Source organism: Ictalurus furcatus, chromosome 5, assembly GCF_023375685.1.
Source record: "Ictalurus furcatus strain D&B chromosome 5, Billie_1.0, whole genome shotgun sequence".
NCBI lineage: Eukaryota > Metazoa > Chordata > Actinopteri > Siluriformes > Ictaluridae > Ictalurus > Ictalurus furcatus.
In genome coordinates this window covers 32,723,777-32,783,776 of record NC_071259.1, presented here as the reverse complement: position 1 = coordinate 32,783,776, position 60,000 = coordinate 32,723,777, and the positions used below count along the sequence as shown (strand labels likewise).

At 44.1% G+C, this 60,000-nt stretch overlaps 5 protein-coding genes across 8 annotated transcripts in view; 4 read left to right on the top strand and 1 right to left on the bottom strand.

Moving 5' to 3' along the window:
* The window catches only part of si:dkey-6n6.1 (uncharacterized protein LOC100170811 homolog), a 10,771-nt gene extending 7,023 nt beyond the window's left edge, over nt 1-3,748 (top strand). Inside the window, exons 6-11 of the mRNA XM_053625926.1 lie at nt 1-82; nt 1,091-1,223; nt 1,397-1,554; nt 2,601-2,740; nt 3,071-3,397; nt 3,501-3,748. The exon at nt 1-82 is cut by the window's left edge and continues 34 nt beyond it. Of these exons, the coding sequence (XP_053481901.1) occupies nt 1-82; nt 1,091-1,223; nt 1,397-1,554; nt 2,601-2,740; nt 3,071-3,397; nt 3,501-3,681 (1,021 nt within the window). The 3' untranslated portion in view covers nt 3,682-3,748. The remainder of the gene's footprint in view (nt 83-1,090; nt 1,224-1,396; nt 1,555-2,600; nt 2,741-3,070; nt 3,398-3,500) is intronic.
* A 9,065-nt stretch (nt 3,749-12,813) lies between these two features.
* On the top strand, nt 12,814-27,611 carry bgna (biglycan a). Of its 2 annotated transcripts, none has more exons than XM_053625988.1 (9): nt 12,814-12,961; nt 14,327-14,575; nt 17,649-17,761; nt 19,276-19,489; nt 20,651-20,761; nt 21,060-21,153; nt 22,705-22,843; nt 24,667-26,164; nt 27,526-27,611. In XM_053625988.1, the coding sequence occupies exons 2-8, from the start codon at nt 14,332-14,334 to the stop codon at nt 24,862-24,864; spliced, it is 1,113 nt and encodes a 370-aa protein (XP_053481963.1). In that variant the 5' UTR covers nt 12,814-12,961; nt 14,327-14,331; the 3' UTR covers nt 24,865-26,164; nt 27,526-27,611. The 2 variants fall into 2 exon arrangements, with proteins under 2 accessions (XP_053481963.1, XP_053481962.1); XM_053625987.1 differs by having other exon boundaries at nt 14,299-14,575.
* Nucleotides 27,612-29,719: 2,108 nt separating this feature from the next.
* Nucleotides 29,720-34,575, top strand: dedd (death effector domain containing). Of its 3 annotated transcripts, none has more exons than XM_053625989.1 (5): nt 29,720-30,117; nt 31,059-31,602; nt 31,740-31,847; nt 31,932-32,063; nt 32,154-34,575. In XM_053625989.1, the coding sequence occupies exons 2-5, from the start codon at nt 31,161-31,163 to the stop codon at nt 32,576-32,578; spliced, it is 1,107 nt and encodes a 368-aa protein (XP_053481964.1). In that variant the 5' UTR covers nt 29,720-30,117; nt 31,059-31,160; the 3' UTR covers nt 32,579-34,575. The 3 variants fall into 3 exon arrangements, with proteins under 3 accessions (XP_053481964.1, XP_053481966.1, XP_053481965.1); XM_053625991.1 differs by lacking the exon at nt 29,720-30,117 and adding an exon at nt 30,138-30,444; XM_053625990.1 differs by lacking the exon at nt 29,720-30,117 and adding an exon at nt 30,138-30,748.
* Nucleotides 34,576-35,380: 805 nt separating this feature from the next.
* ugt5e1 (UDP glucuronosyltransferase 5 family, polypeptide E1) lies at nt 35,381-36,921 on the bottom strand. The gene is given in 8 exon segments (XM_053625979.1): nt 35,381-35,793; nt 35,795-35,954; nt 35,957-36,070; nt 36,073-36,323; nt 36,325-36,561; nt 36,563-36,597; nt 36,599-36,674; nt 36,676-36,921. Coding segments are annotated over 8 exon segments (1,248 nt in total). The 5' UTR covers nt 36,885-36,921; the 3' UTR covers nt 35,381-35,627.
* Nucleotides 36,922-42,628: 5,707 nt separating this feature from the next.
* atp2b3a (ATPase plasma membrane Ca2+ transporting 3a) lies at nt 42,629-59,747 on the top strand (the record flags this gene model as incomplete). The annotated part of the gene is given in 15 exon segments (XM_053625924.1): nt 42,629-42,904; nt 48,234-48,431; nt 48,868-49,125; nt 49,883-50,008; nt 52,788-52,916; nt 53,699-53,764; nt 54,456-54,494; nt 55,301-55,465; nt 55,546-55,760; nt 56,217-56,485; nt 57,720-57,912; nt 57,915-57,958; nt 58,538-58,772; nt 59,022-59,201; nt 59,637-59,747. Coding segments are annotated over 15 exon segments (2,436 nt in total), but the record flags the coding sequence as incomplete, so codon positions are not given.
* Between the last annotated feature and the right edge of the window lie 253 nt (nt 59,748-60,000).

Here is a 60,000-nt window from a genome sequence, read left to right as displayed (position 1 = left end):
GCATGGCCTGCCCAATCTGCAGTGGCTCGATCTGAGCAAGAACAAACTGGATGACACTTCACTGGGGCTGGACGTGTTCCGGGTGAGAACACACACACACACACACACACACACACTGTTAACAACCACACACTTTGGTGTAGGTTCACACACCACCCCACAGTAGATTATTTTCCTACAACAGCACGTCCCCAAGTCTTTTATTCCTCTTACACCACAGCAATCTGCCAAGATCACAACCTTTCATTTATTAAAGAACAACACATTTTAATTCGATACATTAATACGTACATTTAATGTATTACTTCCTGTTCTCACTTACGTTACAGCAGCTATAAACGGCCGTTCCCTCACCAGCCCTCTCTTTATTCTCTCTCTCGAAGTTAATAAGACAACAACAACAACAACAACAACAGTGAAGATGTCAGAAAACTTAAAGTTACCTTTAAACTTCACATCAACGAGCTGACACTGGAGACTCCTTCCCATAAATGTCTAGGTTTTTTTAAATCCGTTTATGTGGAGTGTCCGCTGTACGGTGCACGTCCCTGTGAATGAGCTGTTGCTATAGAAACGATAACGTATTAGAGCGAGCACATTAATCTGCAGCTGTTCTACTGGCAGAGCTGCTGTTATAGAAAATTCATCAACACCTTCTGACCAATCAGAATCCAGGATTCTGTAGCGTTGTTGGGTAACATAGATGTAACATAAAGACACTCTTATTGATGACTGAAAGAATGAGCCGGAACGTAACACGGGTCTGATGGTTGCAGCTCGAGTCCAAGTGTCCATGTAGCCCAGCTCTGCACCTTTACCTAACCTCTTACATGCGTCAGAATAAAACGTGTAATAAACACGTGCACAAATAGCGAGTCGATGTGACGCTTTTGGTCGGAACAGAACTCTCACCTCATTGTTGAAGTAAATGGGAGAATATTCAGCGTGGACAAACACACAGCGAGCAAACACCATGATGTCAAGTTCGCTTTTCTCACACACGTGTTACGAATTCTGGCTCCGTCGAGGCTGAGAAAAATGTCGATCACTAACGTGTGTGTGTGTGTGTGTGTGTGTGTGTGTGTTTCAGAATCTGACCAAACTGCGTCGTCTGAATCTGGACGGGAACAATCTGACCAAAATCCCCCCGCTGCCGCCATCACTGCTGGAGCTGAAGATCAACGACAACAAACTGAGCGGACTCACACCTCACAGCTTTAAGGGTACACACACACACACACACACACACACACACACACAAAACGGTGTGAGGATGATGAAAGGACAGGGCTGGCATCGGTTTGGTTCTTTGCCCTGAGGAAGATGGACTCTGTGTATTAACACCTTGCTCAGTGGGATAGGAATGTGGTTTGGATCGTTGCGTCTCGTCTGGCAGGTCTGTCCCAGCTGCTGACTCTGGAGCTGGAGGACAATCATTTCCATGATGGGAACGTGTCCCCGCTGGCGTTCAGGCCCCTCAAGAAACTCATTTACCTCCGACTGGATGATAACGACTTCAGAGCCATTCCCTCCGGCCTGCCTGCATCACTGAAGGTTATTACATCATCATCATCATCATCATCATCATCAATGATTCGTTCCAGTGGTCCAAAATATGTATACTAAGCCCCACCTACCTGTGAAAAACACACCAAAAAAAATAAACCTACTGAAAAAAGGGAATTTGTAGACTTTGGTAACATTTTGTAATTGTGTTTAATACTTTGGAATAAAATAACCTTCTAAAACGGTTTATTTCTAGAACATCAGCCATTTTAATGATCCATCCCAACGCTAGAACACACAGAAATCGTTCATGTTTACGAGTCGGGAAGTTCGTAATTACGAGTCGGGAAGTCCGTATTTACGACATCAGGTGCGTCGTAGAAGTCAGTTCGGTCGCAGCAAGATGCCGGTGTACCTTCTCTTAATTTACTACAAAATAATAAAGCAAGGTTGTTCCTGTAAATGAAGGACAAAGAATGTACATCAGGTGTGTTCTGCTATTTTTCTCTTCTTCTTTTAAAAAAAAATGTTTTTAATCAATGCATGAAGCCGCTGTAAACTTTACCGTTACATATTACGTAACTGTACAATGCTATCGTGTTTTGCGCTGGCGATTAGCTTGTGTTATTCTAAACGTTCGATTTCAGCAAATTCACCATCACCTCCAGACGTTACAGCCGTTGACTCCGCCATGTTTTCTTACTGACACGCTGAAAGGAAATTTCCCCACTCGTAATCACGACTTTGTGGTGGCGTTCGTGTGCGTTCAGCTCGTAAATACCATCTTTCTGACGTGACTTGAACGCACCATTATACAAAGCGCTAACTGATACGCTAGCTACTGTACTGTATGTACTGTGTATATATCTATATATGTATATACAGTATACGCTAACCACTGAAGAGTGTAATAACTAGCATTAGCAAAATATGAGGACTTTTAAAATGATTTTGTAGAAGCTCTTAAAGAGAATTTATGCGTTCTCATGACGTGGTCTCTTCTATCAAACAGCAGCATTTGGGAATTAGTCTTGTTTGCTACCACAGTATGTTTTGGGTCATGATTCTGTGTGTGTGTGTGTGTGTGTGTGTAGGAGCTGCATCTGTCAGATAACCGGATCGAAGTGGTTCATGCCGGACTCCTGAATAAGACAGTAAACCTGCGAATCTTAAATCTGAGCCATAATAAAATCCGAGAGGACCGAATCGCCCCGAGAGCGTGGATTCACCTACGGTCAGTCACTTCCTTTACTTTACTGATCCAAGCTTTAACTTTAAATAATTTTATATCATTTATAGCCAGAATCGGTACGCATTAAAAGGTGATTGTAATCATCATTCTGTTATGTTAGTGGCTTTATCCGGCGTTTTACGTTACCGGACACCTGGTCCAACCGATATCTAGAACAAAAACCAGCGAAGACACACGTCGACCTCTAGAGGGCGCTGTCTCATCCGTAGTACCAGTATGATTGATTAGTCAGTGTTCCGTGGGATCCTGGTTGTAGTTCACACTTGGTTAGTCGCTGTTTGAGAGGGACATGTCTCCGTTCTTTTCCTTCAGTAAGTTGGAGACGTTGGATCTGTCCCATAATAAACTGGTTCACGTCCCGTCCTTCCTGCCGGTCGGTCTTGTCCAGCTCGCGCTACACCACAATCAGATCGAGAGAATCCCGGGATACGTTTTCGCTCACATGCAGCCCGGCCTCGTCTCAATCCACCTCTCATACAACCGCCTGAGGGAGGACGGCATCAACAAAGTGTCCTTCCACGGTCTTCAACACTCCCTTAACGAGCTGCTGCTGGACCACAACCAACTTCGAGAGATTCCTCGTGGGATAGTCCAACTCCGCGCCCTCCACGTCCTCCGCCTCAACCACAATTACATCAGGTCAGTGCGCACTCCTCACACGCACTCACCCATGACTACAACAGGATATTGTGTATAATGTGTGTATTTATATGTACTTGTGTGTGTGTGTGTGTGTTTGTAGCTCGGTACCCATGAACGCTCTGTGTGACATCACCGCCCGTGACGACTCCCCCCTGCTCTCCGTTCACCTGCAGAATAACCTGATTGATCGGCGTTTAATCCCGCCCACTGCACTCACCTGTATTAAAGAGTACAGCAGCGTCATCCTGCATCCTCAGAGACACGAACAGATCTACGAGTGAGCACACACTCACCCTCAGCTCTTATCCGAAATACATTCACATATCGAACCGAGCGACAGGTGACAACAGGACCTAGGAGGCGGGGTCATTTCATCGCCGTGACAACAGAAGTTATTTACATGACGATATTAATGCAGTAACGATCTCTATTTTTAAAGTGTGTTTCATTACCAGTCCAAAATCTCCGAGCGCATCATCGTAGCTGTATTCCGATTTCCATTTAAACATGTAAACGTGTTAATCTGATTATAACCAAAAAAATCTTCTTTTTTTAAAAAAAATAAAATAAAACAGACTTTCACAGACCAGTTGAACAAATCTTTTTTTAAAGGAATTACTTTTAGAAACATGTGTAATTAAGAATTACTCAAAAATTGTTAAGTCACAGCTAGCGAGACGTGAGTGACGTGCGTGACGTGCGTGAGATCAACCGCGAACTGAAGCTACAGAGACTCGGCGTCTGTTCGCTGACTTTTAAGTTCAAGAAAAGCATTTTTAAAAAATTATTTAGTGGTGTTATTTACATATTTAATGCTATTAGACGTTAAATAAAACTGCTTTAAAAGTCACGGGCTAACTCTCTCAGAGAAAAATATTTCTTGTAATCGTGTATTCGCGTATATTTCACACTGTAGTTTGGATCAGTGAATAATACGACCTACAGTCCATATGTGAAGTTAATCCAGTTTTGCTTTTCAATGCCTCGCTTTTCTAATGACCTTAAAGCCCTAACCTTCCCTGAACCTTTCCCTTCCCTGAACCTTTCCCTACCCTGAACCTTTCCCTTCCCTGAACCTTTCCCTTCCCCGAACCTTTCCCTTCCCCGAACCTTTCCCTTCCCTGAACTTTTCTTATCCCTGAACCTTTCCCTTCCCCGAACCTTTCCCTTCCCCGAACCTTTCCCTTCCCCGAACCTTTCCCTACCCTGAACCTTTCCCTTCCCCGAACCTTTCCCTTCCCCGAACCTTTCCCTTCCCCGAACCTTTCCCTTCCCCGAACTTTTCTTATCCCTGAACCTTTCCCTTCCCTGAACCTTTCCCTTCCCCGAACCTTTCCCTTCCCCGAACCTTTCCCTTCCCCGAACCTTTCCCTTCCCCGAACCTTTCCCTACCCCGAACCTTTCCCTTCCCTGAACCTTTCCCTTCCCTGAACCTTTCCCTTCCCTGAACCTTTCCCTACCCTGAACCTTTCCCTACCCTGAACCTTTCCCTTCCCTGAACCTTTCTTATCCCTGAACCTTTCTTATCCCCGAACCTTTCCCTACTCTGAACCTTTCCCTTCCCTGAACCTTTCTTATCCCTGAACCTTTCCCTTCCCCGAACCTTTCCCTTCCCCGAACCTTTCCCTTCCCCGAACCTTTCCCTACCCCGAACCTTTCCCTTCCCTGAACCTTTCCCTTCCCTGAACCTTTCCCTACCCTGAACCTTTCCCTACCCTGAACCTTTCCCTACCCTGAACCTTACTTATCCCTGAACCTTTCTTATCCCCGAACCTTTCCCTTCCCTGAACCTTTCCCTACCCTGAACCTTTCCCTACCCTGAACCTTACTTATCCCTGAACCTTTCTTATCCCCGAACCTTTCCCTTCCCCGAACCTTTCCCTTCCCTGAACCTTTCTTATCCCTGAACCTTTCCCTTCCCCGAACCTTTCCTTTCCCCGAACCTTTCTTATCCCTGAACCTTTCCCTTCCCCGAACCTTTCCCTTCCCTGAACCTTTCCCTTCCCTGAACCTTTCTTATCCCTGAACCTTTCCCTTCCCTGAACCTTTCCCTTCCCTGAACCTTTCCCTACCCTGAACCTTTCCCTTCCCTGAACCTTTCTTATCCCTGAACCTTTCCCTTCCCCGAACCTTTCCCTTCCCCGAACCTTTCCCTTCCCTGAACCTTTCCCTACCCTGAACCTTTCTTATCCCTGAACCTTTCCCTACCCTGAACCTTTCTTATCCCTGAACCTTTCCCTACCATGAACCTTACCCTACCCTGAACCTTTCCCTTCCCTGAACCTTTCCCTTCCCCGAACCTTTCCCTTCCCTGAACCTTTCCCTTCCCCGAACCTTTCTTATCCCTGAACCTTTCCCTTTCCTGAACCTTTCCCTTCCCTGAACCTTTCTTATCCCTGAACCTTTCTCTTCCCTGCTGCATTTATCTCCTGTTTCACAGCAAATGCTTTCATTCGTTTATTCTAACCTGTGGTTTATAACCATGTTTAAAGATTCTTACATGATAACACACTGTATATTACAGATATTATTCAGATGTTTGCTGTGATAGACTGTGTGTGTATGTGTGTGTGTGTGTGTGTGTGTGTGTGTGTGTGTGTTTATGCGTATAACGTGTGTGTTCAGTATTATCTTCTTTCGTTGTGTGCTAAGGTTTAAGAGTTAAGTTAGTTTATCTGCATTCTGCTTTAACGTGGCTTGGCTACGTGTGTGTGTGTGTGTGTGTGTGTGTTTGTTTGTGTGTGCGTTTATGTTTGTGTACTATGGTCTGTTGTTACGATGTACTAAATAAAGTTTCAGACATTGCAGAATGCTCCTGCTGTGTTTGGCAGTTAGTTGCTTTAACGGAATACAGGCACACACACACACACACACACACACACACACACACACACACACACACGTCCCAAGTTCATATCCCAAATTGAAAATAAAAAAAGTTCTACATTTATGCTACTCCAGAATTTTTTTATCTTTACATGCTATTTGTTCATTTTAATATTTTAATCAAAACATTGTTTAACGGGAAATCAGGAATTAAGCTTGATAATGATCCAAAAGAGAATAAAAATAAGAATACAATAAACAAAATACAAAGGTATACTATACGATAGACTGTACGTATAGAGAGGAGGGGGAAATTGCTGCACCGCGTGAAGCTGGTTTTTTCCACCGCGTGATTCCAGAGATCTTTTAGGATTATTACTTCACACTTCATGAGACGATCTCAATAAAACTTCTACACAGACCGTGTGATAACACGAACACGTGCGCTCTTCATTTCAGATTATACGACGAAAACACTAGACCTACGATTAAAGTAAATTACTATGTTCTGCCGTGCTGGGTGCGCGGTGAATGGCGCACAGAATGCTCGATCATTTTCCTTAAATAGAAACAAAAATCCAGTCTGTATATCACACAATAAGCAAAATGTAACAGAGTTATAACACAAAACAGGTGAACCCAATCAAGGAAACAAACCAATCGGTCAGTTCTTATGTTCAATGCACCGGAATCAAAGAGGACTGTGGCCGAATGCGCGTTGTGATGATGTCACAGGATGCGTCTCGGCCCAAATTTGCGGTGATTTAAAAAAAAATTGTAAGCTCTTCCGAATATTACAGAGTTCGCTTGATGTCGTTTTTTAATTTCCGCGATCGCGAAATCGTGAAATCCTGGAGGGACTGAACGATGAGGAACATAGGAAGTAATCTCCAAGGAAATGAATGGCACCATATGAATGGTATGGTGTGGGTTCATCTAAGCTAGCACATTTAAAGAATTTAGGAGCTATTTTTGGAGTCGGCCTTTCTGTTAAATGTAATATTCTGTATGCTGTTATATGACAGCATTGATGGGAAATTGATCGTGGTAGGAAATTTTTTTGCAGCGAGCCTACAGCTGCATGATATACAGTACAACTTTTTACAGTGTGCAGAACCAGCGGGGGAACGTGGCGAGGAGGCCTGTCCTGGCACCCAGGTGAGGGAATGAACTACGTCTGGCTGTCTTCTGAACTACCTATGAACTACCTCTTCAGCATCCACTTCAATATGCATTTGAAGAAACCTCTCAACTCGCGAACTAGCTTCTCTTGAACAGGGTTGATAGTATACTCGATAGTATTCTTAGACCCTTTTTGACGGAGACCGTACAGTAAAGCAGTTCTTTAATTCACCCTGGATCTGCTAAATTCTGTAAATATTAATGAAAAATTCCCTGAGATGCAAGGAAGGAACCTTGAGAAGAACCACAGTTCAAAAAGCAGGCAGAGCACTGTAAATCTACTGTAAACCTACTGTAAATCTACTGTAAACCTACTGTAAATATAATGTAAACCTACTGTAAACCTACTTTAAACCTACTGTAAATCTACTGTAAACCTACTGTAAATATAATGTAAATACACTGTAAACCTACTGTAAATCTACTGTAAACCTACTTTAAACCTACTGTAAATCTACTGTAAACCTACTGTAAATATACTGTAAACCTACTTTAAACCTACTGTAAATCTACTGTAAATCTACTGTAAACATACTTTAAACCTACTGTAAATCTACTGTAAACCTACTTTAAACCTACTGTAAATCTACTGTAAACCTACATTAAACCTACTGTAAATCTACTGTAAACCTACTGTAAATCTACTGTAAACATACTTTAAACCTACTGTAAATCTACTGTAAACCTACTGTAAATCTACTGTAAACATACTTTAAACCTACTGTAAATATACTGTAAACCTACTGTAAACATACTTTAAACCTACTGTAAATATACTGTAAACCTACTGTAACTCTACTGTAAACCTACTGTAAATCTACTGCAAACCTACTTTAAACCTACTGTAAATCTACTGCAAATCTACTGTAAATCTACTGTAAATCTACTTTAAACCTACTGTAAATCTACTGTAAATCTACTGCAAACCTACTTTAAACCTACTGTAAATCTACTGCAAATCTACTGTAAATCTACTGTAAACCTACTGTAAACCTACTTTAAACCTACTGTAAATCTACTGTAAACCTACATTAAACCTACTGTAAATCTACTGTAAACCTACTGTAAATCTACTGTAAACATACTTTAAACCTACTGTAAATATACTGTAAACCTACTGTAACTCTACTGTAAACCTACTGTAAACCTACTGTAAATCTACTGTAAACATACTTTAAATCTACTGTAAATCTACTGCAAATCTACTGTAAATCTACTGCAAACCTACTTTAAACCTACTGTAAATCTACTGCAAATCTACTGTAAATCTACTGTAAACCTACTTTAAACCTACTGTAAATCTACTGTAAATCTACTGCAAACCTACTTTAAACCTACTGTAAATCTACTGCAAATCTACTGTAAATCTACTGTAAACCTACTGTAAACCTACTTTAAACCTACTGTAAATCTACTGTAAACCTACATTAAACCTACTGTAAATCTACTGTAAACCTACTGTAAATCTACTGTAAACATACTTTAAACCTACTGTAAATATACTGTAAACCTACTGTAACTCTACTGTAAACCTACTGTAAACCTACTGTAAATCTACTGTAAACATACTTTAAATCTACTGTAAATCTACTGCAAATCTACTGTAAATCTACTGCAAACCTACTTTAAACCTACTGTAAATCTACTGTAAATCTACTGCAAATCTACTGTAAATCTACTGTAAACCTACTGTAAATCATTGTGCATTTTTACGTTTATGGAATACAAATGAATCAGGAGGGATAAAGACCAATTTGCGAACTATGACTGGAATCAGTAATGTTTATTTTAGGTGTAGTATAGGTATAACTCCATTAACAGTACTTAGTTCTGTAGTCAGTGTGGTTGAACTTTCCTATCGTGGTCACATTGAGCACTCCAAAAAGTACACTGGCTTTACATAGGAACTTTGTTCAGATTTGCTCTACACTGATTTTGTACATTGATTAAACACATGTCTCAATGGCACAGCCACTCACGCTGGGTGTGTATATATATATGTGTGTGTGTGTGTGTGTGTGTGTGTGTGTGTCCAAAGTGTGTGAGTGGTTTTTTTTATCATCTCAATTTGTGCTCCCTCTAAACCACCATCTATCCACTACATCGTGCACTATTTTGGTTTTGTTCTGCAATCATGTGGACACAGTATCGAGTCAGAATGAGGTATGCAGAATATCCATAACTCGGTGTGGTAATTAGAAATGTATATACTGAATGTATAAGGGTGTGTGGTTTGGGACATATCTCAGGTTTATGTCGGGAGGACTTGTCCATCACTTTACCCCTCCTGTAGTGTGCGGTACTTAGTAACGTTGCATCCCGGGTCCAGTTGTGACGATGCAAGACTGGACTCCATACTGTAGAGTCGTGTAGATCAGAAGGAACCGTTTGGGTCGTTATATTTAGTACGGTTCCACTTTAACCCGGTTTACGTGGAGGATTAAGGGTTAAGTGGAGACAGGCGGATCTGGATCTGGATGTGGATGTGGATGCGGGCCGCAGTGCAGCGTGTGATTACAGAGGCAGAGTTTCAGAGTTTTATTCTCCTCATGACAGTGCGCCGCTGAGTTATTCCTGTCCTGCTCTTTAAGTGGTAATGCGCTGCCACAGCACTGACGCTTATTTTATACTCTTCCCGGCAGCCTCTACTCACTCGCTTTGTCTTTCATCAACTCCCGGCCGATGGGTGGACAAATTTCTGGAATGATGCTATAGCGGGACTGCAAACTTTACGTGGGTTGCATACACATACACAAACACACAGACTTTACTGTTACTTTACTGAAGTAGATAGATAGATAGATAGATAGATAGATGGATGGATGGATGGATAGATAGATAGATAGATAGATAGATAGATAGAAAGAGTTAGTGCATTTCAGCAGTTACCTGCCTACACTGAAAGCTTGTCAAGGTAGACGAGATCCCTCCCAGGGGTGTTTTGATGCACTGAGTGTCAGGGTGCGGAACGCGACAGAACAGTCGTCTGTTAACGTCTTTGTCTAACTAACGAGACGTTCGGACTCGAAAGACCAGCGCTAACGTTTTTCAGTGTGTACGTTCTGGCAAAACCGACAGAGAGAAAGCCACCTGCCACGCCAGCCAGTGATCACTCTCCAGTGCGGGGTTCTACAGTAAGAATGTGTAACTTTTGAACTACATCCAGGACAAGGATCACTTACTCTCGGTTTGGTACTGAAAAAGGGTTTAGAATGTGGATACTGGCAAGTACCCCATGTGCTAGGAGCCAGGCCAAAAACAACCTTCTCCAAACTCAGTAGTGGGAATACTGGGTTACTTAAATGATTACTGTACTAACCAGAACCTAGCATGAAGACAAAAACCTGGAGATATAGCAGGTTTATTTAAAAGATGGTGGGAGAGGAAGTGAAAAGGGGAGCATGCAGGGTGGTTCTGCAGGTTGTGAGGGATTCCTTCTGGTTTGGTTAATCTACAAGGTGGTTTTGCGGACAGTGGGTTCTGAGTGGTTAGACTGCAGCACAATGTCTATCAGCACTAACTTCTAACAGTATTGCCAGAGGTACCAGGCATGCAAAATATTCTTTTCAGCCTAGCATCTAATGGGAAATGTCTAGGGTGGAGATATATACCATAGCAATCTTAAGTGCTCATGATGTTAATCTGGGGCATAGGGAAAGTGTCAAACGTAGGGTCCTCAATGAGCCACCAGAAGATTCATACTGTTCCTAATGTGGTAGGCAAAGGATCAGGGCCCAGAGTCTGCATACACACGTGATCAAATTGTGTGGGAGTTATTATTCAATAATTCATCACCAGTGAATGCTTTATCCTGTTCAGGGCGGTGGTAGATCCGGGGTTATCCTGGGTACACCACCTGCAAGAAGGGATACATGCTGGATGGGATGTCTGTCCATCAAGACATCACACACAAACATATTTGCATGGCATTATAAAGGGGAACTTTAAAGTTGTCAGTCCGCCACGTTTTTGGACAGTGATGAATCTGGGTTGCCTGAAAAAAAAAAAACCCACATGGACAGAATAGGCAAAGCTCTGCAGAGAAAGTAACCGGACTCCAGACTCGGACCCTGGAGCTGTGAGATGGAAACATGGCTACTTGTTGCCCCACATTGTAGGGTCCTAATTTTTTTTTAACACACAGCTGTACCAACCTGCTGCCCCAATGTACCCTTCGCCAACTTTATCAGTATATCAGGTCTCACATATGTGAAACAATAACGTTAAAGGGTTGCAGTCCTATAAAGGCTGAAGGACTGTGCAATCTAGTAAGACCCATGGGGCAGCTGGAGGTCCAAACTGCATGACCTTGGTATTTCAGTGAAAGGCTTGACCAGATTCCCAGTTTGTTGGTGGTAAACCAAGGTGCGGAAATGGCTTACACTCATCCATTTTTATGAGTGGTGTGCTATCAGAATGTCTTTTGGGATCCTGGCTGAACAGCAGCAGCAACGCATAAGCAGCAGGGAACTAGCTGTTCTCAGAGCGTTGCCTTCAGGTGGTATAGTCCATGATGACAAGAGTGTATATACGTTTATATGGCTGCAGCCCAATGGTGTCTATTTTGATGTGCTCCAAGGCACCTTGTCAAAAGTGAAGATAGATAGCTAGATAGAGAGATAGATAGATTTAAACTAGAACTATCACATCACTTTTACTTATCATTTTTAATTGATTGTTTTTACTCATTGTATTTGTAGTTTTGTACCATTTAAATTTAATTTCATTCAATTTCATTTGTATATCACTTTTAATAGGGCGCACAGTGGCTTAGTGATTAGCCTCACACCTGCAGGGTCGGGGGTTCGAGTCCCACCGTGGCCCTGTGTGTGTGGAGTTTGCATGTTCTCCCCATGCTGCGGGGGTTTCCTCCGGGTACTCCTGTTTCCTCCCCCAGTCCTAAGACATGCATTTTAGGCTGATGGGCGTGTCCAAAAAGTGTCCGTAGGGTGTGTGATTGTACCCTGTGATGGACTGGCACCCCATCCAGGGTGTCCCCCGCCTTGTGCCCCATGCCCCCTGGGATAGGCTCCAGGTTCCCCGCGACCCTGTAAGAATAAGTGGAACAGAAAATGGATGGATGGAAATTTATCCCCAATGAGCAAGCGACGGTGGCGAGGAAAAAAAATGATTTGCATTCTAATAAAAAAAAATCTTTTTCTTTTAAAGTACCCCAAGTTTACCCCAAGACTTAATATTTATCCCATCCATCTTCCATAGTGACACAGGTGTGTAAGGGCTCTGATCTATCCAAATAGCTCATGAAATAAAATCATGCCTGTTCCTCTACCTTCATCCACCCGTCCATCCATCCATCTCCGTGCCCTCCCTTACTCTCTCTCTCTCTCTCTCTCTCTCTCTCTCTCTCTCTCTCTCGTTCTCTTTTGCACACAGTGGGAGGGAAGTGAGTGTAAGTGGGACTGGTCCGTTTGGGCTCTGTGTAGAAATGCCCTCATCTCCTGGTGTTGGGTTGCAGGGGTTCAACACAATGAGGAAACACTGAAGCTCATACACACAGAAGAAGGATCTGTCACACCTGCACACTCTTTAGAGGTAAGAAGACTCATTATTTACAGATCAGCACTCCACTGTCTAGGTCAATTGCGTCAATATCTGCGTGTATTCCTCATAGCAGTAAAAATGTTTTCATTGAACTAGTGTTTATTTAGTCTGCAATTTTGGCCAAAACTCCAGTGATGGTTTAATTCATGTGGGATTTGTATTCTAACAGAATTCCAGTTCTGAGTCACTCGGCTTATTTTCTACACGTAGAATTCTCAGCACTTGGGCTCGATGTCTTCGTAGACTAAACAATTATTAGTCTGAATAAAGTCTCTAATCTGTGGTGCGTTAAAGCCACCTTTGTGTCTCTGTCTGTGACTGTGTTTAAAGTGTTGTGTTTATTATGGGGCGGAACACCTGAAACAGTGTCAGGGCTGGGTGCTGGGTGTGTTCGGGTGCGCCTCTGTGTCCGGAACGAACCGCATGCTTTCAGCTTTGCCTTTTCCAAAACAGATTCTTATTTCAGGACACTGTAATCGTGTAATCACAGAGCGGCTGATTCTGTGAGCGTCGGTGTGGAGAGAATCACCAGAGCTCATGCTTTACGGACTGACAACGATAACGTTACTTTAATTAAAAAAAAAAAAGAAAAAAAGAAAGACAGAACCGTTCTGTTTTTCCGGGGTGAATACATCCTTGAAAGAAAGAGAGAATGAGGTAGAGAGAAATGAAAATAAGGAAAAAATGGAAATGAACGAGGTGGAACAAGAACAAGAGAAAATTGAAAACCTAAACCGAGGGCACACGGGAGGATGAGGGAAAGAGAATGAGAGAGAAAAAAAAAATGAAAGTAAGGGAATGAGAGAAGAAGACTGAAAGGAACGAGGTAGCGCGAGACGAATGGAAAACCTTACTTCCTGTTTAAGAGAATAAAATAAGGAAAATGGATGGAATGAACGAGAAAGAGAGAACAAAGGGGAATGAGGGAGGAAAAACTTGAAAGGATGAATGGAATAAAAAATGGGTAAGAGAAGAGGGGGGAAAGAGGAAGGAACGAGGGAACAACGGGAAATGAGGTATAATGAGAAATAACAAGGAAGAGAAAGAGAAAACGAGGAAAGGTGGGAGTATGAGAGAAAGAAATCATGCAGAAAGAGAAAGAGAACCGTAGAAAGTAGAAAAGGAGTGTCTATGGATGAGGGGGAAACCAGGAGAATGATGGAACTAGGGGAAGAAGGGAGAATGAGAGAAAAAGAGAACAAAGTAGGAAGGAAATCTGAAAATGAGACAGAATGAAGGACATGAGAGGAGGGACAGAATGAGAGAACGAGCGAAGAAGGGAGACTGTACAGAATCACTGCCATCGGTTTCTTTCTCATCTTTTGCAGCCTTGCGCTTCCCATCTTTCTCCTCCAGCAGCCATGACGACGGTCGTCGTGACGATGCTGCTGCTGTCAGCATCCCTCCTCCTGTCCTCCGCTCTTCCTTTCCAGCAGCGAGGATTCTGGGATTTTGGCGAAGATATCGATGTCAGAGATCTGATGACGATGATGATGAAGGACCAGGAGGAAGGCTCGGGGTTTGAGGATGTCGCTCTGCCGGAGATGCCAACGTGTCCGTTCGGGTGCGTGTGTCACCTGAAGGTGGTGCAGTGCTCTGATCTGGGTTAGTATTACTGCACTCATCGACGTCCCCTAACAACTCTGAAGTGTGCATCCTACAGTATGTAACTTGGTAATTTGTCACTCCGGTAAAATTCATGACTTCCTTCTCACTCACTCTCAAAGGCATTTCAGAGCAGTGCCTTCTGGGTAAGTAGGCGTGCTCATAAAGTTTACAGTGATGTCAGTGTGATCCCTCTTGATCCTACTTGATCTTAAGAAATTTAGTCAATCTGAAGCAGGAAAAAGAGTACAAGGGGACGAGGGGACGGTGTTGGAACATCTTTACCTGAGCTTTTCAGTCCCTCCAGGATTTAGCGATATTGCGATTCCAGAAATGAATTTCCACAGATCTGGGCCAAGACGCGTCATGTGACGTCTTCACAACGTGCATTCAGCCAAAGTCCTTGATTCACGTGCGTCGAACAAACATCACTGCGAAAGTGCCTGCAAAACAGTTCAGTGCGACTGCAATTTCGCCAATTCGAGTAGTTTTCCACATAAAAAAGTACGTAAATTGCATCGCACATTTTTTAAAAAAAAGCTGCAGCAAAATCAAGAGTTTTGTGGCCGCAACGATCACAAAAAAAAAAAACCTCTGTGAAATCCTGTACGGACTGGCTAATAACTGAACTGCCCTCACACACGGTCAACCGGACTGAACTGAAGGGAAGTGAATGAGGGAAAGTATCCAAATAGCATTTAAATAGACTTCACATAAAAATGGCCAAGGACATCAAATCAGAGGAAGTGGATGAGATGATATACGAAATTGGAACGCGGCCCGTAACTTCACCCGAGCTGATAAAGTAATGGAACGGCTGTTTAGATATCCAAAGGGATTTGTCAGAAGAAATAAAGAGGATGTGGATGAGAGGAAGAGTTAATCCAGTCTCGGAACATGGCTCAAAACCAGTCGTGGAACACGGCCTCCATTCCGATTCGGAGCCCGTCCCAATCCCGCGAGGCAAGAATACACCCCGGGCCATGCGAACATGCGTTCACACACCGTTCACCCCAATGGCTGATTTAGCACAGCTAATCCACCTATCGGCACACTTTTGGGAGGTAGGAGGAACATGGAGAAACCCATGCAGGAGCGCATACAAAAGTCCACACATGCTCATGATCAAACCAGGCATCCTGGAGGTGAGAGGAAGCAACGGTACCCGTTGTTTAGAAGTGTGCAAAGGTGAGTGGACAATTAGTGACAGAAGAATTGGATCATTTAAGTGAGAAAATAAAGGTTTCAGGTTGTCTTTAAGATGGCTGACCGGACCTGACCGAGGAGTGTGCCTAAATGGAAGTGTTTAAATCGTCAATATATTCTTTATTTTCCCGTAATGTCCCACTTTTCCTCCATCGTTTCCTCGTGTACAGTTTCTGACAGCTGTGAATCGAAACAGCACGAAGATAAGCGTCCAAAAATGAGGACAGGAAATTAAAATGCTTGTGGGAATGTGAACTCTGGCTAACCACATGAAACACCATGTAGGGAGAGAGGACTTACTTTACTCTCTGGATGACAGACATTAACATAACCCCTGTGTGTGTGTGTGTGTGTGTGTGTGTGTGTGTGTGTGTGTGTGTGTGAGAGAGAGAGAGACACCTGTGCACATGGTATTTTATTGCAGACGTTTCTGTTTATGGTGTTATTACATGGCAGCGAATGTGCCATAAACACCGACGCCCGTCTCGCCATCACCCATGAAGTCCAAAAGTAGCCCTTTGAAAATAATTCACTGGTTACCATGGTAACATCAGGACCACATGACAGGTCCTGATTCACAGATGTGTACAGTATGTGTGGAAAGAATGCCAGTCTCTCTTTCACTCTCGTTCCATCCGTCTGTCTGTCTGTCTGTCTGTCTGTCTACCTCTGCTTCCATTCCTGTCTCTCTCCCTCCATGTTTCTGTCTCTCATTATATATTCGTTTCTTTCTGTCGCTTTCTCTGTCTCTCCGTCTCTTTTTCTGCCTTCTCCATCTGCCATCGTGCTGTGCTACGTGGAGCTGCGATAGTCCGGCTCCATCGTAATTATATGGAGACACACACACATGTGCGCGCAAACACACACACACATACACGTACACATACAAACACACACAGGCCAAGCACTCCACAATTTACCCAACGTTTCCCAAATTACTGCTTTCTGAAAACTTTACAAGTGAAAATAAAGCAGTTAGAAGGATGTTTTCGAGACCCAGTCTACCCGGCCCGCTTTATTAGAGTTTATTTACAGACTGCAGGTCAGCACAATCCCTAGACGATTCTACTTGTGCGCAATTACGGTTAAATAGTTCGTAGCTTTCCAAGTATTTTATCTTACCTTTGCTACGTTTTCATTCAGTTATATTCTTAGAAACGAAGAAATATTTCTCCCCCCACCCCCCCACCGTTTTCAGTGGTCTTGGCTTCAGAGTCTTTTCTCCGATGCATCACTTTAAAGCTGCAGGATGTAAGAGCTTGGAATAATGGATTCTCTGGTGGAAAAGTTCTATTCTGTAATGAAAAACAAAACAAAACCCCACCTCTCGGTCGCTCCGTTCGGGCCTCACGGCTTCAGAGATGGCTCCGACTTCCATGGCTTCCATGTCAGTTGGTGCCATCAATATCTCTAGCTAGCTATCTAAAATACACCGTGGAGAACAACGCTATCACGTACATTCTCTGTTCTCTGTATATTTTATGAGCTAATCTGTATATTTTGGGGGGTTTTTTGCATGTTTTCATATATATTCATCAGCCTGTGAAAAAAAAACAACAACATTAGGCACAAGCCAGATAGTGTTAGCCTACTAACTAAAACACAGGCCAATAAAAATAGCAGCTCAAGCAGACACCCTGGGTGACTGACTGACAATATCACCTGAGATTGTGCTATTTTAATACTGTATTATTTAGTTATACATCTAAATAAACCATAAATCTGTATAAAACAAACAATCCAACAAATGAATAAATAAAGCTTTATACAATCGACCAGCACTGGGACACGTCACAATGCTGTAGTAAGTTCAAACGTGAGTAAGTCAGTATTAATGAGTGATTTTTGTGTCTGTTTTGCATTGCAGGTTTGATTTATGTGCCGTCCAACATCCCATCTGATACGCTGCTGTTGGACCTGCAGTGCAACGGCATCGAGGAGATCCGTGAGGGAGATTTTAAAGGCCTCAGTAACCTCTATGTAAGACTAAAATTACCTAAAGTCCAAAATAAGTCCTGAAATTACCAACAGGCTTCAGTGTTTTTAGTAGCACGTTTTAGCTTGTAATTACACTTCAAAACGACTAGCGAGCTGAAACAGAATTAGTAAAACTTGTCAAATTAGCTGACAGGAGGTGTTAAACAGATTTTTGAGATTTTGCAGTAGATATGTTATATATTTTCTTCTGTTCATTTCTTTTCGTTAATTATTTCAGTCAAATAAATATTGACTTGGGTGATTCATGTAATTATAAGACTAAGTCTATCTAGACTAGTAAAAAGAATCACACCAAGACTGACTAATGAGTCCAAAACCAAGATTGTAAGGACTAAGACACAGGCCAAGACGCAGAATCTGAGTACTGAGACCCAGACCATGACCCAGAGTTTGAATACTGAGACACTTCCCAAGATCCAGAGCCTGAGTACTGAGACACAGTCCAAGACACAGAATCTGAGTACTGAGACCCTGACCCAAATTGTGAATACTGAGACACTGCCCAAGATACAGAGTCTGAGAACTGATTGAGACACTGCCCAAGATCCAGAGCCTGAGAACTGATTGAGACACTGCCCAAGATCCAGAGCCTGAGAACTGATTGAGACACTGCCCAAGATACAGAGTCTGAGAACTGATTGAGACACTGCCCAAGATACAGAGTCTGAGAACTGATTGAGACACTGCCCAAGATACAGAGTCTGAGAACTGATTGAGACACTGCCCAAGATACAGAGTCTGAGAACTGATTGAGACACTGCCCAAGATCCAGAGCCTGAGTACTGAGACACAGTCCAAGACACAGAATCTGAATACTGAGACCCAGACCCAGATTGTGAATACTGAGACACTGCCCAAGATAGAGAGTCTGAGTACCGAGACCCTGAACAAGACGCAGAGTTTGATTACCGAGACCCAGACCATGACCCAGAGTCTGAATACTGTGTCCCAGACCTAGATTGAGTAGCAAGACCCAAATTCAGACCAAGATTCTGTGTAATAAAACTCACACTCAATCTATGACAAAGACTAACAAGACCCAGAAGTAGACCAGATATGAGACCCAAACAAATGCCTAACCCTGTGCAGTTATACCAATACAGTATTCTGAAAAACGAAATCAAGACTCTGAACAAGACTTAGTAAAGAGACATAGAACCAAATGCTACAGAGCAAGATCTAGAACATGACTCTGAATAATGTGTCCTAGGCAGAGCCTCAAGACCCAATTTCCAGTCACACCAGCTCCAAATTCGGAGTAACACCTATACACCTATACCAGGTGATACTCTGGTAATAAGATCCAGACCAAGACTGAGTAAGATGTTGAAGGTCATGACATAGCAAAACCTCGAACAAGACTCTCAAACTAGAGTTAACACCAGTAACAAGACCAGTAACAAGACCCAGACCATGACTCATTAATAGTTGCCTAAACATTTTGTAAACCCATTCCTTAAAAATTGTGTGTGTGTGTGTGTGTGTGTGTATACCAGGCGCTAATTTTGAGGAGTAATCTGATCTCTCGAGTTCACCCTCGTGCCTTCCTGCCTCTGAAGCGCTTGCAGAAGCTCTACATTTCCCACAACCTGCTCCCCTCCATCCCTCGCAACCTGCCTGCATCTCTTGTTGAGCTGCGTATCCATGACAACCTCATCCGCAAAGTAGCTGCAGGGACCTTCAGTGCCCTAGGGAACATGCATGTGATCGGTGAGATATATATATATATATATACCCCTTTAGATATACAGTACGTATCTCTAGATGAGTGAGCTCTGTGGGCCGCTGCTCCCCAGGTGGCCATTGGTGGTATTGCAAACATTGTCTAAACCATAAAAACACACATAAACCAGTCCCTCCGGGATTTTGCGATCGCAGAAATGAATGCAAAATCAAGCAAACTCGAAAAGCTTGCAGGTTTTTCAAAATTACCACAGAATTGTGCCAAGACACGTCATGTGACGCCATCACGACGCGCATTCACCCAAAGCCCTCTTCGATTCACGTGCATCGAACACGTGTACAGCTAAAAGGTCTCATTTATCAACAAACATCACTGTGAAAAATCACGCAAAACTATTTTGTGCCATTGCAATTTCGCCAATCCGAGTAGTTTTCCAAAAGAAAAAAAAAAAAAAAAAAAAGCCGCAGCACAATCAAGCGTTTTTGGCCGCAACGAAACTCGGCGAAATCCTGTACGGACTGATATACTGTACATTAACACCCTAAAAAGGGTGATCCAGTAACGCTACCGCGTTGAAAGTCTTGTCCTGTAAGGTACGTAACAGAACGTAAGGTAATTTCAGGTATTTTATACAGTCATAAATATATTCCAGATACAATAGTAAATCTTTTAAATACTGCCAAGTCAACGTACTTAACTGAACATTATAACCAGTCTAATCTAACAAGCTAATTTGCTTACCAAATATTTGCAGAGAAAATTTTGCTAGCCAACAATTAGCTAAAATACGTAGCGTTGGACACCACATGATAGGCTAGACCAGGGGGTCCCAAACTTTTCCAGGGCAAGGCCCCCCAAATGGCATTAACATTTGACCGAGGCCGCCCTTTGGCAAGATGTCTTTAAAACACATAAAAAATACAGACTTCTGAATATATCCCGTTTTTTTAAAAAAAAAAATGAATTATTACATCTTTACATTACATTACATTAGGAATTGATTGTGTGTGTGTGTGTGGTTGTCTGAGAGTGAGAATTTATTTTTCACACCAAATCGTTGAGGCCCCCCGGGCGCCCCCTGGTGGCCCCCACTTTGAAAACCACAGGGCTAGACTCTCTTTACATGGATAACTGTTCAAGATATGTCTCACAGTGATGTCTCAGCAGTTTTCTTGTATTGTGGGCAGAAATGGGTCGTAATCCCATCCACAACAGCGGATTTGAGCCTGGAGCATTCAAGGGTCTCAAACTGAACTACCTACGAATCTCCGAGGCAAAACTCACCGGCGTACCAAAAGGTAACATGGGTCACACAAAGGGTGTCGACAAATCCACTAACAAATACCGTTCTATATTTCTATGTACTGTGCTAATATAACGTGCTAGTCATTAACTCATATCAACTGAATGGTCTGTCTCTTGATTATTAAATAATCAACACGTGTTCGTTTTTGGACTTTAAGGCTGAAAGTGCTGTCGACGTTATAAAGTCAGCACATTTAGAATCATGTCCTGCATCCAAATGAACTTACTCGAACTAGTAATTATGTTTTCCTTGGACTGAAACAAACTATTGTGTTGGTATGTGTTGGTCAGATTTGCCAGCAAGTCTCCATGAGCTCCATTTGGACCATAATGAGATTCAGGCCATCGAGCTGGAGGACCTCAGCCGATACAAGCAGCTGCAGAGGTCAGACTGATTCACGCCATGACACGTGGTGCAATATTAAAGATACATTTTCTCTCTGCTCTATATATTCGAAATGCGGTACACATTGTATATGAACGTGGAACATCTGTAATCGTACAACAACTTCGCAAGTTCAACGACTGTGCAAGCAAAGCACGTCTGATATGAAATACTCCATATTTACAGACACATTGATTATATACGTTCATTACTGAGTAATATTTGACTGGTGATATTTAACACTATAAAATTAAATAATTTGGCATAACTCCTACTTAGAATTCACAACTAAAATAACTGTGTACAACATAAATGTTGCTAGCAGATGTTAAACTACCAAAAATATCCCTGCTACAGAGCACATACACTATAATGCCAAAATTATGTGCACCCCGGACCTTCACACCCATGTGTGCTTGTTGAACGTCCCGTTCCAGATTGATTCTCCCTATACTTTTATAATGCGCTCCACTCTCTCTTCTGGGAAGGCTTTGCACTAGATTTTGGGGCGTGGCCGTGGGGATGTGTGTTCGTTCAGCTACAAGAGCGTTAGTGAGGTTGAGGTCAGGCGCTGATGTTGGGACGTCGAGGAGACTCCAGTTCCAGTTCATCCCAAAGGTGATGAGTCAGTGGGGTTGAGGTCAGGACTCTGTTCAGGAAACTCGAGATCTTCTACCTTCTTCCGACCTTCACACACCACGTCTTCATGGAGCTGGCTTTGTGCACAGGGGCGTCGTCATACTGAGGAGATTGTACGCTACAGCGTACAGAGACGTTCTACACAATCGTGTGCTTCCAACTTTGTGGTAACAGTTTTGGAAAGAACCACATATGGGTGTGATGCTCAGGGGCGCACGTACGTCATATAGGCCATATAGTGTACACCTTCATCACAATACGCTACTTAACTACACTTACATAGATTTTTTATTTTTTTTTTTAAAAGAAAAAAATGATGCATTATAGCTAGCATAACAATATACAATGATTAGCATACTTACCTCACCTCACATTTTACAAGAGCGTTTAAAACCAAACACCACAACCTGCAAAACTAAACACACACCTTCTCCCACTGCATTCTCCCTTTCACCAAAGAAAGAGAACTAAAATGGGGTTATCTTCTCTTTTTACCGTTAAGGGATCGACCCATCGTAAACAGGTAGGAGGTGTAAAAAATTTCAAACGATTACAGATATTGAAATAGATCATATGAATTAAAATAATACATTCTGCTGCCACGGAAAATAAAGAATTATCACATAATTTAATGACAGCCCGGCGCCCGCCCCCCTCCTCTTTCCAGCCTCAGTGGTACGTTCCACAGAGTAAAATGGAAAGTTAAAAATAAGATGCTTAACGTGGCAGATCATACAATAATTCCTCCCTACACTTGCCAACGTCGATCCATATCAAATGGAAACATGATGCCATCTTGTGTTTAAACACCACACAGCAGGTTCAATGTTTAAAATATCGTTTCCTCTCTCTACAGCTGTGTTTATAAGGTTCGTTACTTTGCACCGTCTTTCTTTTTTTGTCTGCGATTAGGCTGGGTCTCGGGTCGAATCATATCCGGCATATTGAACACGGTGCGCTCTCTTACCTGCCCAGCCTGAGAGAGCTCCACCTGGACCACAACCGCCTCTCCAGCATCCCCAGTGGCCTGCCCAACATCAAATACCTGCAGGTATGTACCGTCCTGTATGTGTGTTACCATTAACCAGGAGGTGTTCACTAGCTGAGCTAGATTTTCTTCTTAATGTTAAGAAAACTGTGAAGTAAATAAAAGTCTGATATAAAATAATGACTCAGTAACTCCATTTCTTTTGTGCAAAAAGAATAGACCCCCCCCCCCCTCCCACCCTTTTGCATTAATCCAAACTTTACGCTTTATAATTTTTGGCCAGAATGTATCACAGCCCCACATACTGTATAGTCTATATCTAACTACTTGGAGATTCAGTCAGCTTTTAATAGAGAAAAATCTATCTTGCGTACGTCTGACCCAGATAGCTGAGAAACTGGGCCAAAATAAGGTTGTACTTCATTATGGCGGGGGCAAGTGAAAGTGGCGCAGTGGTAAGCAGCCACATTTAAAGTTTCTAACAGCTTTTGCAATCTGGGTCCAAAAATGGCCCAAGTGCAACAAATGCATGTGTGGCATTTCAGTTTGAAGCCCATAGTGGCCAAGCTGTAAACATTTGGTTTTACGAGTCCTGGCTAAATTCTAGCACCCAGATTTGGAGGTGGGCCGGACAAAGTGCTAGGTGTGAGCCATTACTGGGCCGTTACTTATCCTTATCGTATCGCCTCGCTGTTGTAGTGGCTTATGCGGCATTCATTATGGGCAGTAGTGGCTCAGTGGCTAAAACCTCGGGGTACTGATCAGAAGGTTGTGAACTCGAGGTCTGGCGTCTCCAAGCTGCCACTGTTGGTCTTTGGTCCAGGAGTGGTGTATTATGGATGACCCTGGTCTCTGACCCCAGCTTCATAACAAACTGGGGTATATGACGAAAAGAATTTCACTGTAGTTGTCTTCCTTTTCTTGTACATTTAAATACGGGAAACTCCCAGACGAATGGCTCGGTCTTGTAGTGTTCACAACCTCCTGATGGTTTCGAATATATTAGTTGTGACGCAGTGTTAATGTTCCGCGATACAGCCTGTGAAAGTTGCAGTATTATATTGTTTCCATGCACAAGCTTGGAATTCTTAATAAAAAAAAATTCATGAACATTCCACCAACAGAACACACTATGTCCAAGTTATCTATAGACGTTATCGATAGGTCATTTATTAAGGTGTGGATTAACCTTGTTAAATTCAAGTGACCAGTCAAACAGGCGGCTGTGGATCAGGTGGTAGAGCGGGTCGTCCACTAATCGTAGGGTTGGCGGTTCGATTCCCGGCCCACGTGACTCCACATGCCGAAGTGTCCTTGGGCAAGACACCGAACCCCGAGTTGCTCCCGATCTCAAGCTAACACCTTACATAGTAGCTCTGCTACCATTGGTGTGTGAGTGTGTGTGTGTGTGTGAACGCGTGAATCAGAACCAGTGTAAAGCGCTTTGTAGATCGGCTAAGGTTAAAAAAAAAAGAAGCACTATATAAGTGCAGACCAGACCATTTAACCACAAGAACTCGTTAATAAATATACTTTTAAAAATAATATTGGGTTGTGATTTCCACCATTGTAATAAATCGTAAGAAAACCAACAGACCCCCTGGCTATACTTCACGGACCCCTGCAGGTCCCCGGACCCCATTTTGAGAACCACCGTTCTAGGTTATTTACCTAATGATAGACTTCCATATTTTCCAGCTGCCTGTCAACGATGTTATTACGACTTTAACTACTTTGACTTGTTCATTTTGAAAGTATGAAGCCCCTCTGAATGGATTCGATTCGATATTAAATATTTCAAGTGGGGAATTTCAGTTGATCAGGTCTTTCTCTCTCTCTCTCTCTCTCTCTCTCTGTGTCTACCCATCTTTCTCGCTCTCCTGCAGGTGGTCTATCTTCACTCCAATAACATCACCTCAGTGAAGGTGAATGATTTCTGCCCGACGGGGTTTGGGGTGAAGAAGGTCTTCTATAACGGCATCAGTCTGTTCGGGAACCCCATTGAATATTGGGAAATTCAACCTGCCACCTTCCGCTGCGTCACTGACAGCATGGCCGTGCAGCTCGGCAACCATAAGAAATAGATACCCAGTGCTCACACGCACACACACACACACACACACACACACACACACACAATAAAAACAGCACACAGTTAAAAACACAGACTAAAAGACTCTTTTAGTGTCACCTTCTTACCACATGTTTTATAACATCATTATAACACTTTATTTGGGTCATTGTTGTATGTTTCTGATTAACGCTTTAATTTCCATGTTAGTTCGGTCCGTTGTCCTACATCCTGCATGTCGCCTGTCCATCCTGATCGAGAGGAAGCTGTTATTGTCTGTCTGTGTCAGTCTTAGCGTGCCTTCACCGCAGCTTCACTATACTTTACGCACTAATTTAGACCCCAGAGCGCTTTAATAATGTCAATAAATCACACAGATTTTGTACAAATAAACCGTGACTGATTTGATCTGATTTAATCACATCTCACATAAAAGACCACGGCAATTAAAACCGTATATTATATCTCCTGCAGCGCATTTAAAACATTTACATATATTAATTACCAAACAGATGAACTGACTGCAATTCGTTACCAATAAACAAATTTTCCAAATTACGGTGTCTTGAATAAGTAGGTTCTTTTTCACCCCCTTGAACTTTTCCACATTTTACAGTGTTGTGACCTAGAACCGAACTTACTCGGGATTACGTGTCAATTTTTTTTTTTTAACCTTTCGAATGAAGAATGATGTAAATGTAAATGAATTGCACATCATTAGCATATTTTGCAGGTTTATAGCAGAGTTTATAGCCCTGATTTAGAGAGTTTATTGATCTCTTTTGACCCCTAAAGCAATAACAGAGAAGCTCTTTGTTTTTTTTTTTGTTTTTTTTTTGATCTTTCAATTCATTTACAGTCCACAGGACCATTTTACTTTAGAACCCAAATTCCGTTCGGGCAGGGGTAGAACCGACCTGTTTGTTCGACGCTCCTGATTTAGATCAACGTTGTGTACTTGATCACAATAACGAGTGTTTATATACCCAGTCGTGTGTGTGTATATATTCTGATGTCCTGGCAGTAAAAGAAAAGAAATATTTTATTTCGAAATACGTATCAGCTGTAGAGAACGGTGGGATAACCATTTGAATAAACGCAAAATTCTCCTCCCCTTACCTGATAGCTGAGTTCGTATCACACCTGTACTGTACAACTGTTTGTCACACCTACCTCACGCACTCAGATATGTAGCTGTGACTTCTCTAGTTCAACCTGCTCGCCAGGCTTGTGTCAGGGTTCTACATTTCATTCTCGTGATTGAGGGGGAAAAAAACAAAAAAACAACAACAGCGATGGAATACAAAGAGCAGGTGAGGGGTTTTTATTTCTTTTTATTTGATTTTTTTAAAACAAAATACATTCAGAGACGTGCTTATGTGAGATTATATTAAATTGAATAATTTCATCAGAAAACAATAAAAATGTTCATGGTTTAGATCAGGTGTGTTAAACTCGTGTCCTGGAGGGTTACTGCAAAGTCTGTAGCTCAGGTGTGTTAATAACTGCTACACGGTGGTCTGACCCTTCAGGGTTGGGGTCTCACTGTCGTACAAACACTTGTCACTCTATAGTCATCCTCAAGGCTGGTGTTCCTCTGTTTTGTAGAGGAACATCATTTAACATCGCAAAAATGATCTTATTCTTATATTTTCACTCATTTCCAGCAGATTTTAGCAAATTTATGCGCCAACAGAATGCGATATTTTTTTCAAAGCTAGCCGACCGAAATATACCTGGCCAGGTTTAACTGCATCTATCCTCTGATGAAATAGAACACGCCGGACAAAGTAATTACAGTTATAAAACTGTATAATTCACATGTTCAAATTAATTGTAAAAAAAACAAACAAACAAAAAAACAAACAGAAGCCCTCTGCGGTCTCAGTTTTTTGTTCAGTAGTAAGTCCTTCGGAAAGTCCTCTCTGTGTTATGTAAATGCAGTTTAGTGCATGTGGTCAAACTCGTTCCCAAACCTGCATGTGCTGTTCAGGCTGCTGAAGTAGAAGCCTCCGCCCAATTCGGAGACCTGATTGAATTCGCATACCCGATTGGCTACTCACACTGGGGCGTGTACGACGGAGACGGATACGTCGTTCACTTTGCAGTCGCAGGTAGGAAAACCTACAGCAGTGTTTGGGGCTGAGGGATTCCCACATTTAACACACCTGCCCAGGTGTTCCTGATGACCTGGTTTAGGTGTGTTAGGAATGTTTAGTGTTCTTTATTACCTGGTTCAGGTGTGTTAGGAATGTTTAATGTACTTTATTACCTGGTTCAGGTGTGTTAGGAATGTTTAATGTACTTTATTACCTGGTTCAGGTGTGTTAGGAATGTTTAGTGTTCTTTATTACCTGGTTCAGGAGTGTTCAGTGTTCCTGGTTGGTTCAGTGGTGTATAGTGTTCACTATTACTCATGAGTTGGTTCAGGTGTGTTTGTAGTGTTTATTGTTCCTAATGATCTTGTTCATGGGTGTCCAGTGTTCCTAATTACCTGGGTCAGGTGTGTTATGAGTATTCAGTGGTCCTGATTACCTGGGTCGGGTGTGTTATGAGTATTCAGTGGTCCTGATTACCTGGGTCGGGTGTGTTTGGAATGTATGGTGTTCCTGATAAACTGATTCAGATGTGTTAGAAATGTCTAATGACCCTGATTACCTGGGTAATTTCCTAGATGAGACGCACCTGATGAGCACGGTCCGTGGGTACCTGCAGACCATGTTCCCTGTGTGCGGTGATCTCCTGCTCGGAGAGACACGGATCCGCCGCCAACGTGTTGCAGAAGTCAACGTCCCCAAAGGAGCGCGCGTGCTGGTGGGCAACAGCCGGCACGCACTCACACCCTCAGAGCCAGAGGATATGAAGCGACGGCGTGACTCCCTGCTGGACAAACAACTTCCTTACAAACTGTTCACTCAGAACTGCGAACACTTCGCCACATTTGTACGCTACGGAAAAGCAGTGTGTAACCAGGTGAGTTCAGATAACGCTGTGAATTCATCAGATCACGTCCTCGTCACATCATGTGATCTGTCCATCTGTCTTTGTGTTTGAGAATACGTGAAACAAAATGAGAAGCAGCTCATAGTAAACAGGTCTTGCTTTTAGATTCGGGAATTTCTGACTCTAAATCACTCTGTTCCTGTTTGTTTGATCCAGATTCCAGGAAAAACCAAAAACAAAGAATGTGAGGAGGCGACCAAAGTGTTTGCAGACATTGTGTGGAGAGAGACTTCATGACCTGTGACAGACATGGAAAACTCCTAACCTGAACAATACACATACCGTTAACACATATGTCTTATTTGTATTTATGGATTTGTGGAGTGTTTCCTGCTCTAACACACCTACTGCACCTCCTCGGATGATTAACACACCTGAGCGAGGCTTATCAGAGCAGGTAAAGCATTAAACCTGGCAGACTATAGTTAGAAGGGAGGAGCGGTGAAATTATATATTGCTAAGCCTAAATATGTATTGTTCGGGTTTCTCTAATGTTTCATTTTATTTGTATGTGTGTGGGTATATCACAATGATTTGAAAACATGAATTCACTAACTGGTCAATGTGTCATTTTAATAACAACAACGATAATGATATTGCTTTTAGTGAGTAATTATAACAGATTAAAATACAGAAACTAAAGTACAAAGATCACCCTGCTGTTTCCCTCCTCTTCTTCTTCTTCTTCTTCTTCTTCTTCTGGTTAGCATGTCAGAAACATGTACGAGTGAAGGGAAAAAAATTAATAAAGAAATTTATCCTAATAACGGTCCTTGCACATATTCTTCATCATGAATCTGGCTTTTTAGTGTTAAGTTTCTTTTCTTTCAGTTACAGCCTGTACACTGTAACAGCACCTGTGGACTTCATCTTGTCAGTCACAGAATCAACATTTTCCAGTTGTACGTTTACCAGTTCCACCTAACAGCTGGTGTAATGCACAATGCACCACACAGTGTTGTCTGTTAGTGTTCAGAACAGTAATCTTACCTGCTCCTAATCGCTTTTGGATGTTATTATAGATGTCCTCCTATTTTTCTGTATGTTTGCAAACAATCTTATCTCTTTTTTTTAGCTTCTGATATCCTTAACAGTGCCATTTACACAATATGGTTAAAACTATGTTGACATCTGACCATGACACCCGTATGTGCTTGCTTAACATCCCATTTTAAAGGCTGTTATTATAAGATTCACTCTTCTGGGAAGGCTTTCCACTAGATTTTGGGGCATGGCTGTGGGCATTTGTGTTCATTCAGTTACAAGAGTATTACTCAGGTTGAGGTCGGGTACTGATGGGATGTCAAGGTGGCTCCAGTTCCAGTTCATCACAAAGGTGTTCAGTGAGGTTGAGGTTGAGGTCAGGGCTCTGTGCAGGACACTCGAGTTCTTCTACCTTCTTCCAACCTTCACACACCACGTCTTCACGGAGCTCACTGTGTGCACACTGGTATCGTCATGCTGGAACGGTGTTTGGGCCTTTTGAAGGTAAATTGTAATACTACAGCATTCAGAGGCATTCTATATAATTGTGTGCTTCCAATGTTGTGGTAACAGTTTGGGGAAGAACCACATATGTGGTGTGATGCTCAGGTCACCACATACTTTCGGCAGTATAGTGTATCTTGAAGTTCTGTTTTACTCATTTATCTCCACCCCAAAGGAAGCTGACAGAGTGCTGTATTCTAAGGAGGTTCTGAATATTTAATAAATAATACCTTGTCTGTATCTTGATTGGCCACTTATTAAACTAATTAAAGCTGCTGAGGAATGTGAACTACTGTGGTAGTTCATGGTTTGATGTCCCCCCCCCCACTGAAATACCAGCACAAACTGGATTTATATATATATATATATATATATATATATATACACTTGTGAATATTTGTGGCATGTATGTGTGTATGTGTTGCTGTTCCTTTGGAATGTTTTTAGTTATATTTTATTATCTTTTTTTCTTTTTTTTTATAGCTATAAATCAATGGAATCCGCCATTTTCAAGCGCCCCATCGGAAATATCCCGGATGTTTCCAGCTCCGTTCAGGGAGGAATATCCCGGATGTTGGCAGTTTTGGGAAATATCCCGGATGTTTCTTGGTTAGCGGAGAAACAAAACATGGACATGCTTTATAGTTTTTGTACGCTTCATTCACAAAAGCAGTGAATTTACGCAATTTCACGTTTATATACGCTTACTTAACGCTTATAAAGAGCTCATTTTCGATATCAGCGCGATCCTGAGCTAATTCATGATCTCCAACAGGTAAGAATTGGGAAATATTTACGTTTGCTATCTGCTAGCTACTGTACATGACTGTGAAAGCTGTAGCTATCTTTACCTTAGCCTAGCCTAGCCTAGCCTAGCTTAGCTTAGCTTAGCTTAGTTTATCTTAACGCTAATATCATTCCTTGACGCTGAACTGTCACTGTCCGGAGTTCTGCGCATGCGTGTTGTAAAACCCGGCGATCAGACACGCGAAGTGCGCAAGCGCAGTGTAAAATCAAAGCCAGCAGGTTGATTATAGCATAGCATAGCATAGCTTAGCTTAACTTAGCATAGCTATTACCGGGTTTTGTCTCAAAATTGTTGGTGTGTGAAAGTGATTTTATAAATCACTCGAATTGTTTATTCATCACTCGAATTATTACTGACTGAAAAAAAAAAGAATATACGTTGTCAGCCGATCAACTTTATTATATCAGCGACGCTAGCTTAGCTTGTCATGCTACACAGTAAAAACAGCCAGCTAGTCGCATAGCTTACTGCGTTGCTATGGTATCAAAGGAGATAAAATAATGTCGGCTATCTCAATTAAATAGGAGAACGCTATTGAGGAGAACTAGTTATCTGTTTTTTCTGTGTTCTTCTCCGTCGGTGTGTTTTTTATATATCGGTTAGTAACGTTACTTTACCAGGTAACTGGCTAACATTTAGACCCTGATGAGGGGTTAGAGCTACAGTGAATGTTTTTTTTGGTGTTGGAAGGTTTAACTGGAACAATTTTAAAACATACTGTCTAGCAACTATTATATTGATATGTTATTTGTTTATTGAGTGTATTTACGAATATTTAATATAGTTTTGTCATGGCTTACATGTGCAGTGTGCTTGATATTATTATCAAGTTTTCATTGCTCACAACAGTCATGGATAAAATGACGAATCGGTGCTTTTTATCTAAAGAGTTGTGCTTGTGATCGCAGAGTGAAACTGGAGGCGAGAGTCGGGCGCCGCGTGTGCAGAATCCAGCCCTGATTCCCAGGAAGTCTCATCATCCTGCGTCTCCGTCCTCGCGGCGCAGAGTGATGACATCACAGCGGCAAAGGCATGCCACACGTGCTCTTCCCGCTCCACGGAACTCCTCCTCGAGGAGCTCGGGCTCACGCTCAGGACCCTCGACCTCATGTGGTGGTGCGTCCCGATCCGCGCCGTCTTCCTCTCGCTCCCTGCACGCGTGGCCGGAGGAGGCGGTGGACGAGGCGTACGGCCTGTACTCGCTGCACCGCATGTTCGACATCGTCGGCACTCACCTCACGCACCGCGACGTGCGCGTCCTTTCCTTCCTGTTCGTGGACGTCATCGACGAGTACGAGCGCGGCGGGATACGGGACGGGCGGGACTTCCTGCTGGCGCTGGAGAGACAGGGGCGCTGTGACGAGACCAACTTCCGGCACATTCTGCAGCTGCTGCGCATCATCACCAGACACGACCTTCTGCCTTACGTCACGCTGCGCAAGAGACAGACAGGTGACCACACACACACACACACACACACACACACACACACACACCACAGAGATTGGTCTGTTAGTAAGCAGCTTCAGATGCATATTGCTGACGTGTGTGTGTGTGTGTGTGTGTGTGTGTGTGTGTCTGTTCTGCAGTGTGTCCTGACCCTGTGGATCAGTACTTAGAGGAGACGTCTGTACGCTACATTTTTCCCAGAGGAAGCAGAACAGAGAGCCCACAGGTCACACCGCACAGATGCGCAGGTGTGTGTGTGTGTGTGTGTGTGTGTGTGTGTGTGTTTTCATGAAGCCAGGTGAATACACACACTGATGCATGTTTCTGTGCAGGTCCACAGCCTGTGATTCGTTGCCCCTCTCCTGAGGTGTGTCAGCCCCGCCCCAAACCGGCCACACCCACTCCAAACAGAAAGAGGAAGAGAGCTCACAGTGTGGCGGACTGCCGGGAGAAACAGACCTGCGGTACACACACACACACGTGCACACACACATGTATACACGTATAGAGCTGTGTTATTGGAGCAGTATGTAAATATCCGTATCCTCTCTCAGACATCCGTCTGCGTGTTCGAGCGGAGTACTGCCAGCACGACTCGGCCCTCCAAGGCAACGTCTTCTCCAACAAGCAGGAGGCGCTGGAGCGGCAGTTTGAGCGCTTCAACCAGGCCAACACCATCCTGAAATCGCGCGACCTCGGATCCATCATCTGCGACATCAAATTCTCGGAGCTCACCTACCTGGACGCGTTCTGGCGCGACTACATCAACGGCTCGCTGCTGGAAGCGCTGAAGGGCGTGTTCATCACAGACTCACTGAAGCAAGCTGTCGGACACGAGGCCATCAAACTGCTCGTCAACGTCGACGAGGAGGACTACCAGGCGGGCAGGAGGAAGCTCCTGAGGAACCTGATGATGGGGGGAGGGGTGGGGGCGGGGCTGGGGTTAAGCTCAGCTGGCCAGGGGACGGGGACTTCATAATGGCGAAGCGAAATTTTGACTGTAAGTTTGTTGTGGAGTGTGGGCGGAGCCAAGCCGAGTGACATGGACCCGAGGAACAGATCACGGAGGAAGGACAGCGTTGAAGGAGAGAGAACGTATGCTTCAGTTCTTAAAGTATGAAAATAATACTAATAATCATAGGCAATGTCTCGATCGGGAAACCGGTATCATGGTGTTTAGATTTGCCAACAGTGTGCCAACGAAGCACTAACAAGCATTTAAAATAAAATAAAAAAAGTGACAAATTCATCCAGAAGTGAAACATAAATGCAGTCGATCAGCCAAGACGTGTTTGTCGTCTGGTTCAGTTTTGCGCTGGAGCTACAAAGCTAATGTAGCTAATAAGCTGTAGTGGTTTATCACCCAGAGCGTCGTCTGCGAATTCTCAAATTCTAACACCAAAAATATCAAACTACGCGATTCCCGTCGTTAAAGATGGCCGCCTTCATATCGTCCCAGAGCCGGGCTACGCGGTGACGTTTAAGTCGTGTTTGTTTCCAGAGAACAGGAAGTCGCTCCGTAAACACGTTTACATGACGGAACCTTGGAAGCGCGACATTTTGTCCGAGATGGACTTCATAAGCTACGTTAACCGTAGTAGCTCCAGGTTCGGTACTGAAGAACCGAACAGGTCTTTGGTTGATCGACTGCGTTTCAGGGAAAACCCTTCAACCGTGTGCGGAAGTTTTGTCAAATTATTTCTTGAAAAGAAGGAGTGCGCCCCGTTGTGGAGAACGTGGAGCTGTGTTGCACAAACAGGGCTCTCGAATCTCAGACTCTCCCACGCCTCGTCTTTTTCTCCTTTCCCTTTCTTTCTGTTTGACTCCTGAAAGAAGTATAGAAACATTCATTTGGTGATCTGGAGAAGCTCCTCAGTGACTGTTCCGGAAGACTCCGAGGCCGAAGAAGTGGAATTTAAAAAGAAAGAAGAAAAAAAAAAAGAGATTTTGTACGATTTTCCTACCGGAATTAAACAACGTTACAAAACATGGTATCTATTATATAGGCTGTATGTTCTGGTGATGTTTTGAGTGCTTGTCCATTAAACCTGCATGTCGGCGATTTCGCTAACGTCACGGTGAGCAAGACATGTGCCGATGATCGATTATAGCGCACGCCGCCACGTTCGACGCGCAGTGACAGTGTTATATTATGGCCTGCTGCGCCATATTTGGACGTGTCCCATCCCCCCCCTTACCCCACCCACCTCGGAGTATGCAATCCCATAATTCCGTTCATTATGCCATTTTTGGAATGTAGTATTATTTTTTTTAATACAGTATTGTCATATTGTAAAATGCTGCGATAATAAAAATCACTATGAGAATATCGGTCGTATCGGCACATGCCTATAGCAGATAAACACGCTGTGTTCAGTAGACTCCTGGAAAGGTTTTTTTTTTTTCCGAAGGCATTTGCAGATCACCGTTACCGGTATATCTTGGCACGGCGAGCGTGTTGGTCCCCCGACATCATCAGAACTGTTCCACTGGTCACGTGGAAAAAAAAAAAAAAAGTAGTTAGCTTGCTGTTAAATTAGCTAGCTAGCGTCGCGTTGAAGGTTTGCTGTCGGAGTAGCTGAACTGAAATAGCTAGGTGTTCATTAATTAATACTGATTAATGAATTATTCCAACATTCTACCAAGAAGTAGCTAAAGGTTACCTCCAGAACCTTGATCACGAAGAACGATGACCCAGGGGATCGCCACACTCCTCCACACCGACGGCACAGTTTATTATTATTATTATTATTATTATTATTATTTTATTGAGTGTTTCACATCCTGTAAGGACCGCCATTCCGAATCCGAATGAAGTGCTGCAATACGACAATTTATTATTATTATTTTGATTTACTAAGATTTATTCCTGGTTCCCACGGCGACGATTGTGTTCAGTGATGCGTCTACGTGCGTAGTAGCTGACTGATTAATTAAGTGTACAAATCAATAAAAACGGATTGTTAAAATAGTGAATTCTGCTGTTTCTATCTATCTTTATTTATTTATTTATTTATTTATTTTCCCTCCAGTGTACTTCTGCGATACTGCGACGTGGCCAGATTCCGGTGTGATGGAATCCGAACAGCACCTCTTCCCCGGTTTAGACTGCGTGTTAGCGTGCGTACTGCGGGTCGGATCCTCTAACGGTAGACCTGCGATCGAAAGAAAATGATTCGCGTGAACGATCGACGTGATTCGGGAAATCGGGATCGCGTAAACAAACGCAAGGAGGTTCTTCAAAGTGAGCTCAAGGTGGTACGGAGGGGAGGTTTTTCCTTTCCGTCGGCACGTTTTTGTTTTTACGTTTCGCCAGGGTCACTGCCGTATCAGACGAGAGTCGTAGCAGTGTTCTGACGCGTTACACGATCTAAACAGTCCCTCCAGGATTTTCCGCAGATTTGGGCGAAGACACGTCATCGCAGTACGCGTTCAGCCTCTTCGATTCACGTGTGTCAAACGTCCGATCGTCCAATCTAAAGCTAGCTTACAACACTGAAATATCCGGAGCATACTAAGCTATTTAAATCAGAAAAGTCCTTTCCAGAACATTTCAGGTTTCACCTAAACATTCTGTAGTTTGTTCGACCAAAAACGGTTTAGTTTTGTGGCTTTACAGCGCCACACTGTGGACCATAGCAGTATAACAGCATGAACTACACTTTAGAGTGGGTTGTATTCAAAATGTTTGATGTTTTTGCTTTACATTTTGGCATGTTTACTTCATTTACAACATAAAAATCTGTTTTTCCCACAGCTATGCCAGGAAATATGGCTCAGGTTTCTCTTCATATAGAAAATGCATAAGTCTGCAGCACCGTGACTGAGTGAGTGAGTGAGTGAGTGAGTATTTCATGCACAATGATCCTTCAACTTTTAATGCACTGTGAAGTCATAGGTGGAACATTCGGGTGCGAGTACCGGTGCCTACGCAACCCCGATCGACAGCCGTGTATAAAATGATTGTGCCTGAGGAAAATAAATCAATGTGTGTGGAGAATGTTTTTGTTTCATTAAGACGGAATAAATCATCTGTATCTGGGAAAACCTGCTCGATTTAAACATAAGCCCAGTGTACTCCAGTTTTGTTTTACTAAAATGGACTTTTTGTAGGACTTGGTACACAAATGTACTGCAGCTTTATGCCTCATGACGTACTCCAACCAGAAGGTGGCACTGTTTATCGGTTTCATCCTGTATTTCTGTAATCCTGCCAATGTTCTTTCTGTACAGCTGTTTATCCTCCAAGATGTTTCTCAGAGGATGAGTTAGCGTATCCGTGTCCAGGGCCGTGACCTCCGAAGCTTCAGCTATGCCGTTGGCTTTCAAGCGTACCGTGTTGTCAGACTGATCGGCGGTATTCCCAGCGTCGGAACGCCGTGATAGATGGCCTCGTAGATACCGTTTGTTCCTCCGTGCGTTAGGAGAACCTTCGTTTTCGGATGTCCGAGAAGGTCGTTTTGTGGGAATGTAAAATCAGTGTAGCGTTACCCAAGGTGGAAGGTTTTGGTCCGAGGTGTCTCCGCACAACCTTGTGCCGTAGACGAGCGAAAGCGGAAGAGGAGATCTCTGATATTTCAGAACCCGTGCGTCCAATCAGCGTTCCCAAAGACATGATGATTACTCCATGTTCTCCTGAACTCTGCGTGATCTCCGGTTTATCAGGTAAAGGATTGGAGGGCTTGCGTTGAGATCCCTCGACGTAGACCACGTTTGGCATCGTGAAGCCGCAGATTGGCGCATTGCATGAGGGAGTAGATGTTAGCTTCTGGATCCTTAAACTCTCTGATGACATTCTGGTACTGAGGTCTAGTAATGGCATGGTCAACATGCATTGAAATACTATAATGCAGGATGTTCTTCAGTCTGTCCGTGAAGCTCGTTTGATCTCTGTTTAGGGATCCAGTTGTTGGGACGTAGGAAAGAGGTGATGGTGCGATTGCAAAGTGGTTTATCAAGTGAAACGCTGAACACCATTGGAAGGCCCAGGTATGACCCCCAACACGACTCCGCCATTGCATACAGGATCAGTCAGGATCAAATCGTATCTGGAGTCCCGATGCTTTTTTTTTTTAATCTTCTGAAAGGATCTTCATCATCTCAGCACTCATCCTGTGATTTTTCTTCAGCAAGGTAAGTATCTCTCGTACGGCATCAAAGGAGAGAAGCAATCCTTCACGTCTTTGTAGGTCAATGTTCCTTTGCAAGAACTTCACCATGAGCTCTGGATTCTCCAGAGAGTTTGACTGAGTGACCTGGATGGTCAAAGATTTGTAGTAATACATATAACAAAGTTAAAATAGTCAAATGGGAAGAGATTTGCCATCAGTCCACAAACATGAGCATGTCCTGGAGAAAGGTGAAGAGTAAAAATGTCTGGGTGTGTTTCGGGCATTTTATTCTTCTTATACCACGTATTTACGCCAATTTACAATTTATTATGGAGATGCCGGAGATCCTGATTTTCTGCTCTCTGGACCTGACTGATCTATCCCGATGCCCTACGTCTGGATGGAGCTCTCATCAATTGGAGGCTGCGTTCTGCTACTGAGGACGACCCCAAGCAGAGCAGCCTGGACATCGCTGAGGATGGTAGCGCTTGAAGTACCATGGAAATGGTTCTGGACCTCAGTTCCACGTGGACGTTCTCGCTGTGGTTGCTGCGATGTCCTTGGGACTGCGATCACCACATACAGTTCTACACTCAGGTCTCCTTTACTGAACAGTGGACTAGTTCAACAAACAGACTTCATATTAAACCATAATGAACTTTCCTTTACTCTCACACTATCTGTCGTTACCCAGATGAGGACGGGTTCCCTTCTGAGTCTGGTTCCTCTCAAGGTTTCTAGCCACCGACTCGCTCGATAGAGAGAAATTCACACACTTAAAATCTGTATCCTGTGTTTATATGTTTCTGTAAAGCTGCTTTGAGACAACGTCCACTGTTAAAAGTGCCATATAAATAAAACTGAACTGAGTTTGATTGATTTTTATTATTTATTAAATAACCACGTCATACTTTTTTATTCATTTATACTTACTTTTAATGTTGTAGAACTTCTGCGAAGCAAGTTCCTGTTCTCACTTATGTTATAAACAGTTGTTCCTCTCTCACTCTCTCTCACTCACTCTCACTCTCTCTCATATGATGTTTAAGATAAAATGCTGACACCTTCCATAAATGTTAAATTAGCATCTCCTTCACCATATCAACAGAAAACGTCACCATATCGACTATTATTATTATTATTATTATTATTATTATTAGTGGAGCGTTTGCTGTACACTTCCCTGTGGCCAAACTGTTACTGTAGAAACGATAGAAAATGAAGCAACACTTTCTGACCAATCAGAGTCCAGGATTCAGCAGCGCTGTAGTATAAAGATATGAGTACTGTACTGTATTCTGTACTTGTAATAGTATTGACTATACGGCTGGAATTCTGAATTCTCGCCACAAGGGGGCAGCACAGGTTCATCAAGAACTATTGCGTTAACTTGACCTGATCAGAGGACACAGACACTGTCGGTCTCACACACTCCAATACACACACTCCTAATACACTCTATTACATACTCAATCCATCCATCTTCTATACCGCTTATCCTTCCTTCAGGGTCACGGGGAAACCTGGAGCCTATCCCAGGGAGCATGGGGCACAAGGCGGGGTACACCCTGGACGGGGTGCCAATCCATCGCAGGGCACAATCACATACACACTCACACACCCATTCATACACTACGGACACTTTAGACACGCCAATCAGCCTACCATGCATGTGTTTGGACTGGGGGAGGAAACCGCAGTACCCGGAGGAAACCCCCGCAGCACGGGGAGAACACGCAAACTCCGCCCACACAGAGCCACGGTGGGAATCGAACCCCCGACCCTGGAGGTGTGAGGAGAACGTGCTCACCACTAAGCCACCGAATAAACATCATAAAAACACACCAAAATACACAATACACGCTCTAATACACACTCTAACACACAATCTAACATGCACGCCAAATACACACTCCAATACAAACTATTACATACTCAAAAAACATAACAAACACACCAATACACACTCAAATACACAATCTAATAATACTCAAAATACACACTCTAATATACACTCCAGTACACTAATACACACACGTGTAGTTCTGATGAGGAGAGTGTTAATGAGCGCAGTCAGTGTGTGTGTGTGTGTGTGTGTGTGTGTGTGTGTGTGTGTGTGTGTGTGGGTGTGTGAGGTAGCTGTGTAGAGAACCAAGATCAATTGATGTCACTGGCACATTGTACAGGTTATAATGAGCTTTAATTAAGTTAAAGATCACCCCAACCCCAACACACACACACACACACACACTTTCTCCTTTACAGTAAATTATGCTTTATTAATGTCAGAAGAAGCCTGGAGCACACACTATGACTCCATGCTGCATAATTAATGCTTAGATGTGTGTGTGTGAGAGAGAGCGAGAGAGAGAGAATGATTCATAAAGAGAATACTAAATAAAATATTTGTCCTTGTGATAAAGTTCATTGTTTATTAACCTCAGTCATGCTGCTGTAGCTGATACACTTATCACAGATACACACACACACACACACGCCACATCAGTACAAATTCCTGCGTTATGGCTAAAATCGTGAGAACGCTCAGAGACGAATCTGTCCGGAACATCAACATTTCCCCCTGGACGTCTCGGCAAGACTTCACACTACTATAATTACACGCATCATCGCCCGAAAAACCCAAATTCCAGCGTCACACCATGTCAAGAAACATCTCTATAATGTCATGACTTGTGAAGCACTCGGAAATTTCCAGCTGCTGAAGTCAGGAACAGCAGCAGAGTGAACCTCACAGCTCCAGGGTTCCTGGTTCAAACCAGAGCTTAGGTTCAAACTAGAGCTTGGGGGGGGGGTCTGTTCTCCTTGTGTCTGGGGTTCTTTGGTTTCCTTCCACTTACCAAAAAACATGCATACACGAGTGAGTGTGTGTGTGTGTGTGTGTGCATGTGTGTGTGTGTTCCATCCTGCCTCACACCCTCGTGCTCCTGGGATAGACTCTCCACTGCAACCCTGACCAGGATGAAGAGCTTACTGAAGATAAATGGATGGTATCTCCTACAGGTGGTCCAATATGGTGGTTCATTTCCATTGATGAACAGTGTAAAGGGGAGAAACAGATGGAAAACAGGGTTCCTCTGGGGTTCTCTGTGTACTTAAAGTTCCTAAAGAGGTTTTAATGGCCTTATCCAGCATCATTTTTTTAAAGTGTTGTTATTTGATGTATTATTTTAAATATATTTGTATTCGCATATACAACACCTGTAAGGTCTGAGAATTTCATTGTACAAGGAAGCTTGGGCAGATGACCACAAAGTTCTCGAGTCATCTCAGGACAGGTCGGGTTCAATACAGGACTCATGACCTCGGAAGTCGAGGTCTTTCAGAGCGCTTGGAGTTGAAGTTTCCTGATAGGGTCCTTTCTCTGACGTAGACCTTAAAAGTCCTATAAAAGTTCAAACTTACCTTATTTCTTTCCGTAAGACGGTCCATTTCCTCAGTTTCAACATTTGATACGTCTCCTGTGTTCTACTGTGAATAACATATGGGTTTATGAGATTCGCACATCATCGCATTCTGTTTTTATTTACATTCTACACAGCGTCCCAACTTTTTTGGAATTGGGATTGTACTTAAAACATAGAACCTTTAAGGCCTCTATTAGAACCTGAAGGACCCTCAGAGAGAGAGAGAGAGAGAGAGAGAGAGAGAGAGAGAGAGAGAGCATTTCATCTCTTCTCCCTCGGGCTTGGATGCAGCTGTCACCTCCATCATCTCCATCATCCTCATCATCCTGATTGGTGTCTCGCGCCTTCTGGTCTATGCTCTCTCTCTCTCTCTCTCTCTCACCTTCCCGTGATGCTCAGCTGCAGAACCTCCACGTTCTTACCCACGAACCCAAAACCGGAGTTCGGCTGCTGCGCACGCGGGCACGTTCCTCTGCAACCTCCTCGCGCTCCGGTTCCGCCTCTCTCCGACCGGTTCCGCTCTACGACGCGCGCTCGTGAGCTGCCGGAATACTGCACGGAGGTCGCGCGCGCGCGTCTGATCGTCAGAAGGCTGCGGTAGTTTTTCTTTTTCTTTTTCTTCCCCTACTCCCTCTCTCTCCCTCTCTCCCTCCTCAGTTATTCTTATTTATTTTTGTTTTGTTTGTTTGTTATTTTACATGTTTATGATCCGGTGTGTACAATGTCCTTGGAGGGAATGGCCTGTCCGGTGAGTAACACACACACACACACACACACAAATGCGCGCGCTCACATACTCACATTAACAAGAGAATTGAATTATGTTTTTTTTTTGTTTTTTTTTTATGATTTATGAAATATTATTTTAAAAACATTTTTATTCATCGCTCTGCCGCAGAGCCGCGACTGTAGAAGTGTGGAATGATTGTGAACAAGTGTGTGGAGAGAGCAGAGGAGAAATGTCACAGCGGCAGTCAACAAGTGCACATTATAATCATGATGATAATTAACCGCCGGTAATAATAATCCACGTGATAAGCACATGATAGTGGTGCACTAATGGGTTCTACAGCTACACTCGTGGTTTGAATGTGAACGCATTAGTGAGAATGAATATAATCATCAGATACTGAACCGGATCAAGTTTCAGTCCTGTGTGTCACCATCATCATCATCATCATCATAATCATAATAAATAGCCTGTATGTGACGTTCCTTTCAATGCCACGTCCTAAATGATGTTAAATCTCCTGTCTCATTAAAGTGAAATCTTTATTAAATGTGAAATGACGCGCTTTTTTTCTGTCGGTGCGCGCACTGGGATCAAGGTGAACTGACGCATTTCTGAAGGTTACCGAGAAAAACCCGAGCAGTTAAGTCAATGTTCAGCTTCATTTTGGCACTGCACTCCCTCCCGTCCTGCCTGACTGACACCGCGCATGCGCAGAATCCCAACGCATGCGCAGGGCAGGGCAGGCGGATTGGCGCAGCGATGCAAAAATAAATAAATAAATAAATACACCGTGGGTTTGTGTGTGTGTGCGCGCGCGCTGACTCTGTGACCTGTCACTACATCTCAAAGCAAAGCAGACATGCAATTAATAAATAAATAAATGTGTATATATATATATATATATATATATATATATATATATATATATATTTTATCCCAGAGCACTGTTGAATTCAGGATTCTGATTGGTCAGAAGGTGCTGATTAAATACTCTGTAACAGCAGCTCTGACATGTTTGCGACATTTATGGAAGGAGTCTCCAGTGTCAGCGCTCTGTCACAGTCAGAGGTAACGCTGTAGCTTTTAAGTTTTCCGACATCTTCAGGACAGAGGAGTTTGAAAAAGAGAGGCTGAGATGCTCCACAACGTTAAATGTAACTATTAATGGATAAAAACTATATATATATGTATATATATATCGTTTTTTAAATAATACAATTAAAATGTTTAATCGTTGGCAAATTGTTGTGGTGTAATGTGAGGAATCAAACACTTGAGGATGTGCTTCCTAGCTTAAACGATAGGGGTACGGTACTTCAGGAGCGTAACAGGAACTCCGCTTCATCACTCCAACCTGGTGTTGATTATATTCCTAGAACAACGTGTTCCCCGTCATGTTCCTTACACGTGTATAAACAACACTGTATACCATTCAGGTTGTTGTTCATCTCAGGATCATCGTTTTGACTTTATTTATTTATCCCCCCCCCAACCCCCAACCCCCCACCCCCTTCTGCTGTAGGCTTCACGCTGCTGCTGTGTGTTTCCACTGAATGCACCCGACTCTTCATTTCTCATCATTAACCTGCAGGGAAGTGGACTGGAGCAATGACTACCACTTCGCACGATGACCTTTTTTTTATAAACAGGATTTCATTTTGAATGGAGCTACAGTTTATCGTACCTTAAAATTAGCAAGCCAGGACGATCGGACTGCTTTCCCCTCCCAGCATGTAGAGCCACGGCAAGAACCTCGGAGATCTGTGTCAGAAGAAGTAGATCAGTCTAGAAGGCTACGCAGCGGCTCCTCCTCAGACCAGAAGGCATCATGGGGGAGTCTGTGAACAGCACCGTGGCGTTTCACCCTAAGAAGCAGAGGACAGACAGCGGAGGGCATGAGGGTGATTTTGGAGTTTCTCTGGAGGAACTGAGGAACCTGATGGAGGTTAGAGGAGCAGAGGCGCTCCAGAAAATACAGGAGAACTACAGGGACACCGAAGGACTCTGTCACAGACTGAAAACTTCGCCGACAGATGGTGAGTTGACACCATGTTCAATCCCAAACCTAGTGCTGAATGCTGAACTAAAGTTTCTGCCGGGCACTAGGGGCTTATGGCTGGAACTATAGGTGCTCCGGCTGGAATTAGGGCTTTATGACTGACACTCATCTGGGAGCCGGCTGGTACCTCTGGGTGTTTGGCTAGGAATAGGGAGAATATGCCTGGATATAGAATTGCTCTGGCTAGAAATAGTTGAGCTGTTGTTGAAATGAGGTGGTTTTGGTTGGAAGTAGAGGTTCTGTGGATGGAAATATGGGGCTTTGGTTGGAACTGGGGGGTCTGGTTTACACTAATAGGACTATTGCTAGACCTAGGTGAGCTCCTTTTGAAACTAAGGGGACTCTGGCTGGAAGCAAGGAGGCTTATGGATGGAATTAGAGGTTCTCTGGCTGGAACTAGGGGGCTTATGACTGGAACTAAGTGTGCTCTAGCTCAAATTAATGGGGTTTGGCTGGAACTAGAGGTTCTCTGGCTGGAACCAAGTGGGTTTATGACTGGAACATGGTGGGTTCTGGATGGAATTAATGGGGTTTGGCTGGAACTAGAGGTTCTCTGGTTGGAACCAAGGGGGCCTATTGGTGGAACATTATGCCCTCTGGCTGGAATGAATGGATTTTGGCTGTAACTCGAGGTTCTCTGACTGGAACTTGGAGGCGGGGGGCTCTGGTTGGCACTAAGGGGCTTATGGCTGGAACTAGGTGCTTTTTGTAAGTGGGAGGCTTTAGTTGACACTAAACTGGGCTATGGCTAGAACCAAGTGAACTCTGGAACCCAAGGGACTCTGGCTGGAGCCAAGGGGCTTATGGCTGAAACTAGGTGAGCGCAGACTGGAATTAATGGGTTTTGCCTTGAACAAGAGGTTCTCTGGCTGGAGCTAGCGGGTTATGGATGGAAGTAGGAGGCTTTGGTTGGACCTATAGGGGTCTGGCTGACACTCCTTAGGTTATGGCTAGAAATATGTGTGCTCTGTCTGGAACTAGAGGCACTCTAGCTGGAACCGATGGGCCTCTAGGTGACGTCTCCCTAGGTCATCTATAGCTGGAACTCATGGGGCTTCAGCTGAAACTAGAGTGGCAGCACTCAGTCTGCAGAAGCAGCACTTCTCTTGCGTATGTTGGACTGCACTGCTATGTGGAACAGGTTAATTTCTCCATTGCTCTCAGCCAATCAGAGCACAATGTACTGCACTGACATTAATGAAGGGTGAGTGTCCTTTGGCTCCTTCACAATCTAGTGAACTAGTGTTATGCGGAATGTGCTTCTGGTCACCATGCAGGAGTGTTCTCGGTGTGCGTTCCTTATGTTTTCGTACTGTGACACTACAGGCCAAAGGTTTTAAATCAACCTTAACTACCGTAAGGATTTTTTAATTTATTTTTCTTTAGCAGGGACACGGCTCCACGCTTTTCTCTCAGAGCGCTCAAGTAGATCAACTGCTCAAAGATCCAGTGACTTTTTGAAACTCAACAAATTTTCCACTCTTTTGGCCTCTTATAGAAAGCACTCGAACTGGTGTGTGTGTGTGTGTGTGTGTGTGTGTGTGTGTGTGTGTGTGTGTGTGTGTGTCCGTCCAGTGCTTTCTCACACCCACCAGATCCCCCTTGCATTAATATTCTGCTTATTCACTGTTTTACGCTCCGCAATGTACCTTATAGTTGTGCATTAATCAGGAACGCTACTAAATCCAGTTGTTTTCGGAGATAAACATATTTAAAAACTCATTTATAAGCGCCTGGGTAGGGGAACAGAGGATAATTTGGGGCACGGCCTATTATTACCATGGAAACTGCAGGTGAATGATCTACCTTTCAGTCACCTATTGTACAGTAGCACTGCTGAAGAAACGCACTTACACAGTGCCCGCTAAAGAAGCACCGCTTACGCACGTTATTGCAGAACTAATCGCAAATGATAGCGAAGTTCTCAGCACTGACGGTGCTAGCATGTATATCTTGGCGAGCAAGCTTAGCTAGTCATTACATTTGGTTTTATTTTTGTCCTTAAACAGGCACATAACTGGCCAAAAAGGCTACTGAAATTGTTTAGCGTTTCCATTTGGTTCAAGGCCATAAATGTGCAGATGTTTTATTTCTTGAAATCATCTCGAAACAGTGAGAATAGTCACATGACGAAATCCCGATTTCGGATTGGCTGAAATTGTAATACAGAAAAATCGCCTCTTTCCATAAAAACAGACGCACTGATTCCGACGCTGCTCCTTCAGCAGATTTGGGTTAAATATAAAATGTCTGTGACGACGCCCCTGCCAGGACAGATCACGTCTTACACGTTGCTTAAGACACGAGGAATTATTTGGTGTTTGATGCAAATAAACTTTCCATAAAGTGACGTGTTGCCAATCTTTACTGCAGAGTTCCCTGAGAATCTCCACAGTGAGAAATCTCTGATCTAACTCTGGCTTTGAAAGGATGAAGGGATGGGGAAAAGGCGTTATTGTTTTTCATTATGGGGGGGAGGGGTATAGGGAGGCGTTATTGTTTTTCTTTACAGTGGGGGGGGTATAGGGAGGCGTTATTGTTTTTCTTTACAGTGGGGGGGGTATAGGGAGGCGTTATTGTTTTTCTTTACAGTGGGGGGGGTATAGGGAGGCGTTATTGTTTTTCTTTACAGTGGGGGGGTATAGGGAGGCGTTATTGTTTTTCTTTACAGTGGGGGGGGTATAGGGAGGCGTTATTGTTTTTCTTTACAGTGGGGGGGTATAGGGAGGCGTTATTGTTTTTCTTTACAGTGGGGGGGGTATAGGGAGGCGTTATTGTTTTTCTTTACAGTGGGGGGGTATAGGGAGGCGTTATTGTTTTTCTTTACAGTGGGGGGGTATAGGGAGGCGTTACTGTTTTTCTTTACAGTGGGGGGGTATAGGGAGGCGTTATTGTTTTTCTTTACAGTGGGGGGGTATAGGGAGGCGTTATTGTTTTTCTTTACAGTGGGGGGGTATAGGGAGGCGTTATTGTTTTTCTTTACAGTGGGGGGGTATAGGGAGGCGTTATTGTTTTTCTTTACAGTGGGGGGGGTATAGGGAGGCGTTATTGTTTTTCTTTACAGTGGGGGGGGTATAGGGAGGCGTTATTGTTTTTCTTTACAGTGGGGGGGTATAGGGAGGCGTTATTGTTTTTCTTTACAGTGGGGGGGGTATAGGGAGGCGTTATTGTTTTTCTTTACAGTGGGGGGGTATAGGGAGGCGTTATTGTTTTTCTTTACAGTGGGGGGGGTATAGGGAGGCGTTATTGTTTTTCTTTACAGTGGGGGGGGTATAGGGAGGCGTTATTGTTTTTCTTTACAGTGGGGGGGGTATAGGGAGGCGTTATTGTTTTTCTTTACAGTGGGGGGGGGTATAGGGAGGCGTTATTGTTTTTCTTTACAGTGGGGGGGGTATAGGGAGGCGTTATTGTTTTTCTTTACAGTGGGGGGGGTATAGGGAGGCGTTATTGTTTTTCTTTACAGTGGGGGGGGGGTATAGGGAGGCGTTATTGTTTTTCTTTACAGTGGGGGGGTATAGGGAGGCGTTACTGTTTTTCTTTACAGTGGGGGGATATAGGGTGGCTTGATGAACAGATGAAAGACGATCTTGTGAATCAGGGAGGTTTGTTGGACGGAGAGTTAGAGATCTCCAGGAAATCCAGATTGATCACCATCAGAAGAGCTAAAAACAGCTCTGCTCCGCTACCTCGCCGCCTCTCTCTGCCTGCTGATGAGCTCAACTCCTCGGGGTGACGCATTAGCTGGTGGGCAGAGGGCCACTTCAGAGGAAAATGTCTCGAACTGAGGTTAAAGCCTCTAAACGTCACTTTAAAACATCGCGTCCGGGTAGCCAATAATCCACATGTCCACATCCCATAATATCCCACTGCATAGCGAGGCCCACCTTTCACCTTCAGGTGCTAGCGAAGCTTTTTGGACACTTGGGAAAAGCTTATTTAACACTGTAGTCCGTCTTGATTTTGTCCACGGTACGCCGGTTGGACAGAACCTGGAGAAATGCTGTCCGTGCAGTGACGGACCGAAACACGTCATTTCTAAAATATACAGACCTGGTACTAAAATCTGATTGGTTGAGCCGGTTCGAAGCCGTTTGAAAGTCCTCGATACACGCACGCCTTTCACCGCATCACAATCATTCGACTTGTGTATTAATGCGGCACGTTTTTAAAAGAATAAAACCCTCACACTTAGTCGGTTATGTCGCTAAGCAACCGTAGGGTCCTGTTAGCAGCCTTATCCGATGTTTGATTCCGAATGAACGCGAAACATTTTAGCCCTGCAGATACGTTTAGGAAAGAGATTCCCCAAGTTTTTATCTATCTATCTATCTATCTATCTATCTATCTATCTATTATAAGTCGCAAAGCGGCTTTACAGCAATATATATATATATTTTCAAATTTATTTATAAAGATTATCCCTAACGAGCGAGCCAGAGGCGACGGTGGCGGTGAAAAACTCCCCGAGACGACACGAGGAAGAAACCTCGAGAGGAACCGGACTCATAAGGAAACCCGTCCTCATCTGGGTTGTTAATAATTTCCCGCTGTAACTGTGTGCTACGGAGTCAAAAAGTCCAGCTGTGTGACCAGGAACTTACGATTTCACTTCTGACTTCCGAGCGCCAGGGTCATTTCTGAAGCGGTTCTCATTTCAGTCTGTTTTGTTGACGTTATCGACCGTTCCACCATTCCTAACATGCTTTTGAGGTGGTTTTTTTTTTCCAGAAAGTTTGGAAACTCTTGGATTCATCCGTTAGAAACGATATGGTGAGATTGTTTTTATTCATGTACCGTATATCATTATTTTTTGGATGATAATGAAGTTGTTTTGAAAAGAAATCAGTCTCAGATGGCCCCTTCAGTACAGAGAAAAAAGAGAGGAAGAGAAGGTTAGAGCTATTTAAAGAGAGAGAGCGAGAGAGAGAAAGAGAGAGAGGAGATGAGAAGGCGATGAGTGAGAGATCGGATGAAAGGGAGGGAGGGAGGGAGGGATGAAAGAGGAGTGACCAGAGAAAGAGGGATGAATTAATGAAAAGAGGATGAGAGGCTGCTGAGGAGGGCAGGAGGTCGGCTTTGGTGAAAGGAACTCACACTGACAACCATCTGCACCCCCCCCCCCCCCCGCCCCCTCGCTCTCTCTCTTTCTCTCTCTCTCTCTCTCTCTCTCTCTCAGGCACTCTCTTTTATTGTCATGAATGTATTACAGTGCACCAAAGCGTCACACGCATCTGTATTATATGTCAGTCTATTCATTGGCCCGAGCTTAACCCGTGATTCTCCCCCAAAACACACACACACACCAGGTTTATGGGACGTTCCTGCTGACCTGGAGAGACGGCGGCAGGTTTTTGGACAAAACTTCATCCCTCCGAAGAAGCCAAAGACATTTCTTCAGTTAGTGTGGGAGGCGCTGCAGGACGTCACGCTCATTATCCTCGAGATCGCCGCCATCATCTCACTCGGCCTGTCCTTCTATCGACCGCCGGACGGAGACAGCGAAGGTAACCGAAAGTTCATGAATGAATCTGAAAGGATGGGAAAAAATAAATCAATCAATGGACTGCAGAAATTCTAATGGTTTCCACTACAACTACCGTTATAAACCATCAGCTAACAATTAAAGCCATTACCAGTACCGGACCTTAATGGTATCCACTAGACATAACATGCTACCAGTAGAAGGCAACAAATTACCAGTAGAAACCCACAGATAAATAAATAAATAATAAATAAATTGATAAATAGATAGATAGTGGCTTATTGGTTAGCCTGTTTGTCTCGCACCCCTGGGGGTAGGGGTTGGAATCCCGTCTCCGCCCCCGTGCTTTGGAGGTTTCCTCCGGGTACTCCGGTTTCCTCCCCCAGTCCAAATATATGCGTTGTAGGCATCTCTCTTTCTCTCTCTCTCACTCTCTCTCTGTCTGTCTGTTCCCCCAGCTTGCGTTAGCGTGTTGGGCGGAGTGGAGGATGAGGGCGAGGCCGAGGCCGGATGGATAGAGGGAGCGGCGATCCTCCTCTCCGTGCTGTGTGTGGTGTTGGTCACCGCCTTTAACGACTGGAGTAAGGAGAAGCAATTCCGCGGCCTTCAGAGCCGCATCGAGCAGGAGCAGCGTTTCAGCGTCGTCCGGAACGGCGTCGTCGTGCAGATCCCCGTCGCCGAGATGGTGGTCGGGGACGTGGCCCAAGTTAAATACGGTCCGTCGTGAACGTCTTTGCTTTCTCTGCTCGCATTTAAAGCACACGTCACAAAAGCACAAGAGCACGTGTTAGGATTAGGATTCGAATCAGAGATACGGCTCGTTTTGGGAGTTTACCGGTTGATAAACCAGGGTGCGTTTTGCAGTGGAGCGAACAAGAGTACTGACCCCGGCCACTAGGCGGCACTCGACATACACGCACAATAAAATACAATCCAATCAACGCCATCACGTCACAGCATCTGAAATAAACTGAGAAATGTTACTGGTGTGTCAGTCACTGTAGTCACGCTGTTGTCTGTTAACGTGGACAAAACGACACCACGGAGAAACGACAACAGTCGCCGCGCTAAATCTGTTTTTTCTCCAGCGTTGGTAGGGGGGCGTGTCCTGAGGTTTGTAGGTGGAGTTTGTACGGATAAGAATTTCTTTCACGTTAGATTCAAGTGTCGTTTTAAGAAAAAAAATGCCGAGTCATTCTGATATTTGATCAGTTTAATTGTGATGAACGAATGATACCGATGATCGAATACATTTGGTGTGAAGGAAAACTTTAACTCTGGTTAAGTTTTTAAGATAAGGACGGTTGGGATTGGACTTTATGCTTGGATACGACACCTTTGGATTTGTAGTTGTGAAGACGATCGCTTTAGGAGATTAGGATTAGACATTTCAGTTCAGGTTTAAGATTAGTATTCTGATTTTGGCATAACGTGTGTGTGTGTGTGTGTGTGTGTGTGTGTGTGTGTGTGCAGGCGATCTCCTTCCTGCAGACGGAGTTCTGATTCAGGGAAACGACCTGAAGATCGATGAGAGCTCCCTCACCGGAGAGTCGGATCACGTTCGGAAAGCCGTAGATCGAGATCCGATGCTGCTGTCAGGTGTGTAGCAGTGCGCCGAGTTTGTCCGCTGAAGGATAAGGACATCAAAGGGAAACTCCACCATGAAACACGTTAAACGCGTTTATGTCGAAATGTTTGTTTTGAGTTTTTTAAAAAAATTTTTATTCATTTATTATTTCTCGGAGAAGTCGTCTGCTGCATGATGTCACCGGATCTCGAACAAAAGCGGCGTCACGTGAATGAGAAATCCAGCGCAGAAGCGGTGGAGACGTTGGGTGCGAACACTGGACTCAAAGTCCCAGAATGCAGTGCAGCTGTATGACACCGTGCTTATGTGGTGCTGTTTGTAAAATAAAACGTGTAACAAGAACCGGTCCAATTTTATTACTTAATAAAATAAATATCAAAGCTAAGTCTAAATGTTTTATCTAAATCGAAATGTTTAGTACGAACCCTGAATTTAAATACGGATCCCGTATGTAAATGCTGCGGCGGTGTTAGTGTGAAAGCTCTGGAAGCTGGTCCGTTTGCACCAATAAGGAGACGAAAAAGACGGACGGAATTCAAACACTAAAGCGCCGCTGCATCGCTCTCATTCGGTAGGCAAGACGCGAGGGCTAAATCCCACCGCGCCGCTATCATCAGGTGGTCCAACGGCATTATGGGTGACGTAGAGAAGCGTGACGTGAAACTCGGAGAAGTCAAGTCAGAATCTGGTTAGAAGATAAGTCCGTTAAAGATCAGCATGTGTTGATTATAAAAAGGAATATGCCGATGGTTGTGGGGGGATTTTTCCTTTAATGGCCGCCGGTTAAGATTTCCTTATATAAGCTATATTATCATCGATGCGTCACCGCACCTGTAAATAGGATCCGCCCGGACCTCTTCGCCGCACCGTGTCCTGTCGTGGGCGTGTGCCTGCAATTTTCACGTTGGAGAGCAGAGCGGAGATCTTCCAGCCCACGCCTGAAATCCCACACAGTAGCACCGGGCGAACACAAGGAGCTCACTTACTCTGGGGCGGATTTAATCAAACACTCTTCATATCTGAGGATGGATAAGATACGACGGATGAAGTCCGTTAATGGTTAAACGACAGCCTCTCTCTCTCTCTCTCTCTCCCTCTCTTCCTTTATCTCTCCCGCGACACTAATAAAGCGCTAATCAGATTTCGGTCTGCGTTCTGTTTCCTGGAAAGTCGCCGTAAAGCGCGTTAGCACCGTTACAGACGATGATCTGTCTGTTTAATCGTCACAACACGCGGCAGCATCCCGGCTTCGTCCTGAGATCAGAGCCTCGTCGTGATTACGGACAGCTGACATTTCTTTATAAACACTTTATTCTAGCTGGTGTAATGGACTGGTGTCAGGAATATTATTCTAGCGCTAATCTGGGAGTGAATGGACCATTCGTGTGAACGCGATTAAAGAAAAGCGTATGTTTTATTATTTAGGCATCCAGGCCAGATGTTGAGGACTCGCCTGTTGATGACATCTGGAGTTTAATAGACGCTTTCTTGACTGTCGTCGGACAGAGTCACCAAAACCTGGTCTATTTCTGTCCAGTTTGGGTCAGCATGTGCCCGTGATAGTCTCAGATTCCAGGACAGGAAGGTCTTGACGTGGGATTTTGCTGTTGTAGCTCATCCAGCTCAAGGTTCTGAGATGCTTTTCTGCTGTACCGCGTGATTACATGAGCTACTATACCCTTCCTGGCAGCTCGAACCAGCCTGTCCGTTTTCCTCTGATCTCTCTCAAGAACGAGGCGTCTCCACCCACAGAACCGTCGCTCACGCGGCGTTTTTTTGGTTTTTCGCACCATCCTGTATAAACTCTACAGACTGCGGTGTGTGAAAATCGCAGGAGATCGGCAGTTTTCTGAAATACACAAACCAGTCACATTTTAGAGATCACACATTTTCTTCCTGGTAGGAATTGTCGAGTGAAAGTCTAGACGTGAGTGTGGGTTCTGTTCCTGTGGTAAATGTGAAGAAAGGGAGTTTTAAGGATTAGTCCATCACACCGCAAGTCGTGTACGAATCTACAGTGTCTCTATCCGATTCCATCGATATGCTGAAGGTCTTGATAGAGCTCTTTGCTTTTACCCATCACGAGATGTTTCTTGTGAGACACCTCGGTAACGAAAAGCCTTTTTATAGACCATCACTTTACTAACCCAGCTGATATTCATCTGCACAGATAGGGGGTGTAATTACTTACGGATTTCAGCTGCTTCCTCGCCTTACCTTGCCTTGGAGAACTGCTTTTTCTTAGCGTGTTCAGTACTTTTTCCCCGTGTCATTCCACTTTATCACACGTAACTTTATGTGTACGTCTTTACGGACGTTAACGTTGTGAGTTCTTTGTGTGTGCGGATTTCTGGAGTGAATACGGACGTCTGGTGAAAATTCCATGTGAACGACCTCATTGGAAATATATTTACTGAAAAAAAACGTCGACGCGTCCGATACTCATCCCCCCCCCCTGCTGTGTGTGCATCGACTTTTAAGTTAACAAAGGAAAAACACCAACGTTTACGTTTGACTAAAATAACAATTTGAAAACGGATGTGATTTAGCTGTATAAAACGTTCAGGGGCGTGCCGTTAGAGGAAAATAATCGACTTCAGGATATTAACAGATTAACTCCACTTCATCTCCCCACCCCGTCACTCAGGATCTGTCTGTAACTCATTCTATATTATACGTCATGTCAACATTTTAACCCGCGTTTAACCCCGAAAACGAAACGCGAAGCGGCGAATATTAATATGCGACTCAAATGTGAGATTCTGATGGGCGTTCTGTCGTGTGTTCCAGGCACGCACGTGATGGAGGGATCAGGGAGAATGCTGGTGACCGCAGTCGGGATCAACTCCCAAACCGGAATTATCTTCACCCTCCTCGGAGCCGGAGAGGTCGAGGAGGAAAAGAGGGAGATCAAAAAAGGTAGGAACGTGTCCGGTTTTCCGGAACGGGCGCGCTAATATTAGCCGGAAAATGTCAAAAAGTTCATCATAAAAATCTGAGGTTGATATACGGAAGGACCATCAGACCATCCTGAAGTTGATTCTTTTCCTATAACTGCATGTTCTGAAGTGTTTTATTCCTCTTACACCACAGCGACTCGCCAACAATGACAATCTCTAACCCTGGTTAATCAGAATAATAATAATAATAAAAAAACAACAACAACAACACAGCTCCACACTCCTTCCATCAAATGCTAAATAAACGTCTTCCACCGTGAACGAGTCGTTACTATAGAAACGGTAGCGTATCAGAACGAGCACTTTAATGTAAACCTGCGCTGGTGTCAGAGCCGCTGTTGTAGGAAATTAAATAACGCCTCCTGACCAATCAGAATCCAGGATTCAGCAGCGCTGTGGTGTGAAAGTGAAATGAAGGAATAACTTCGGCACTCCGCTTCCTCTGCGAACACGAGTCAGAGTCACGGCCGGAAGAACTCGTGTTTGCGTTCCAGCAGAACTCTAACGTCCTCGTTCCCTCCGTCTGTCGTCCCCACCCACACCCGCCATCCGGGAAGGAACGTTCCAGCTCCGTTCCCATCAGGATTGTTTTCGCTGACGATGGCTGCGATGGAAAGAAGACGACTTTAGGAACGGTCACTCATCCGTTTTCAGTTTATTTATCATTTTCTATTTAACGTTATTGTCTTCTCATTCTTTGTTTTGCATGGCACCCTCATCCTTGTTTGCTAACCGTGGCAGAGGTCAGTAGTAGCTCATCCATCCGGTTTTCGGGCATTTCTACCAAAACGTGCAGCGTTGTTAATGGTAGGTGAGAGACACCTCGGTGGTAAACTGTTCATGTGTGTGTTCATCAGTTATCAAAATCAAAAAAAAATTAAAAATCAAGCAAAATGTGTCTCACATCACAGCGTTCGAGATTCAAACCGGCACACATCGGCCGCTAAAGTCACGGCTTACACACTGGATCATTGTCGTCTCTTAGCGACCGACATGACTCCATGACTGAAGTGCAATTTAAAGCGTTTCAATGCTAGTTAACGCTAGCTATTGCCAGTTCCGCCGCGTTTCAGAAACGATCTCCGTCCGCGCTACACGACTGAAAACGCAGGTCACGTGACCATTCGTGCACACTGCGCATGCGCATACAAAGTGTAAACAGGAAGTTGGTTGCCAGTCCAAACCGCCGTTCCGTGTAGGACCTGCGCCGCTCGAAATGAGATTTGTCGAGGATCGTGCTAATCGTAGCTCGCCGCTTGTGCATGTAGCAGCTGCAGTGTTATAAAATACAGAGTTTAACCGCACAGTGGCTGCTCAGAATGACCACAGTGCCAGTTTCTTCGTCAGCTGAAGTCGTATTCAGACTGGACTAGTTTTACGAGGAGCGTTGTGGGACACGCCCGTTTTTGATAACTGATGAAATAAAAGCAGTAGCACACTTGGTCTGTATGCGACTCAGAGGCTCTGCGGTTCAGTGTCGGCGTTTTTATTCCTACAGGAAAACAAGATGGCGCTCTGGAGAACAATCCGAACAAAGGTGAGAGAACAAACGCACGCCACCTCAGACATCATTATCATTAGAAAGCCGGCGAGCTTCTGATGGGAATGTTTATGTGAAGCTCTGAACAGCAGGACCCTTCATGTGATGTACAGATGTGCAGATGAATTTTATTCCTCTGGTGGGGATTTGTTTTCGGTGTTAATCTGTAGATCGTAATAATGTAGTGTTAAACTGATGTAATCTGTAAAAGCGTTGCTGTTGTGGAAAGAATTCCATTATTGTTTCATTTTTCACACGAATTGTATCGGCCTAACACCTGAGCAATATTCGTGATTTTTATTTTTCTAGATTTCTGTTTTTTTTTTTTTTCGGGGGCGGGGTTGGGGGGTGGAGGGTGGGGGCGGGGGTTCAGACTTTCCGAATTTTTTTCTGATTCTTGGAAATTTCCGGACATTCTGAGATTACGATTGCTCTAAATTTCCAATTTCGCACATTTCTAATTTTCCAATTTTCAGATTTGCTTTATTTATTTATTTATTTATTTAACTTTTCCATTGTATGACTTTTCCATCATCCAGCTCTCTGTTTTCGCAACTCTCTGAATGTCACCTTTCCCGATTGTCCCATTTTTTTTATTTTCACTTTCTGCTCTGATTATTTTCAGACTATGATTTTCTTAATCTCCCATTTTTTCCAATGTCTAGATTTTCTCTCTCTCTCTCTCTTTTCTTTTTTTTTTTTACACACGTTTCCATTTCCCCGCCATTCCGATCTTCCACCTCTCTCGCTTTCGTATTTCCTGATTTTATTTGATCTTTATCAAAACGCTTCCTTGTTGACAGGGAATAAACAGGACGATGCCGTTGCCATGGAGATGCAGCCCCTCAAGAGTGCGGAGGGCGGAGAGATGGAGGAAAAAGAGAGAAAGAAAGCGAGCGTTACCAAAAAAGAGAAATCGGTGCTTCAGGGAAAGCTCACCAAACTGGCAGTGCAGATCGGGAAAGCAGGTGAGGCGCGTGTCGAGGAAATACCATGGATCCCGTCAGAGATCAAACCGAATCAAATGGATCCTTCTGCTTTTCTCCAGGTTTAGTGATGTCAGCCATCACCGTGATCATCCTGATGCTTTACTTCGTGATAAAGACGTTCGTCGTTCAGGGCCGCTCGTGGCTCCCAGAGTGCACCCCTATATACGTTCAGTACTTCGTGAAGTTCTTTATCATCGGGGTGACTGTGTTGGTCGTGGCCGTCCCGGAAGGTTTGCCGCTCGCTGTGACCATCTCGCTGGCGTATTCTGTAAAGGTGAGTCAGGTTCATTTTTTATCTAGAACCACCATTTCAAGCGACGGTGGAACTTTTGTCGATTCTATGCAAATTAGCTATGACGCTGAAACGACATAACGAAATGATTGGCTGGAAAGAATCCTTAGACCAATCCTATAGCATTTCTTCACTCACTACTTTAGTTCCTATCTGCAATCCTTTCCCATTTACCGTTTGAAATACCAAAGAACGGAAGAAATACTTACAAGCGTGTTTTTTTTTTTTTAACTTTATTGATCTTTTCCTGTCATATACGCCCTCTCGTTAAATGTGTATAGAGACGTTACGGATTAATATAAAGCTTATAAGGAAGTAGTGCGTGTCCAAACTGCTCTCTACTGCTGTTAGCCAATAGGAACACAGCATACGGAGCTGAGCTCATGTTTTGTTTGCGAATGACAGTATTTTGTACAAAATGTGTAAAATCTCCTCCAGAAAATGATGAAGGACAACAATCTGGTGCGCCATCTGGATGCGTGCGAGACGATGGGCAACGCCACGGCGATCTGCTCGGACAAGACGGGAACGCTGACCACCAATCGCATGACGGCTGTCCAGATCTACGTAGGAGATCAACACTTGACGGAAATCCCGGAGCCGCACCACGTGAACACGCACACGCTGGAGCTGCTCGCCAGCGCCATCTCCATCAACAGCGCCTACACCTCCAAGATCACGGTGAGAAGCTCCTACGGCCAGCCAGCGTACCGAATCCTGGATGGGAAATATTCCACCACCCTGCTGAAATAATCAACAGGAACCAACAGAGACGTTCTAATGGTTTCCACGACAAATACCATTACAAACCATCAGCTAACCATTAAAACCATTAGCATTATTGGTCCTTAATGGTATCCATCCATAGACATATCATGCCACCAATAGAAAGCAACAAATTACCAGTAGAGACCAAGAGAGACCGTTAGAGTTTCCATTAAATCCAATACAATTCCCATTATAGCCATTACAAATCCTATGAGGGTTTCTGTTGACTTTTTCAGCAGGCCAGGTCTGTGTAGTTTAACTGTTACTATAGCAACATCATGTCTGTGTTTACATCTTTGCTGTTATTACTTTCATGAAACAGTGAGACTTTGACTATAAAACAAACACACACTAATGCAAACACAGGTTAGCGTGAGACTAGCGTGAGACTAGCGTGAAGTCAGTTTGAAGATAGTATGCGCGTGATTAGCTTATGGTTGCCTTGAGGTTTGCACATGATTAGCATTGCAGTGTAAGGTTGTAGGGCATTAGCGTGATGGCGTGAAGTTACTGTAAAGTTAGCATGAGGTCGCTTTGAGGTTCGCGTGAGATTAGCATGAGATCGTTGTGAAGTTTGTGTGAGGTTGGTTAGCATGAGGGTAGTGTGAGGTTTGCACTGTTATGTGAGGTTGGTGTGAGGCTGTGTAAGTTTAGCTCAAGCTAATGTTAGCATGATCTTCAGTGTGCGGAACGTCAGCTCGATTTTACTGTACGTGCTAGCCGAGGCAAAGATCTGGCACAAGAACTCGCTTTCTGACACAACACACGGCTCTGAGTAGTGGACCATACCAGAACATCTCTCCGTACGTTCTCTCTCTCTCTCTCTCTCTCTCTCTCTCTCTCTCACACTCTCGCTCACACACTCTCTCTCTCTCTCTCTCTCTCACACTCTCTCTCTCTCTCTCTCTCCACTCTCACACTCTCTCTCTCTCTCTCACACTCTCTCTCACACTCTCTCTCTCTCTCTCTCTCTCTCACACACACTTTCTCTCTCTCTCTCTCTCTCTCACACTCTCTCTCTCTCTCTCACACTCTCTCTCTCTCTCACACTCTCTCTCTCCTCTCTCTCTCTCTCTCTCTCACACTCTCTCTCTCTCTCACACTCTCTCTCTCTCATCTCTCTCTCTCTCTCTCTCTCACACTCTCTCTCTCTCTCTCTCTCTCTCTAGGCAGCAGAGAAGGAGGGGGGTTACCGAAGCAGGTAGGGAATAAGACGGAGTGTGCGCTGCTGGGTCTCGTGCTGGATCTGAAGCGTGATTACGAGTCTATACGAGAGCAGGTTCCGGAAGAGAACCTTTATAAGGTCTACACCTTCAACTCCGTCCGCAAGTCCATGAGCACCGTCATCCAGCTCCCAAACGGACACTATTCCGCATCTACAGCAAAGGAGCATCCGAGATCCTGCTCAAAAAGTGTGTGTGTGTGTGTGTGTGTGTGTGTGTGTGCACGCGTGGGTAGCTTTTTTTTATTCTAAATTTCAACACTATATATCCCAGACTAACTTAATCCCAAGTAAACAAATGATTAAGCTATCCCTGTCTAATCTAACACTAACCCTGACTGAAGCGTAACTCTAACTGTATCTCACCCTGACTAATCCCCTACGGAACTAACCTGGACTAATTTAATCCTAACTACCTGGGAGTGCTGATCAAGTTATCCCTGATCGAGCTAGTACTAATCCAAGCTAAGTACATTGTTATCTCTGATTAACTTAAGGACGCGTATCTGACTAATCTATCGCTTGCAAAACTAACCTGGACTAAATTTAACCCTGACTAAAGGATCCCCGATTGTCCGAGCACTTCCCCTAACCGAGTTCATTTTTATCCCTAACCCCGGCTAGTCTAGCCCGTACTAAATGAACCAACGTTAAGGTATCCCTGACTAGTTTAATCTAACGTTAGCGCTAACGTTAAATTCACTCAGGACATTTTGGCCACGGTTCCTGTCTCCGAGCAAGCCGCTATGTGTTTCCTCCCTCTCCGTAGGTGTTCTGCCATTTTGTCCCAGGGCGGTTCGGTTCGTCCGTTCGGACCTCGAGATCGCGATGAAATGGTGAAGAAGGTGATCGAGCCGATGGCGTGCGACGGCCTCCGTACGATCTGTGTCGCGTATCGCGACCTTCCTAACGATCCGCTGCCGGAGTGGGACGACGAGGCCGAGATCATCGACAACCTCATCTGCATTGCTGTGGTGGGAATCGAGGATCCAGTTCGGCCAGAGGTGAGCACGTGAAAGAATGAGAGTAAAGAACAGCGCGATCGATCGCTCGGGGAAACGCCGCGACGCCGTGACGGTAATTTCTCCAGACGTGTTTTATTTAGAAAGAATGACACGGGTGTGTCGCATGAACTGTGCTCTTATCTAATGGAAATCACATGGCATTCAACTTATAAACTTATAGTTTAAATGTAGCCACCTGCTTCCGATTGGCCGGTTTGCTAGCAGGCTCGTCTCGCACCGTCCAATCAGGTTCCAGATGCGATCCGGAAGTGCCAGAGGGCGGGAATCACTGTGAGAATGGTTACGGGAGATAACATCAACACAGCGCGTGCCATCGCTGCGAAATGCAGCATCATTAACGTCGGAGACGACTTCCTGTGCATGGAGGGGAAAGAGTTCAACCGGCGAATCAGGAACGAGAAAGGAGAGGTACGGCCAGCTCTTATCCAATCAGATACTGTTCTTGTGTTTTTCGAGCAAAGCGCAACTACAACCCCGCCTCTCAGAGATTTCAAACGGTGTTTAACAGGACAACGATTTAATCCGCTGTAATCTTTTCGGCTGCACCGCACTCTTTCGGTAGAGACGAGGCGGGGACCGGTGCCTAGTCGAAAGGCATTGTGGGTAACGTGGGAAATCTCGGATGCTGTTGAAGATCGCGTGTTAATTATAAAGATTAATACGCATGGAAATAATGTTTACTGTAGTGAAGCAGCCACAACAAGGCGGTTTATTTCATACCGTATGCCTCTGGTAACTCATTCGCACGCCTTTAATTATATGATGTAAGAGTATTTGAGTGACATCATTCTCAACGTTTTATAAACTCGTTAGTGCTAACGAGCTCTTCTTTCTTTCTTCCAGGTCGAGCAGGAGCGCATCGACAAGATCTGGCCCAAACTCAGGGTACTGGCTCGCTCATCTCCCACAGACAAACATACACTCGTCAAAGGTATTCTCTCTCTCTCTCTCTGTCTCTCTCTCGGTCTCTCTCTCTGTCACTTCTCTCTCTGTCTCTCTCTCTCTGTCACTCTCTCTGTCTCTCTCTCTCTGTCTCTCCCTCTCTGTCTCTCTCCGTCTCTCCCTCTCTGTCTCTCTCTCTGTCTCTCTCTCTCTGTCCTCTCTCTCTACACTCTCTCTCTTCTCTCTCTCTCTCTCTGTCTCTCTCTCTGTCTCTCTCTCTGTCTCTCTCTCTGTCTCTCTCTCTGTCTTCTCTCTGTCTCTCCTC

Coding starts and splice junctions, on each gene's coding strand:
- bgna (XM_053625988.1), top strand. CDS start 14,332: ATGACGACGGTCGTCGTGACGATGCTGCTGCTGTCAGCATCCCTCCTC. Junction 19,490..20,650: donor AGGGAACATGCATGTGATCG/GTGAGATATATA, acceptor TATTGTGGGCAG/AAATGGGTCGTAATCCCATC. Junction 21,154..22,704: donor CGATACAAGCAGCTGCAGAG/GTCAGACTGATT, acceptor GTCTGCGATTAG/GCTGGGTCTCGGGTCGAATC.
- dedd (XM_053625989.1), top strand. CDS start 31,161: ATGACATCACAGCGGCAAAGGCATGCCACACGTGCTCTTCCCGCTCCA. Junction 31,603..31,739: donor GCTGCGCAAGAGACAGACAG/GTGACCACACAC, acceptor TCTGTTCTGCAG/TGTGTCCTGACCCTGTGGAT. Junction 32,064..32,153: donor CCGGGAGAAACAGACCTGCG/GTACACACACAC, acceptor ATCCTCTCTCAG/ACATCCGTCTGCGTGTTCGA.